The 72,089-nt window shown below is 39.0% G+C and overlaps 1 pseudogene; it reads left to right on the forward strand.

Annotated features, from left to right (window-relative positions):
* Positions 1-18,343: 18,343 nt before the first annotated feature.
* Positions 18,344-42,878, forward strand: LOC128772827 (60S ribosomal protein L32-like; annotated as a pseudogene).
* Positions 42,879-72,089: the final 29,211 nt, after the last annotated feature.

Consider the following 72,089-nt stretch of genomic DNA (forward strand, 5'->3'; position numbering starts at 1 on the left):
AAAGCAAATATTTCCCTTTTTTCTCCCCCTTTCATGTCATAGGGCCTGTTCTCCCACCGAGGGAGCCCTTTCCTGCTCATCTGTCACAAGCACCCTGGGGAGTTCTCCTCCTGGTAATTTCTCACAGCCCAACAGGCTTGTCCCCGGTTCAGTGTGTTTTCTGGGGACGGGTGTTTTCCTCCCTTCCAGGTTGCTCCCCTTCCCACCGGCCCCTCCTGAAAATCCTCTGGAAAATCCAATTTCCTGGCAACATCTGGGGTCCCAGAGACAGCTGACCTGGGGAAAGGAGGCACTTGGCAAGCTCACAGAAACCATCTTCTATCGCCTGAGTCCAGATCACCCTGCGTCTCTGCACTTGCTGTCTCTCAGAAAGAAATTTCTTACCAATTCCGCAGCGGCGGTCCCTATCCAGTAACCAAATATGACAGTATTTCAATACTAAATGAAAGAACCCGTTACTTCCAGACCCTGGTCTCTGGAGAGATTCTGAAATTGATATTTTACTTTCACCAACTATTGAAGACAAAGCACTGAAGTCTGAAAGATACAAACGGCCCCCAAGGGCAGAGAGGCGAAATGCCCCTTCCTTGTGTGTCCCAGCCTCGTGCCACTGCCCCCTCCTCGTGCCGCTGGGGTGGGGAGGAAAGAGCCAGAAATTGCCTATAATCACGCCATGCCTTTCTACTGTACATCCAATATGTGCTGTCATTATTTCAGTTTTTGAAGCTCTCATGGCAGCATTGCCAGTGAAGATAATAGGGCCTATTATTTTCAATGAGCTCCATCAGGAGGTTTCAATGGGCCCGCTATCACTCGAACAAAGACGCATTGGGAAGCAACACTGCTTTCTTGTCATCAAAATGGCTGTGAGTTTGTGTGAAGCTGAAGAACACCCCTTTTCCTTTTCAGCACTGCTGGATTTGAAAGGGCCGAGAAAGGCAGTTTAGAAAGAAACAAGCCTGGCTCCTTGCCGAGTGCCCTCTGCCCCGGCCTGATGTATATATGAGCTGCTTTCGTTTTATAGAATCGATAAGTTCAGCAAAGTGAAACCTGCCTTGCCATTGATTTCCTATTTATAGCCAGAAATATGTTCCCATGGAAAATATCTTCTGTTAGATTTGGAAGCAAAACAAAACAAAACAAAACAGAAGGAAAAAAAAAGAAACAAAAACCTGCCGGCAAGGAAGTCGTGGTTGGTGGCGATTACGTTTAAGGCAAATTAAGAGATTCTGCACCATTGGCTCAGCATTGAAATCTCTTTTCCATCCTGTTCCAGACTCTTCTCTTCTGCCCCAGACTTGAGGCGTTTTCCTTAGTCTTTACATCGCTGGCAACTGGAGCTCAGTCCCCAAACTCCTTTTGTCTGCATATTTTCAGAGCCCTGAGTTGCCTTTTGATAGTTACCATAACAACAAGATTACCCATCTAACCCTTCCTAAATTGTGGTCAATTTTAGGATTGGTAATATGTATTTTTCGGGGTGTATAAATATGAGAGTCTGCAAAATGAGTTTGCTTATAATAACGGTTCTATCAGAGTTTGTTACGTAAAAAATAAAGGTCAGTAAAACATCTCAACTTTTGAATGCTTATTAGTGTGTGCTTCTCGTACGTTTCACATTTACTCACGTAATCCTCATAACAAGCCAGGAGGAAGAATGCTGTTGTTATCCTCATCTCCAGACGAGGACATCGTTGAGGCCTAGAGAGAGAAGATCACTTATTGAAAATGACTCAGCTAGCAAGTTCCAGAACAGGAATGGAATCCCTGCAACTTCACTCCAGGGTCCGTGAAACGTGGGAGGCCCCTACACATAACTGTTGTACGGTTGTCTGAAATGCTAGCCAATTTTTCTTTCTCTTGCTTATATTCCTCATCCCCTCCCAACCTGTCCCTTCCTTCCCCTAAATACCCCCATTCAAATAGTTGTAGGTTCCGGGTCCATGTCCTCAAGTCTGCCAGAGTGGAAAGCAGAAATAGTCTGCCAATCTGTCTCTAGTGTTATCAAATGCTTAAATTCTGTTAGATGCGTTATTTTAGATGCCTTTGTGTCAAAAGCATAAAAACGGAGGCAATGCATTTGAGAGGAAAAGGAGAGAAAAGAAAGATTGCTGGAAATGTGGTGGATCTGCAGGGCTCATACAGGAATGAGAGATGTCTGAGCCAAGTTCCTCCCAGCATGGACACTGTTACCACGTTCAAGAGCTCTGTGGACTCCACATTCTAATTTTCAGAGCACCCAGCCTTCGCCCCAGTGAGGTCTATCCAAAGCCTGAAGCCAGGGCTTCAACCAGGCTGCCTTCCCATTCTCCACAGGGGGACACTGGCCTTCACGGACAGCCCCCACTGCACCCAGTGAGGTCTTAGTGGATGTGGCACCCTTCTGTGCCTGCAGAACTGGCTTGGCTCTGTCCAGCTGATCACCTCAATTTATCCTACAATGTTCCAGAGGGAAGGGTGATGGAGAAAAGGGAGTGGCGCTGGACAGAACAAATTTAAGTTCCTCTGAGCTGGGACACGGGTTGGATGCAGCCTTATTATAGGAGCTCCATCTTGTGATGCATGTGAGCAAAGTATACGTAGACTTGGGTACAGGCAGGAGAGAGCTACACAGCTACTCTCGCCATTTTGGTTGTCATCCGAATAAATACAGAGGGCTACAAGGTGAACTGGCTCATAACAGTCTTGTCAATGAGGCAGGATTGGAAGTGTTTGGGATGACCACAGTAGGGTAGTGAAAGATCAATGTTTGCACAATGTCACTTGACCTCTGGTTCACGTGTGGGGTGCTGGAAGGCACAGAGAAGAGAAGGTATTTTATTGATCTGTGCGTCAAATATGCACAGTTTATATTTATGTTTATTATCTCAGTGCAAAAAACAAAAAGGTTTGGGATGACAATGCCTGTCTGAAGCCGTCTAGGGAAGATAACTTCCACGATGTACAAATATGCCCATCATTACTTTGTACCTTTAATTTGGCGCTAGGTTTAAGCTTTGTTAAAATTACTAGACTCCAAATAAAAACAAAATAGTGTTTATTTTTGAGAGAGACAGAGACAGAGCTTGGACGGGGGAGGGGCAGAGAGAGAGGGAGACACAGAATCTGAAGCAGGCTCCAGGCTCTGAGCTGTCAGCACAGAGACCAATGCGGGCTCAAACTCACGAGTCATGAGATCATCATCTGAGCCGAAGTTGGACGCCTAACCTTCTGAGCCACCCAGGTACACCCCTAGACTCCCAATTTGTTAAGCAAAGTCATGTCTTTTAATATTTTACAAGTACAAGTTAAACATAATGTCTGGAATATAGTAAGTACTTAGTAAATACTTCTTAGTGGATGATGAAATATTCTTATTCAGCTAGGGTAAACTAGAGAACAGAGACTATGGGTGAAATCTTCACTCTTCTCTATGAGGATACTGGTTACTTACGTTTCATAGTGATGGAAGAAAATCATACTTATTTAGTCAACAAACATTCACATTATGCTTACTATATAGTTCCTTCCATAAGACTGGCAGAATTCTAATTATCCTACAAATATGATTAATCCTCATAATGATCCCATGAGGTACTGTTATAATGTTCATTGTTCCCCCCCCCCCCCATTTTACAGAGGGGAAAACTCAGGCACCCTGAGGATGATCTGTCCAAGACAACATTATGAGCTTACCAACAAAAATAGTTTGTTTTTATAACATGAATTATCTTTATGCTATCTTATATTTTTCTAGATGATCTGGGTTTATGAGAAATTATAAGTGAATTTGTTGATCTACGAATCAAATGAAGCTTAGAAGTATTTTTTGGAGATAGAGTCCCCACTCCCTTAAAATTCCTCTGCTATAAAATAGCTTGTCGGGAGGTGGGGTGGATTCCAGAACTAAGTGTCTTAGACTCCAGATTGAAGATAAATGTTTTGAATCACGATTTATTCTATATAAGTCTATACCAACAGCTTAGCAAACAGCTTAATAGATGTGGTTACCCATAAATCACTCTTACTTATTTAGAAAGATAAGCCATTTCATAATATAATCTTCCAGAGATTTTCCCAGATACCTGTCCAACTAATTCAGCCTGTCAAAATATCAGATTATGTAGATAAGTAGGAACCCTGCAAATCGGATGCTAAAAGGAAGCACAGTAACAGTTAAAGTGGAAAAAAAAAAAAGGCCTGGGGGTATCAGTTTGCCACAGTTTCAAAAGATGCCAAGATTATGATGAGACTTATAAAAAGATAATGCCATTTTATAATAAATGTACGGTACACTATCTGGTTAGAGGTGGGGTGATGGGCCTATATTTGAATATGGGTTTCAATTCAGTTACCTCATTTTAAGAGAGCAAAATGACAAACGTAGATTAATCTGGAAACGATGCTAGGGAAGACAAGGCATCTCTAAATCAAAACAAAGAGGTGGGAGATGTTTGGTTTGGTAAATAGAAGATCTAGAAAGCTCACAACAGTTGTCTTAGAATATTTGAAAGCGACTCTGCAGTGAGGGGTAAATATTTTCACTGCAGAGTCCTGCCTTTCTATCTGTGAAATACACCATCTCTCTATTTCCACTGCCTCTGACCTAAAATGCCTCCTTATTGCAATAATTTTCTAATTAGTGTCTCTGCATCTCATCTCCTATTTCTCCCACACAAACCCTTCACAACATACCAGAATGATCTTTCCAAAATGCAAATCTTACTGTGACATCTCCTGGCTTAAAAACCTCGCAGTATCTCCGCGGTACACATAGCATAAGCGGGAACCCCTCAGCCTCCCATGGTTTCTGTCTATAGCTCAGAGTCTCTTCCTGCCACTCGTCTCCTATCCCAACCTCCCAGCTATTTCCCTTTCATTAAAATTATGCTCTGGTTTCTGAGGACTAATCACTCCAAGGAACTTGGTACTTCTAAAAACATTTTCCTTTACTCACACTGTTCTTTCTCACAGTCTGAAATTCTCCACCCCTATCCCACTCCCCAGCTAGTGAACTTCTATTCATCCTTTAGAACCAGCTAAAATATGTCAGCTCTTCTACAAAGCCTACCCCACTCCCCACAGTCAGGATTCAGCATACCCCTAGAACTTTATACATAATCGTTAAGTTATTGTTAGAAATTCGTGTACAAGTCTTTCCATTTTGCCAAACTTTCAGCTTCTCAACTCAGTGTCTTCCTGACCTGTGACAAAGCCTGGGTCAAGATTAAGACTATTTTGTTGAGCGAATGAATGAGGATAAGATCCTGAAGGGCAGATACCCGCATCAGAGAAGATACCAGTTCAATAAAATAATAACATCAGTGATAACAGTAATGACACTAGTTACTACTTCTAGGCAGCAATGAGGCATCAAGCAATGTCTTAGGAACTATGCACATAGCATCTTTGCTCACATAATCCTAGGCAGTAGGTTACTTACAAATAAAGAATCTGACAGTCAGGGAGATAAAGTGATTTGCCCAAGGTCAAACAACAAATAAATGGTGGAAGTGGGCTTTACAAACAATTCTCTTTGGGGCACCTGGGTGCTTCAGTCGGTTGAACACCAGACTCCTCATTTAGGCTCAGGTCATGATCTCACAGTTTTGTGAGTTAGAGCCCCGTGTAGGGCTCTGCACTGACAGCATGGAGCCTGCTTGAGATTCTCCCCCCCCCCCCTCTCTGCCCTTCCCCTACTTGCACTCTCTCTGTCTCTCTCAAAACAAAACAAAACAAAATGCCAAAAGCCAAAAACCAAAAACCAATTCTCTCTGACTCTAAAACCCATGCCCCAAGCCATACACTGACCTGCCTCCTTTAAAACTTAAAACTTAAAATAAAAAAAGAAAAAAAAAATCAAAGGTATTCCATTGATTCCATGGCTTCCTCTGGAGGCATATTTTCAATCACTGAATGTGAATATTTCTCTGAAATATTTTGAAATGATAACTTGACTCTGTGGAAGATTGGACTCTGCCCAGACGTGGCACCAAGGTCAGAGGGGCTTGGAAGGGTGCTAGCCAGCTTCCTCTCCTTGAACAATCTTCATCAGCGCTCTCCAAGATGCGCTGGATAGTTATGTTATCTAAATAAAATTAGGCACTTCTAAATGAGTTTCCAGACTCACTGCATTTGCTCTCTCACCAGATTGATGCCCCAAACCCTTCCTGTAGAGCAGTTTGAGACTAAATGCACAGGAAACCTTCACGTCTAGCATTTATTGAAAAAAGCAAATCCTACGGAAAGAATTTCTACAGAGCTGTAGAATACTACTGTTTAGGTCCTCTGCTTAAAGTTCATTCTGTACCTTCTACATCACTCTCCTCTCACCCTCTACAGAGAGCATTCTTTCCAAAGGTGCCACGGATTTATTTATTAGGGCCATAGGCTAATGCTTGTGTTCTTGGCTGTTTGAAAGCCTAAGAAACATTCTGGAGTTGTTTACTGAAAACTTGCTTACCGTTTGCTTATCTCCCTACCATGGGATATATGCAAGGAGACGTTTAATGCACTTATCTTCCCCCTCTGATTGCATCTTGCCATCTGTGGTGCATCCAAGAGGACCAGAGAGGCCTGCATCTATAATGACTGTACTTTAATATTCTGGATGCTACTGTAGATACCAATAGATTTGGGAGGGAACCGAAGCCCAGGGAAATACATGGGTAAATTCAGCTCAGTTACCTTCCTGTAGATGGCTTGCCTGAAGCGGAACATCCTAAAGTTTGCAGGTTTGTACGTGACATCTTTGAAAATAACTCTAGATGTGCGGCCGGCTCTTCAAAAAATGGAACGTCAAAGGTGACTCAGCCTCGCTGAAGCAAGAAAAGTTTAATTCAGAACATAATTTGCTTTCCTTTATTTGCACACTGCAGTTCTGGGGAATAAAAGCCATTATGGAATCAAAGGACAATTTGCTTTTTTGTTGTTGTTGTTGTTCTGCACTGAATTTTTAAAGGCTTTTTTAAAAGAACATAAACAGATGAATGATACTAGATTCAGTGCAGCTTAAAACTAAGTACCTTGAGCTCTTTCCCATGATAAACAGAAAGCAATTTTGGCTCTCTGCCCCCAAGCACAGTTCTGTGTGTACTCAGCGAGACAGATCCCTCCTTGTCTCCAGGAAGGAAGTCCAGGCAACATGGGCAGTGATTCTCAGAGAGATGGGGATTTTCAAAGATATTCAATTATGAATGTTTCAATCTTCTCCCTCCGCTCTCCCTTGAAAGTAAAGTCTCTCACTGCCTTTTAGGTCTCTCTGTCTCTCCAAACTTCAAAGGGAGGTTTTGAGCCTGCAAGAGAAATCTCTGGGCCTTTCTATGCATCTTGGAGGGTAGAGGGAATATCATTAGGATAGGCAGATCAGGAGAAACGACATTTACACTCAACGGAAAGTAAAAGAGAAGATCTAATAAAGCTAGTGAGACAGTGAAGATTCCAAGGGCCAAATAAAACGTGTTTCTATAAGAGTTTTTGTAGGATAAGGATATAAGATACGGATGCAGAGGTTTGGGGGGGGAGGCAATGACACAGTGCAAGGATATTGATATGAATTATGCATTAAATCCCTTGGACCTTCTTCAAGAAGTATCAGTAAAAAGGTAGGATTGCTTCTAATTACTTTTTGATTGCTAGCTATTTCTCTGAATGTGACAGTACACAGAGAATAGACAATGTCAGGCCCCAGCTTATAATAAGAATCAAAGAAGAAACTAAGTCTAAAACCAGGAGGGAAAAAGTGAGTTCTGTCTTTATAGTCCTTCTTGAACTGGAAATGCTGCATGTGAGCTTACGGTCCACAAAGCCCTAGTCATGAGGTCCCCAAGGACTCCATGGTGAAGCATGGTGAAGACCTTTGGAAAAGTCTCGGTGGCAAACATTTAGCTCTATGATATAGGTCAGGACTTTGCTGCTGGCCACAAAATAGCAGGTTTCATGACTACCACTAAGAAATCATCTGCTACAGTTAAGGACAAAGGGCAGGAACAATTAATGATGTGTCAGGCATCTACCAAGTGTTCAGCTCTGGGATAACACTAAGAACAGTATAAGGCACAGCTGCAACCACCCAAGAAGTTTCCAATCAGGCTATGGAATCCTGATTACCCATAGGGCACAACTGGGGATTGAGAAGAACCAGAAGAGTCTGGAATGGCACATTCCATGACAGTTCAGTAGAGGGTTCTTACCAACTCCTAATCTAAGTGAATTGTGTCCCAGCACAGAGTATGCAGTCCATTGGCAGTGGTAAGGGGGGAGGTGGTCACCTATCCCCATGGGTTGGGGTGGCCATCCATCAGGTCGGGAGACTGACTCTATGACCCTTGGTCAGGTCCTTACATTTTCATTCTGTGCTGGGCACTGCAAATTATGGAGTTGACTCCAAAGATGGGTGATGTTCATACTGGAGACATGGAGGAAGAGAGTGGATCACAGGCAGGGAAAATTGAACTACCATGGTAGAAAGAAATGTTTCTTCCAGCTGTAATTATGAAGGTTCATAAGTATTTTCTCAGTTCCAGACAAGAGATACCATAAAAAATAACAACTCTTTTCCATATAATTATATTCTCCAGAACCCATTTGTGATTCTTTCACTTTTGCATTATTCTATGCAAAGGCTAAGGAGTTAAAATAATCAATTTCCCACACTACCCTGATGTCAGCAGTAGGCTTATGACATGGTTCTGCTCAATGAGATATCACCAGAAGTCCGGGGTTTGCTTCCCCAAATCAAAAGGCCCTAGTGAGGCTTAGTCCTTACCCTTCCTCTGTCCAGGAAGGCTGACATAAGCTTAAAATCCCATTCTTCAGCCTGGAGACGGGAAATAATAAATTTTAGTGAATGCATAATAAGGATGGAGTAGCTGAGGGCAGAAAGAGCTTTAGTTCCTAATGGCATCACTGAACCATCATGGCAGTCTTGAATATCCCGTCCTTTAACTTCCTGTTTCAAGAGAAAAACTCTATTGAAGCCATGGTAATAGGATTGTCTGTTACCTACCACCAAATGAATTCATACCTACATGTAATACATCTTTCAATTCAATACAAATGCCACTTATTCCCTTCCTTGAGTTACTGACATCTTCTCATAGTGGCAAAGAGAGATCTTCAGGTTCTTACGTCTTTTTCCGAAATACAAAATGTCTTCGTGGATTTGGAACAAAACATCCATTTTCCACAGGTGATGTATTAATATTCAAAACCCATATTTAATTGCCAGATACTTCCAAAGATATGTCTATAAAATCATAAAACCATATTTAGCCCCAAATTAGTACTAGACCCTTTTAAAGTCAGGCATATATGCTAAATAGTAAAATAATTACCATGTACTTTGTATTTCTACATTAAGAGGGTGATTTAGCATGGGCTACAGTGTTTTCATTATTAAATTTATATGATTTTAGAACAACTGGTGGACAAAAAACAACTCAGACTACTTCTTTGGGTCAATTCTAAAGGCTCAGTCCCATTTATAGCTGGTCAAACCAGTTTACATTTTAGCATTTTAACCATATCAAATATATTGGCAATATGCCAAAGTTACTCTTTTAACCTGTATTCCTTAGTTGTTTCAGATGTTTTTGAAACATATTTGAAACATACTATACTATGAGATGTTATAATATCTGTTTGTGATTTTTTTGACCCAAGACATCTGTCTCAGTTAGGATGCATTCAGCTGTCGGAACAAAATGTCTAAATTACAGTGTCTTGAACCACTGTGTAAGTATGTATATTGTTTACTTACCAAGAATGCTGTATGGAGCCAGTTGCAGAGTTGTTTTGGCAGCTGAATGATATGATAAAAGACACTGGTTCTTTCCACCGCTCTAATCCTTCATTCCCTATGTTTTTGTTTTCATCCCCATATTTTTTTCACCTCATGGGCACAAAATGGCTGCCATAGCTCTAGGCATGCCATCTTCACCCAACAGCACCCAAACAGGAAAAGATGGAGAAGAGGGCCAAAAAGGATATTTTCCTTATACAACTATCTCTTTCACTGGTGAGTAAACTGACTTCCAGATGCTCTTCCCAAACTTCTTTAGGAAATCATCCCAGAACAATCTCTACAAAGGGTAAGAGAGAAAAATAAGTGCCATTATTGACCTAGACTAATCATGACACACCCTTTTGGGTTAGTCACATTGCTATATGAATTCTGTTAGCAAAGGAAACATGTCTGACGACAAGCAGCCACTTATAAAGTTACAGAAGCAGCAATGGACCCCTTATCATTGGAATGTTATTCATTATCCTTCACCATAGTCTTATATCCTCTGTGGAATTTAGCTATCAACAATAAATTCTTATATAAGTCTATAATCTTTTTTTATTTTAAGTAATAGAGATGACATTACTTTAAAGAACTTTAAATAGTTACAGAAACATAAAACCATATAGTAGTATATTTTTGTTCATTTATCCATTCAGTAAAATTTTAGTTAATAGGTACCATGTGCCAAGCTCTGCCCCATGTACTTAATATTTATCAGGGTGAAAAAAATCCACAAACACAAGAGATAAAGAGCTCTGCCCTTGAGGTGCTGGTGGGAGGAACACAATAAATAATACACATTAACTAGTCTTAAGCCCCTTTCTATGGGGGGATTTTCTTTTTCACTTCAGGCTTGACCATATTACCTGTTTTAGCTAATGAAATGTCAGTGGGAGTAATGGGTGCTATTCCAAGCAGAAGCTTCTGTTTTCGTTCTACCAGGAGAAAGGCAATTCGGCACGGAATATTCAGAATGAAAAACACACTGAAGCACAGCCTCAGTCAATCTATGGAGATAAAGTGTTGTTGTAAGTTATTGAGGTCTTTTGTTCCTATGATATGATAGCAGCATGATAGGCTAAGCTGACCAATACTAGAATTAACATAGTATATAGACACTGGTGAGTACTAGAGCAGAGAGGCTCATAGTAAGTTAGGGGTGTGTTCAGATGGCAGTATTAAATAGAATAATCAGGTAAACCCTACTGAGGAGATGAGATTTACATTTGCATTGTGGAAGAAGGTGAGGGAATTTTGCCAAGAGCCTATCTGGGGAAGGAGAATTCCAGATAAAAGCACCAACTAGACACAAGGCTCTCAGATGAGATGCTTGAAGAGTATTTGGGGACCATGATAGAGTCGCCAGTGGCTGGATGTGGCTCATAGGAAGGGGAGGGTAGTAGGAGATTATTAATTCAGAGGGGTAATGGTAATGGTGATTATTAAATTCAGAAGGAATAGGGTTTTGGAGTTCAAGACAGGGTTTTTGGCTGTTACTCTGAGCTAACTAGACAACCACTATAGGGTTTCTAATAGAGGAAAGAAGGGTGCTAACTTAAATACCTTAAATATCACTTAGCTACTGTAGTGAGAATAGAATATTGAGGGACAAAGGTAGACCATGGAGACTAGATAAGAGGCTACTGCAGGAATCCAGCCTAGGCAGGACGGTTATTTGAACCATAGAGGTAGCTAAGGAAGTCGCAAGATACGGTAAGATTCTAGACAAATTATGCAGGTAGAGAAAACAGGATGTGCTGATGGATTGGGTATGGCCTGGAGAGAAGAAAAGGCTGTGCTCCTTAAACAAATGAGTGTGCTCCTGTAGAAACTCCATGCTCTCTAGTGGACAGAAAGTATTCAACACCATCATTCCTTCTGACCACGTGGTGCACTCACCAGTTGTGCCTGCCAGGCCTGAGAGACACATTATGCCACCCAATCACCAGTCAGCAGTGTTAATGGTCACAGTGGCTTCTGAAATATGAGAGGAAATTAGAAATTGACTATTCCTGGATAGAAAAGAATTTGAGCATGCTTGTTTCATAGTTTCAGTGTATATCGTATTAGTCATATATTGCATGGCATAAATCTCCAACTATCTGTTTTACTACTTTGTAATCATTTGCAGTAAGCATTTTTGGCTTCACTAACCTAAAAAAACACTAAAATCATGTTTGATAATTTTCAAAAAAAAAAAAGAGTACAGACTCTCCTTTCCTTAAGAAAGTTGACAATAAATATGCAACCTGCATGAACTCTTCCATGGGAGTATTAATGATAGCACAGGTACTCCTCCCACTTCAAGAGACAGCCACATCTTCCGGTGCAGTGCCAGCCGTGTCTCTGAGACACATTGGTGAGCACGGTTTAGTATGATTCCACCCATAGCAAATTCAATGGCACAGTCAAGGCTGAAAATGAGAAACTCGTCATCAATGGAAAGCCCATTTCCATCTTCCAGGAGTGAGATCCTGCCAACATCAAATGGGGTGATGCTGGTGCTGAGGAAAAAAAAAAAACCAGAGGATAAAAATCTGATGAAGAAGAATCAGTGTCTACTTCAAGTGAGTTTAAGAGGATTGTCCTTCAAAATGATTTTATATGTGCACTTGCCAAATGTAAGTTCAGAGATTACTAAATGAAGAATGACTTTTCATTTAGATCAATGTTCGTTATTTCAAATTACGTTTGCTCATTTTCCATTTCAAACGTTGTTATGGTCTAACAGCTGAAGAACTGTGTGAATAATTAAGCGATGCTGGTGCTCTCTGAGTGTCATCAGATCTTTCAAATACAAAATCCGTTAATCCAGTAATGGTTTGATTACTTTATTCAGCTAGTTCAAAGTAAAGCTTTTAACATTTCCTTCCTTTGAAGGTGAAATTTCGAACAGTAGTTCAAATTCCCTTTGGTTAAGTGCAACAATAAAGATAGAATTATTTGTTTTGTAATGAAAATTTGAATGTAAATTTGGGGGATACAGTATTATAATCATAATGAAAAGAACACCATTCTTACTAGTTAAGGTCCTAGTGAAGTAGAAATATATTGGAATTGATTGTGGAACACACACAAGTCAAAACGGAGTTCAAAGTTAGGGTGACATTCTAAAAATAAAAATGAAAGTTATCAAAATTTACAAATAATCTACACACATACAGAAAAACTGAACTACAAAGCTAATATTAAAAAACAAAAAGATTTTAATGTATTGCAGCTAATTATTAAAACTAAAGCCCGAAAACAGAAAGACTTTTAAATTTACCTCTATAAAGACAAAGGAGTAACAGGACGAAATAAGTGAAGACAGGCCAAATGAGGAACAGAATTTCAGTTTTAAGATTTACAACTTCCCTCTGCAATATTCCACATATAGAAAGATTCATTGCATAGAACTTTTATTTTGAAATGTATGTATTTATATTCTGTGCCAGTGGGATAAAATCACAAAGTCCTATGGCTTTGCAGTGTCTAAATTTGGTGAAATGGTCAAAAGAATCATGTGTGGAGAAAATTATTTGACATATTTTTATCATAAAAATATTTACCAAAGATAGGTCCACTTGATGGAGGCAAAAAGAAAGAATTTATGGCTTATTTTAAATAAATCATATATACATTTTAATGAAATTAATTATAATTGAGATCTCCAATTACCAGAATTTCCACCCAGTTTTCTGGATTCCTTGACACTTGCAGATATAGTATTTTCTCATTTAAAAATATTACAGCGTACAGAGAAAAATCTACTGACCATATCAGTAATTCAAAATACTAATGTGTATTTTTTACATACAAGGTTACATATAAATTTTATTTTGGAAAAGTGTTTTCAAAAGTGATTTTGAATAAAATCTTTTTCTGGATACACAGTCACATCTAATTTTCCACTGAGAAATACCATTACAAAAATTATATAACTTCAATTATTTTTCACTTCTGTTTTCTCTTCCAAATGTATCCCCATTTGGATGATAAATTATGCAGCCATTCTACACAAAGGCAACAGCAAGGATTTTACCAGAGCAGCTAGAGGGATGGATTTGCCATTAATTGGGATGGAGAAGGTGGTGTTTGGAGCAGTTTGCCTGTACCTTTGTGATATGACTTTGTTTTCCTTTCATCAAAGAGTGAAATGTATCTTCCTGCCTCTTGAATATGCGTTGGTCTTGCAACTTGCTTCAACCAACAGACTGGGGATGATATGGCTTTTGAGGCTAGGTCTGTATAGGCCTTTCAGCTTTCCCTTCTACCCTTTTAAGAACACTTCACTGAAACTAACGCGTAAGGAAGCCCAATGTGGCCAATAAGAGGATGAGAGACTACAAGGAGGAGAACCAAAACACCACGGGTGACAGAACCAACCGCCACACCTATGTAGGAGGCCATCCTGGATCTTCCAAGCTACCTTCCAGCTGAATGTAGCTGTGTGAGTGAGTCAGGTGTAACCATCCACAGAACCATGAAAGATAATAAATTATTGCTTTACACCACCAAATTTTGGGGTGATTGGTTACAGAGCGCTAGATAACTGTCAGAATATTTAAGCAAAGAGATTCATTACAAAATTCCAAAGAATGATGTACAGAAAAGGAATGAAGATCAATAACTAAGCCTTGGGTGCTCTAATATTTAGCCAATACCTAGATTATATTAATATATATTAATATTGCATTAAATTTTGGCTATCCCATTGGAAAACTATATTTGTAGCTAAAAAATAGCTACGGAACTGATTCTCTAGTATTTCAAAAATGTTAAGCCAGTGTGATGATTTACAGTGACAATGTAACCCAATGTTTGCATCTTTTGCTTCACAAATTCTATGTATTTGCAAATGGGAACATGAAAGTTTTATTGTTAGAAATACTATATATATATATATGTGTGTGTGTGTGTGTGTGTATATATATACATATATATATATATATATATGTGTCTCACAAATTTCACAGTGACTCAAGTCATAGTGTGTGTGTGTGTGTGTGTGTGTGTGTGAGTGTGTGTGTGTTTACTGATGGCCTACAAGCTCTGTATTAGGCAACCATGGATGACAATGACAAACAAGGCTTCATGCCATAATGAAATTTAGAATCTAGTGGGGGACACAGACAATTAAATGAACAATTACAAGGCAAAGAGAAGTATGACCTGCTGTGAGACAACAGAATGGACAACCTTGACCTCAGACTTGGGAGAAGAGCAAGAAGGGAAATTTTCCAAATAAAGTAATTTCTTAAATAAGCCTTGGAAAATATACAAATGCTAACCCAAAGGCCAAAGTTACAAGGCATGAAATCCTGAAGGTCAGAGAAGGAGAGACATCATTGTACATTCTAAGACTTATAAAAAGCTGTGGTGCATAGTGAATGGGGGAGGGGGAACACTGAATGGGCACAGGAACACTGAGAAAGACATGCAGGGCATCAAAATGCAGGGTCCAATTATTACCATTATTATTATTATTATTATTATTTTAAAGTACATTCATTTATTTTGAGGGGGGTAGGGTCAGAGAGAGAGGGAGAGAGAATCCCAAACAGGCTCCACATCGTCAGTGCGTAGCCCAACGCGGGGCTTGATCTGGTAAACTGTGAGATCATTACCCTGAGACGAAATCAAGAGTCAGATGCCTAACTGACTGAGCCACCCAGGTGCCCCAGGATTTGAAATATTGTTACTCAAGTTACAAAGTAAGACTTTATTCTAATATTGAGAGTAACCATTATAGTATATTACAGGAGAGAAGCTAGAATACAGTCTTCGACTTACAATAAATTGACATGATTTTTTTGACTCCACGATACTGCTAAAGTGATAAGAATTCAGTCGGAACCACACTTTAATTTTTATTTTGATTTTTTTCCTGGGCTAGTCATATGTGGTCCAATACTCTCTTGGGGTGCTGGGCAGAGGCAGCAAGCCACGCCTCCCAATCAGCCCTGCAGTCACAAGAGTAAACACCCCATGCCATCATACCCTTATGACCATTCTGTGCCCATACGATCATTCTGCTTTTCTCTCTCAGTGTTCAATAAATTACATGAGATATCCAACACTTTCTCATAAAATAGGTTTTGTGCTAGATGATTTTGCCCCCCTGCAGGTTAAGGTAAGTACTCTGAGCGCATTAAAGGCAGGCTAGGCTGAGCTATGAGGTTTAGTGGATTGGGTTTAGCAAATGCACTTTTGACCTAGGATATTTTCAATTTGCAATGGGTTTATTGGGACATAGCCCACTCAGAAGTCAAGGAAGATCTATACAATGGATTGAAGTACGAGTGGGAAGAGAAGAATAACCACCAAAATGGTTAACGTTTCCAAAGTCTGTAACTAGGAAAGGAAGATGGTAAGAAAGTTGGTGGTTAGAGGATAATGTGCTTCCAGAAAGGGTGTTCTGAAGTTAGGCAACACTTGAGCATAGGAAGTACTAATAGGAAGGAAGCTCAAAATAAGGGTAGAGCTAAAGCTACAGGAGAAAGAATCCTCCTCCACTCATCAAAGGAGAATGCTGGAAGGTGAGAAGGAAGGCAAGCCAGAATGCAGGTGGAGAGATTAGCACTAGACAGTTAATTCATGCACGAAAATGAGGAGAGAAAGGAGGAGAGGGGATAAGTGCAGGTACAAATAAACTGCTTTGGTCGCATGAAGTTGAGAACATTGCTAGTAGGTTTCTATTTTCTCCTTGAAGTAGGAGGCTAAGGCATATGCTGAGGGGTGAGAAGCAAACTAGCAGGAACAGAGGTTTAAGGAGAAAGGAGAAGGTTGGAAATAGCTGTTATGAATAAATGAGAATGAGAGCTGATTAGGAAATCAATGGCAGCCCAATTGAAGTTGGATATCATGAATTTAGAACAGCATTAATCTGCTAGGTTGTAAGTCTTTCCCCTCAGTGCTCAGCATTAGGGGCATATATTCAAAGAAGACAGGTAACTCAATTCAGTCAGAATTACCTTTTCCGGGTGGATGTTTTAGAAGGACAATGAGCTATATTGACAACATGCTTCAATATAAGGCAGGTTAGGATAAATGTTACATGAATGATATAAACAATGACGTCTGTAAGTCTAGAGAGAAGAGGCAAGTCAGTATTGGATACATTTGTCAAAGAGAACAGTGAGCATTTTCTAAGATGGGAATTGTCAGGGCATTCAGGGTGAGGAAAACTCATAGGTGATGGCTTAGGCATAAAGAGAGCAGTGTTCTTAGAGACAGGGAAAAATGTTAAAGGAATGGTGGGTCCTTGGTGAGAAGTGATGCGAACTCTATTAGAAAGGTAGCCGTGTCTAAATGTAGAAAGTGTGTGTGTGGGTAGGTTTGGAGCCATTATGAATCTTGAGCAAAGCAGTGATACGTTGTGGGCAGGGGTGATGAATGAAATGTGTGATGAATCAATTCATATGCCCTAGTCGACATCACTATTGAAGTAGACACTGATGCTTGAATTTCATTAATGATAGGTGGATACCTTAGGAGTATGAGTGAAAATATGATCCTCATATACAACAGTTAATATTCTGTATCTAGCAAAGGTATTTTTGAAAACTCAGTATATTGTTCAGTTCCTAAAAATTTTCAACCAGTATTGATTAAGTACCAGGTACTCTTCCAGGTGGTAGGACTACAACGTGAAACAAAACAGAAAAAAGCAAAAGCCCTGCTCTTAGTGAGTTCACCTTCTATTAGGAAAGACAGACAACAACAACAACAAAATAAATAGGTAACATACTTGGTATGCAATGAATGATGTGGTAAGTTCTCTGGAAAAAAGAATAAAGCTTGGAGATAAATTGGTGGTGCCGGGGCTTGGGAGATGGGGAGATGTTTTATTACAATTTGCAACTGACTGGTTAGCAAAGGCCTCATTATGGAGTTGACATGAGAAAAGGACCTGAAAGATATAATAATAAAAAAAGCCATGGGGCAATCTGAGGTGATTGTGAGGACTTTGGCTTTTACTCTGAGTGAAAGGGCAGGTCATTAGTGGGCTTTAAACTGAGGGGGAAATACGATCTGATGTTAAGTTTTAAAAAGATCACTTTAGCAGCTGTACAGAGAGTAGAGTGGGTGGGGGAGAGTAGAAATGGTAAGGTAATAATGAGACCGTTAGTCATTCGAGGAACAGTGGTGCTGCTTTGCACTGTGGGTAGCAATGTTGTTACGATGAACCTCTGGAATGTGGACATCTTTTGAAAGTAAGGTCAATAGGATTTGATGAGAGATGTATATAAGGTATGGATCAAAGAGTGAAGTAAAAAATGACTCCAAAATTTTTGACCTGAGCCAAAAGATAGATTTACCATTTACTAAAATAGAGAAGACTACAGATTGGAGATGAAGACCAGGAATTTAGTTTTGGACCTGTAAAGCCTGAGATGCTTACTAGACATCCTAATGGAGAGCTTTAGTAAGCAGCTAGATATATAAATCTGGAGTTAAGGTGCAAGTCCAGGGTAGAGATACAAAACTTGGGAGTATAGATATCTTATAGATTGTCTTATAGATGAGTATAGATAGAGCATAGGACTGGGCTCTAGAGCTCTGCAGATTCATGGGAAATTGAGGGAAACGATGGTGAGGTAAGAGGAAATTTACTATAAATATAAAGACCCAGAGGGGTTAAAAGTGCAAGGATAGTAAAAAAATATAACTGCCAAATGCTAATTGAAATAAAGCTGGATTAGTTATTTTAATCTCAAAGTAGAATTCAGAGCAATGACTATGACCAGGAAGTGAGGGGGGTCATTTTGTAATGATAAAGAGGTCAATTCATCAAGTTGTAAAAATCCTCAACATGTATGCATCTAATAAGCTTCAGAATAGAAACAAAAACTGAAACATCAGCAAGGAAAAACAGAGAAAACCACAATTATAGTTGGGCATTTCAACATTCCATTACTAGTAATATATAGGAGAATTATGCCACAATTCCATAAGCATATAGAAAACACAAACAGTATTACCAAGAAAGTTGACCTCGTTGGTATTTGTAAAACACACGACCTGGCATTTTTCTCCAGTGCATATAAAGCATTCTCCAAGACAAAGCATACTGTCAGAGTCCTCAAAACAGCTCTCAATAACTTTAAAGTGATCAAACTTTACAGGCTATGTTCTCTGGCCACATTCTAATTAATCTGGAAATAACAGAAAGATATCTGAAAACTCCCAAATACATTGTAACCGAAAAACACACTTATAAATGACTTGTGGTTCAAAGAGGAAATCACAAGAGAAATTAGAATATATTTTGAGTTGAATGAAAATGGTAATACAATATACCAAAATTTGGGGTATGCATTTTATTCAGTGCTTAAAGGAAAATCTCTAGCATTCAACGCTTACGTTAGTAAAGTAGGAAGGTGTCCAATCAATGTCCTGAGTTCTCTCCTGAAGAAAATAAAAAAAGATAACAAAACCCAAAGCAAAACGAAGAAGAAAATAATACAGATAAGAGCAAAAATCCATTGAATAAAAAACTAAAGAGAGAGAAGGGGAGAGAGAGTATCAATAAAACAAAAACTGATTCTTTTTAAACATTAGCAAAAATGATAAACCTCTAGCAAGACTGAACAGGAAAAAAGGAGGAAGATGCATAAGTTCCGAACATCTGAATGAAAAAGAAACTATCACTACCGATATTCAAGATACTAAATACATAGATAATGAAAGAATATTCTGAATAATATTATACTAATTAATACGACATTTTAGATGAAAATGAAAAATTTAAGACAGACTACCAAAGCTCACTCAAGAAGAAACAGATAACCTGAATATTTGTGTACCAGAGAAATTGAATTTCTAGTTAGATCTCTTTCAACAAAGAAAAGTTCAAACCCAGATGCCTTCACAGGTGAATCCTACCAAAAATGTAAAGAATTGGTGATACTACTTTTATACAAACTCTTTTCAAAAATAAAGAGGGAGCACTTTCCAAATCATTTGGTGAAGCTAACATTGCCCTGATACCAAAACAAGACAAAATCATTACAATAAAACAGGTCTACACATTAGTATTCTTCATGAACAGAGATGTACAAGTTATTAATAAAATTTTAGCTACTGAATCCAAAAATACATCAAAATGGGAAGGCATTTTGATCACATTGGGCTATGTGGTCTCAGTCACAGATATTCAATATAACACAAAGGCAGCCACGGATGATACATAAATGAATGTGTGGGACTGTGTTTTAATAAAACTTTATTTATAGACACTAAATTCAAAGTTCTCATAATTCTTACATTTTACAAAATGTTATTGTTCTTCTGATTTTTTTCCAACCACTTGAAAATGTAAAAAACATTCCTAGCTCATGGGCCATAGAGAAAGAGATGGAAGGCTGATGGGACATAGTTTGTTGATCTCAGGTAAAGAGCAACTGGGACAGTGACACTCTGCTTGTAGGAATTTAAAAAAATACAACCATTTTAAAAACAGTTTGGCCGCTTCTTCAAAAGTTAAACATGTACCTACTATATGATCCAGCCACTCACTGCTAGGTATTTATCTGGGCAAAGAGGAAGCATATACCTCATAAAGACTTGGGCATGAGTATTCATAGCAGTGTTATTTGTAGTAGTCCCAAACTGGAAACTTGAATCTCCATCAGTTGGTGAATGTATAAATAAATGGTGATAGATCCATGCAGTGGAATCTCAGCTTTGTCCTAATGTCCTAATGCCCCTGCTTTCATTCATAGGGTGAACCCCAAATGGAAACTCAACCATAGCAAGGAATAAACTATCAAGACATACAACAACATAGGTTATATCTTAAAATACTTACACGGAGTGAGAGAAACCAATTAAAGAAGAGTATATGTAGTGTATGTAGTATGGTTCCATTTCTATTAAACTATATTAAATTCTATGTAATGCAAGCACATCTATAGTGACAGAAAGCAAAACAGTGGTTTTTGGGGGATAGTTGGGCACGTGAGAGAGGCTTGGACTCCAAAGGGCCACAAGAAAACTTTTAGGAGTCATAGAAATGTCCACTATGTTGATTGTGGCGATGGTGTTAGAAGTACATACACATGTCAAACTCCTTACATTGTGTACTTTAAGTTGTATTTTATGTCAACTGTACCTCGATAACATTCTAAGAGATAAATCGAATCCTCAGAAACAATTTTATAAATTTTACATTCTACCCTAAATTTAAATCAATGACTGCCCCTCTGGGGCCATTGCTTTTTAAATCTTGCATCTAATTATAGAAAGGTGGGCTTGAATTCCTTGAATACGTCAGCAGGAGTTAGCAAGTAGATGGGGAATACACCTGGAGAATCAAGCCTATCAAAGGCAATTGTCATGTTTTCTGAGTTGAGGAAAGACTATGTTGTAAAACAAATATGCATATATTGAAGCACTCTCATTTTTGACTGTGTGTAAAACCAGTCATTGAGGGGAATGGGAGAGTAGGGTGGGCCCTCCGCCTTTCCAACTTGAAGATCAATTTTGATTTTCTCAAGCCTTAAGATTTCAAATGCGACAAAGTAAGTTTTCTGTGAAATATACCAACTGGTAGGTTGAGAGTGAGGGGTCCAAGCTGCACCACTCAAAAATCTAAGTGCCAGGTGGGAATTTAGAGATAATCGATCCCACTGCCTTCATTTTGTAGATAAGAAAACTGAGGTGTGGAAAGGTAAAGTGACATTGTAACACATTTACATCAGTTTGTGTTACAAGCCAATCAGATATCGGCCAAGGTACTATGGGCAGGTAGTAACAGACAAGCTTATTTAGTTATATTAACAAGAAAAACGTGAGATCATATCAAAGATGTTAACGATCAGTGAATCGCCGTCTTCAACGTTTGTCCTTCCTGTATCAGTATTAAAGTTGTTAATATATGCACATCTGAAATATGCACAGAGTAAAATTTGGCATAATAGATTGGTGTATATTTCCTGATATAATCCATTAAAAAGAGTTTGGTAGGCACATACATTTTTAAAAATGTTAGACACATAGAAATTAACACATTGGCCCTAAACATCAATTACAATGGTTTTAGGTTTAGGTATGGCCTCATCCTGAGAGGTGAGATTGGCTTGGGAAGATAATGCAGTTTTTTCTATTATACTTATGATATTCTTTAAACTCAGCACTGATTAAAGACTGAAATAAGTTTAATGTCCCTGCTTTCATTTATATGGGTGAACCCCAAGTGAAAACTCTGAAGCCCAAATTGATTTACAAAGCCCTATTGTTCTCATGTATTTTTTCCTTGTAAAACTTCTAACCCAGCACGGTATTATTTCACAAACAAAAGCTCTGCAAGGTTATCTTTTTTGTCTGATTTGTCTGGTAGCTCCCTTGTCTCCTAGGCCTGCATTACACATTCTGAATAGGACCCTGAGAACATAATTAAGGGTCACACATATGATATAAAGAGTAGGGGATGAGGAATTAATTTCTCAGTTTTTCTTCCCTGGGCTACAGATTGGTTTGTAAGTTACTATTCAATTCAGCAACACAGAGCTCAGAGGAAAAGACTGAACTGCTACAGATGCTCTGCATTATAAAGCAAGAGAGAGAGAGAGAGAGAGAAAGATTAGATTTTATTTGCACACAGAATGAACATCCACAGTCTGTACACTCTGTCGGGGAATAGCTCCGTGTTTTAGGTTAGGTAGGTTTTTTTAATGGTCTTTTTCTCTTCCTCCCCAATTCCACTCAGTTCATCACTAAAGCTCAGACACAGTACCCTTCTGGGCCTCATTTATGCAAATTGCGGCCCATTCAAAAGAAGAACATAAAGGGGGATACAAAGTGGCCAGGAAACTGTACCCCAAGGGTGATTATTAACACCATGGAGGAATTTGGGGGACAGGATTAAACCATGTCTACACTGAGCCACTGTCGCAAATATTCTGACACCAAAATGTTTTACTGTGAAGCACCTATGACATTCACAGAGAAGACAAAGATTATAATGCTTTCTTAAAGACAAGAAAACATTAAAACGGGTGGAGCTATCTCCTAGTTGAGAAATTACTGGCATTGATACTGGGGAGATTTGGTAATACATTTAAATAAACATTAATTACTTCATCATAAAGAAGAAGACACTTCAGTGGAGTTTGTCATACTTGCTGTCTTGTTCCTCTCCATGGTCAATTAGTTAGATCTCCAGGAAATCAAATAAAATTAGCCCGGCATCTTCTACATAACTGAATGCACTGGTTGGTTCAGACATATTTGCAAGATCTTAATAACAAATCAATGGTACTACCTTAACTTGCAAAGCTCCAAATTAACATTTGGACCTATTAGCTATAGGACATTGGTTGAAAATTTATAGACTTTATTTAGGAATGGCATTGCCATTTCCGCCCTCTTCCCCCAACTGTCAAGGGGCTGGTGTTTGATTTAGTTACCCCGTTTCTAGGTGTCTTCACTTCCTCCCATTCTGTCCCAAATGAGGCGCCACAGGAATCCTAGCAGCTTCATTTTCTCTTTCCCCTCCTCCCATCAACTTTCCCATTGTTCTCTTCCTTATCTACCTGCCCAAGAAAACAGACTGAGGACTTACCTCTATTTCTTTCCTCTGTAAGAAGAAAATGACAGGAACAATATTTGCAAGTAGAAAGAAACCGCAACAGTTGTGGGAAGCCATAGGTGAGGGGAGGAGCAAAAAGAAGGAATAAAAAGAAAACATAATTGAAGCACAACGTTGAGAACTTACTGAAAGAAAGACAGTATAGAGAAATGGGGTGAAGAAGAAAAAGCAGAAAGAAACCTTTGGAGGAGACAACTGTCATATGAGTGGATCATCCTGGTGCCCTGAAAAAGCTCCAAAAACTCAAAGTAACAAAATAAGCAACGACAATTCACTGTAGGTGGATAATATTTTTAAGTTCATTTATTTATTTTTGAGAGAGAGAGAAAGAGACAGAGGAAGACAGAATATCCCAAACACGCTCCGTGCTGTCTGCACAGAGCCCAACGCAGGGCTCAAACTCACCAACTGTGAGATCATGACCTGAGCCGAAATCAAGAGTCTGATGCTTAACCAACGGAGCCACCCAGGTGCCCCAATAAAAATTCCTGTAAATTAAAAATATGAGGACAATTTTTTAATCCAATGAAAAGACAAAATGATTAAATGGGAATCACAATAAGAAGTTGCTAAGAAGGTAAAACAGGAAATTTCCCAGGATGAAATGTTAAAGAGAATGAGTCAGAAAGAATAAAGATTCATTAATGATAGATACAGGAAATATAATACCATTCTTTTAGGAATTATAGAAAAAAAGAGAAGAGAAAGCAAGGGAGAAGAAAAAACAATAACATCACATATATACAGAATAATTTCCCAGAGATAAAGAAAGTAACAACCTTCTGGTTGAACAAAATCACTAAGTTTCAAGCAGAAGACACTTTAATGATCCACATTTATAGAGATCCTGGTCCATTTTGAGAATTCAAAGATCCGGAGGAAATTCTAAATCTTTGGAGAGTGAGGGGGTAGGTTCCCTGTGAAGGAAGGAGAGTTAAACTGCTGTTAGACTCCTCATTAGCAATACGGGATGCCAGAAAACAATAGAACGAAGTCTTCAAAGTATTAAGCAAAAAATTAATTGAAACTTATTTAGGTATTTAGATTTCATTTTTTTTTTTTTTTGTAATTAGACTGGGGGGTCGGCCTGCTGCCTCTTTTTCTATGGTCTATGAGTTAAGAATGGTTTTAACATGTTAAAATACTTTTTAAGTTTATTTATTTATTTTGAAAGAGAGAGAGCATGAGCAGGGGAGGAGCAGAGAGAGAGGGAGAGAGAGAATCCCATGCAGGCTCCACGCCGTCAGAGCAGGGCCCCACCCTGTGCTTGAACCCACAAACCGTGAGATCATGACCAGAGCCAAAACCAAGAGTCGGATGCTAACTGACTGAGCCGCCCAGGCCCTACTTAAAATAATTTTTTAAATTATTTTCACAGCATGTAGAGACTATATGAAACTCAAATTTCAGTGTACATGAATAAAGTTTCTGTGGAACGTGGCCTCGCTTCCTTCTTTATGCATCGCCTATGGCTGCTTTTATGCCGCGACAGCAGAGTTGTGACAGACTGTATGGTCTCTCAAACCTAAAATAGGTACTCTCTGGCCCTTTCTAGTGCCAGTGCCTACTTTAGAACCTTTGCTTTTTAACCACATTCAGGTTAATCCTTCATCTCCCCTGCCCCCCAAAATAGAATACAAATAGAAATACAACATTTCTATCACCCCGTGTCCCATTTTCTCAGGGCTGCCTAAATCTTCCTAGGTAACATGTGTAGCAACAAACACATTAGCAGGAATCAAATAAACAACCTAAAAGGTAATAGAATTCTAGCTCAAATGCACTCTACAACCAATGTGAAGGCAAAATAAAGGCATTTTTTGATATGCATGGACTCTTAAATTGCACAGCCTCACAAGGCAGCATTCCAAAATAGCAAAAGAGCAATATAAGAAAAAGGGTGATGTGGTACAAAACAAACAAGGCCAGCAGAATATGGTCTGGATAAAATAAAGAAAACAGAAGGGAAATTTGAAGGGAATCCACTCGACCCTTGCATATGAACCATTCCCATTTGAGTGGAGATTTCATGACAGAATTATATTTTCTTCTCCATCCATTCAGTCATACTATAGAGACCTAGAGTGAATAATATTTATAAAACAACAAACAGAAAATATTACTTTTATTCTGTTTAAGTTTTTACACCTAACCCGTAGACAAAGAAAACATGATAACTATTTATATATGTCGGTCAGAATATAAATTTGATATAAGTTCATAAAGAAATGGTAGCATCATAGTTAACAAAAATCAGAGATAAGAAGTAGGGTTATAATGCCCAAGTCTTGATATTTCTAGGAGGTTATAACTGTCTGAAGTTGGTCAAGAAATAGAACATGAAATAGTAACTACCAGAAATATTAGTTGTGGTTAACTCTGGAAAATGTGAGAAAAACCCATTCTTTAATTTCAATTTTAGATACTTTTTTGTTTTACTATATGCAGGGTACACCCAGAGTGACAAGCACTCAATCTTGTCTCCCATTCTCCCAGGGCTGCTTAATATTTTGATGGATAATAAGCATATCAACAAACACATCTTTTCACATTAGCATGCATCAAATAAGTAAGTTAAAAGGCAGAAGTGCTTGGGTGGCTCAGTTGGTTGAGTGTCCAACTCTTGATTTTGGCTCAGGTCATGATCCCAGGGTCTTGGGATCCAGCCCTGCATCAGCGTCATGGGAACCCCACGTCAGGCTCCATGCTGAGCCTGGAGGCTGCTTAAGATTCTTTCTCTCTGTCTCCCTCTCTCTCTCTCTCTCTCTCTCTCTCTCTCTCTCTCTCTCTCCCTTCTCCCCCACCCCCTGCCTCTCTGCCCTGCTCGCATGTACACTCCTTCTCTCTCTTAAAGAAAAAAAAATGTGTGTGGGGGGTGGCACCTGGGTGGCTCAGACAGTTAAAGCGTTGACTTTGGCTCAGGTCATGATCTCAAGGTTTGTGGGTTCAAGCCTCGCGTGGGGCTCTGTGCTGACAGCTCAGTGCCTGGAGCATGCTTCAAGGTTTGTGTCTCCCTCCCTCTCTGCTCCTCCCCTGTCCACACTCTCTCAAAATAAAATAAACATTAAAAACAAAAAGCAATATAATTCCAGCTAAAATGAACTAGTCTCTGTGTATCTCTTGTAGGCTGGAGCTGGGAATAGAGTTTCACCTCCTGTGATGGCCCAGTGGGAGAAAGAAACCCCCGGTCTATACAGCATTTTGCAGCCCTCCAATGGTATTTGGTAGGTAGGAACAGATTTCTTTGATTCAAGGCTATTCTGGAGTTAAACAATTACAGAAAAACAATCGGAAGCAGAATATGCTTGGGTCAAATGATTATTTCTGGGTTAAGCCTGTAGATTAAATGTGGGTCTGACAACTCAGGTGGGCATGTAGATAAATGGATGACCTTACATTCTGAGGGTGGAAGTGAATTTGGGTCACTTCTAAGAGTCTGATGCAGATTTTGGCCACTAGATAAAGGCCCCTAAACCCCAATTCATTTCAAATATTCTGCGGCCAGCCAAAGATGTCACAAAATAACCCACCTCTTCTAAATGGCCACAGAAGGACTCGAAGCCAACCTCTCTCCTTCAGGTTGTACATCAGGCTGAAGTCAAACCAGTTCCTACTGAGCCCAGGGAAATGGCTCACTCAGCATGAAAAAAGTACAACCCAGCAGGCTTCCTGCCTTCAAGTGTTTTTCTCTGACTAAAGCAACATGAAATGGAAAGAGAATAGCAACCAAAAACAAATAGTTCAACCAAATGTCTTTTGCAGATAAATTACCTGGAGAGCCAGGCCGACTTTCCTGGCCACTCTCCTCTCAACTCTGTTATTTCTCATCTTCACCCAAATCTATGCAATAGGGATCTATCCTGCAGGATTCACGCTTTGTTTATTGTCCATACCTCTGAACAATTTCATGAGAAAGTCTAAATCCTTGAGGGGATTTTCCCCTGCTTGTTTTTATGGACTTTGGCCTTGCAGTGTTTTAAAAGTCATTTTTATTTCCAATTATCACTGTCACTGACTTACTAGATTCTACTTCCTTCTGCTTTTTCCCACTTCCTCTCCTTCCCTTGAGCAGTTTTTTGTGCTTGAGGAATAAAGTTCTGACTATCTCTCTCTCTCTCTCTCTCTCTCTCTCTCTCTCTCTCTCTCTGTGTCTCTCTCTCCCTTTCACCTCTTCACTCCAGTTAGTTTCCCCCTGCTGGTCCCAACTGCTAATCGGACCATTTCTTCTGCACTAAATTACAGAATTATCCTGAGGCAACAAAACTTCAACATGAATGTTTCTTTGCAGTTCAAAAGTATTTTAGGCACTAGGTGAATGCCTAGTGAGAGTTCATCCCAAAATGTACACAGCAGTATTCTTTGGGGTTTAATTTAAGCTATGAGAGCAAAAAAATAAAGAAGTGTTACTTCACCAACGTGTTTCCCCCTCCTTTGCTTAGTGTTTATCAGCGCTTCAAGGTCACCCTCTGACCATGGCAGCTTTAGACTCATTCCAGGGCTTCCTCTATTAACAAATGGCCCAATGACTCCCAGCCCTTAGCTTTGCAGGATCCGTCTTTAACCTTCTGTGAGTGGAAAAACAAGTATGCAGCCTTGCTCCTTCTTTCTGCAGTCTCTAAGATTTGCTCCTGAATCTCTGCTGAATTCTATTTGAATAATTCATCCAACTCAATTTTTACTGAGTGACTAATGTGCTAATTAAAAGAGGAGTCATTTTAAGGTTGGATTGGGTGCTCATTACTAAACATCACCATAAAATATTCATATTATATTTGGGGATTTGGCGGGGGGGTGGGAGGGGAAATGTGGAAAGGACAGACATGTGTAAGCATGTTAATACCTTTTCAAAAACCATGATCAAAATCACCATCTTTCTGATTCTGGGAGTGTTGGTGTTATAAATCCTGGGCTCTGCCATTTCTTGCTGGGTAAAAATGCATTTAGGTAATGGATGACACAATTTAAAACAAAAGGATCCAAAACTGCATCTCTGCCTAAATCGCTCAAGTGTCTAAAGAGCAGTTGGATCCAGTAAACAAGGCTATCTTGATTCCAGGAAGGTCTCTTCATTTTTCAAACCATGCCTTGAATATATCAACACATTTCAGCATTTTATTGTGCCTTCATACGTATCTAGAAATGCCCAATCGCTGAAATAATGTCATTTCTGTCTGACAGAGAAATGAGATTTTAGTGACAATTGTTTAAGATACTATGTGACATTCTGCAGGCAAATGGTCTTTTGACCAGAGATCTTTCCCTAAAAGTCATGGTGTAAAAGCTCTAAAAAATATATTTGAAATCTTGGGTAAGTGACATTCCAATACACTGACTTCTCAGATAGTCTTGATTAGACTTCCTATCTAAAAGTATAGTAAAACCTTGATAAATGGAAATGCTTGAAGAATGGGATGTTCTGACTAATTTAATTCTGTAATGAGACAGACACCTCTTTCTATTTCAATTCTTATTATTGAAAATCTTTCTCAAATACATGGTTCCTCTTTCCTTAATACCATAGAGATCAGAAAGCATTTTTCTTCTATGATTAAAAATTTTGGAATTACCATTGTGAACACCCAGGATCATTACAAATTCCAATAGATACACAAAATTAAGATTATTATATATGTGTTACAAGTTGTGGATTATATATAAAGTCTCCATGAATTCATTAATCTGACTTTTCACTCTTTTTTCCTTAGAGTATATTTCGTTTAAATAATTGAGTTGCATTATCTACTTGATCATGATTTACTGTATGCTATTCTTAGAAATTAGTAATAGACTCATTCTCTCCTGATAAGCCAGTCTTTGGAAGCAGGGCAACACTTAAGGAGGCACAAAAGATGCTTTGAACATTGGAACTGTTTTGCATTACTGGAGACACAATCCAAATGTTTAAAAATTATAGGAATAACGGGGCACCTGGGTGCTCAGTTGGTTGACTGTCCAACTTTGGCTCAGGTCATGATCTTGCGGTTCATCGGTTGGAGTCCCACATCGGGCTCTGTGCTGACAGCTCAGAGCCTGGAACCTGCTTCAGATTCTGTGTCTCCCTCTCTCTATGCTCCTCCCCTGCTCACACCCTGTCTCTCTCTCAAGAATAAATATACATTTTTTTAATTATAGGAATGAAATTATTTAAATGCAGGTAGAGCCTTCACACAGAGGTCATAAAATGGTTAGATAGTCAAATTTCTCATGGCTCTAGGTGAGAGAATCCAATAAAAAGACTTGTATTTCATAACACCGCAGTATATCATGGGAAGTATCAGAACAACTAGGACTTTGTGCAGAGGGCTTCTTTTTGAAGATTAGTATTAACCTAGAAGTTGCTTTCTCCCTGCCAAAAACCCAGAGGACTCTCTATCTCCTCCCACCACAGTGGAAATTAGATACCCACACCCAGCTCTATACTAAATTAGACAAATAATGGTCAAATCAAGATGTACAGATATAACGGAAGGGATTTTTACAGGGAAGGCAAACCTTCTTGGAAATAAAAAAAGAAAATTCTGAATATGGTATAAACTGGAGGGCATTCCAAACTGGGAGACTGAGAATTTTAACATACATATTATTTAAAAGTCCTACCTGTTCATTACGAGAGAGCAAGAACCCTAAAAAGTAGAATAGCAAAAAAGTAGAACATTAGAAACTACAGACCAAGAAAGCCTAGCACTGCAAAACCATGATAGTGAGAATAAAGTTTTGGGTGAGGACAGAGTTACTGCCCTTAGTCACAACATTCTGAGTGAATTCCACCAATTCTGTCCTGAGGATGCTCTAGAAGGTCACATGGTGGAGTGGGAGGGACTAAGGCTTGGGTTCCACTCCAGGTCGAGACCCTTTCTTTTCTTTTCTTTTCTTTTTTTTTTTTAATGTTTATTTATTTTTGAGAGAGAGAAAGAGCACAAGTTGTGATGGGACAGAGAGAAAGAGGGAGACAGAGGATCTGAAGTGGGCTCTGTGCTGACAGTCCAATGTGGGGCTCGAACTCATGAAACATGAGATCATGACCTAATCCAGAGTCAGAGCTTAACTGACTGAGCCATCCAGACCCTTTCTAATTAGAAGGTCTTCAGCAAGTCATTTGCTCCCAGGTTCCCACCAAAATAAAGTTACCTATTTTTTGATATTGTTGCTTCAGAATGAAACGAGAGAAGGCATGTACAATGCAATCACATAAGAAACGTTCAAAGCCTGTTACCTATGGGACTGCTGCTGTGCTATAATGACTCTGACTACAGGTATAAACAAAGCACCAAGACAGCTCAGAGCTTTCTCTGCCTTAAAAAGACAGGAAGATTTCACATAGGAGATGACCTTTGAGCTGGGTCTTGAAGAATGAGTAGGAGCCTACCAGGTGGAAAAAAAAAATTAAAGCCATGATTTCAAGTGGGAGAGATGCGGCCCTACATCTAAAAGGAATAAAAAGCAAGGAAGGAAGTTGAAAAAGAACAAGGTGCAGTGTTGTTATTCTGGAGACTTGCACATCAGATACATAAGACATTTTACAAAGAAGCTTCACAGAAATTATTTCATCAGATTTTCACAGCTGTTTTGATGAAGGATGTTAGCAGTTTTTACAAATGGCAGAGCTATGGTTCAGAGAAAAACTTTCCCAAGGACAAAATATTTAATAAATAATTATCTGATGCACCTTCTCATGTAGCAGGCCATGATTACAGTTAATGTTGTGACCTAGTTCATCTGAGTTTCACACTGAGGCCATATACCACAGAGAGCCCTAATGAGAACCAACTCTGGACAGGTTAAAGGTCAGCTGAAGGTTGGGGCCTCAATTTGAAGAGTTCAAAGCTAAGTTACATTGAAATAACCCTAGGTATTAACTTCAAATAAGGCTGGTATGCAGGACTGGCATTTGTGGGCGGGCACACGTATGGTATATGGAATGGTCATGCTCATTTTGAGTTCCAAGGAGGAGACTAAAAGTACTTAAGAGGAGCCTAATGATTGGAATACAGAAATAAACCCTCTAGTGAATGACTTGATAGATTGGAAGTTAAGAATCCTGTAGACCACTTAAAAATAGAAGGGATGTTAACTATCATCCCATTCAACTCCCACATTTTACAAATGAGAAAGCTCATTTGCCAAGAAGTCAAATAATAAGAAACCTGCAATAAAACCCCAGGCTTCCTGTTTCTTAATCCAATGCTCTGTTGTATCTCAGTAGGAATCACAGATTACAGTATTTTTTGCAGCCTAGATTCTGCCAAGGTGCTCTACATGCAGATACATGCCCCTCCCTTTCCTGCCCCGACCCCCATATTTCTAAGAAGTACAGAAAAGTGAAAATCAAAATGGAGATTAAAGGACTCTGGCAGAGATAAAGATTAAGAGACTTGGTTAAAATTATTTGAGAATGTTCATAGTCTAGAACTAGGTCTTTCACACCGTGGTACATGCTATCTACCTTTACCTTACACATCCTTCCTCAAATGCCCACAAGTTTAGCAAGCGAAATTCTGTACCTTGGCTTTGCTGGGTTCCCTGGCTAAGGACATTGTTAAATCATGCTCTGTATCAGCCTAACATACGAAACTATTCTGAATCTCTTCTCTAATTAAGGATTAAGAAATTTATTGCATACAGTAAGGCATTTATAAGATGTGGAATTGTCTCAATTTTCTTTCTGGCAGTGCTCCTTCTATTGATATTTTAAGTAGACTAGAGCAGATTTAAATGTATTTGAAGAATGAGGTGTGCAAATATGAAGTGTAAACATCAATGTCTTTTAACACCTTATATTAAAGTCAATGGAGGAAAAATTGCTATTTGGAATAAAAAGAGAGAGATATCAATTAAACATAGGAAAGATACCAGTAGCATAAGGAGAACGTAATATAGCTAGTAAAGGGGACTCAGAGAAAACAAGGGCGTTTTACAAATACTGCAGTGAGAAAAGAAGTACCAGAGAGAAAATAGGTCCACTAATAAATGAGGAGCATGAAATTAATGATGAGTCTAAAATGGTAGAGATAATGAACTCATTTGTAAAATCGGTCCTTAACAAGAAAAATGAAGTTAGGAAGTTTGAACAATTAAGAAGTAATGAAAACCTTGCAAAAATAGCTGTTGACAAAGAAACAGAAAAGAAAAGGCCACTTCTATTTTGGGCTGGATCAAAAGAATTACCTCATGGCCATGAGGGAAGAGGAATTTTATTATGTCAGCGAGAACACACCTTGAATCCTATTCTAGGTTTGTGGCCATCTTCTTCAACTTCATCCTCGCATTCAAGGTGGGGGATGAAGAGGCTAGAACTTATGGAGGTGTCACTTCCAGGTGTGTGCACATGCAGAAGAAACTAGATGTACCGTGGCTAAAAAGATGATAAGTGGTAGGGTGTGTGTGTTATTTCCACCAACATGCTGCACTGTGAGTAGTTTCAAACAGGTCTTACATATATAATATGTGCACCATATTTTATTGAATTCAAAATGTGTAAATTGGGGCATCTGGGTGGCCCAGGCTTAGTTAAGTGTCTGACTCCTGATTTCGGCTCAGATCATGATCTCATGGTTCTTAAGTTTGAGCCCCATGTTGGCTTCTGCACTGACCGTGAGGAGCCTGCCTGGGATTCTCTTTCTCTCTCTCCTTCTCTTTGCCCCTCCCCTGCTCGTGCTCTCACTCTCAAAATAAAAAAATAAACATTAAAAATGTGTAGACTGACTAAATGTTGATCTATAACCTTAAACAGCACAACAGAAATTAAGAGGTTGTCTGCCCCCATGAATACCTGCTTTCTACTTTTTGATGGGCAATGAAGACGTCACATGACTACAAAAAATACAGAAATACTTACTGTCTCTGCACTTTCAAAGCTTCCCTTCCTCATGATGTATAGTGTTGTCTAATCACTATGTTATACACCTGAAACTAATATAACATTGTGTGTCAACCATACTTCAATTAAAAACAAAATTAAGCTTCACTCCCTCTTCCTGATCTAGCCATGACTGACCAGGTTATAGCAATGCTCCAAAAATAGTTATGTATCTCTTTACCAAACTGTAATACTGAATGGGTTCAGAACAAGTCTCCCCAGAATGTGCCACTCTGGTATGTGGACTGTTTTTGATAGCTGAAGACAATCAAGGCCCAAAAGACTTAGGAAGAGCTTTTCCTCCCCCTTAAGTCCCTAAAAGAATTTAGATAGAGGACCTGGTCCAGGAAGAGAACTATCACCAGAGAATAATACAGAGAGTATGGGCTAGGTGTGGTAAACTGGGGTGGGGGGTGGTGATGGGGAGGCTCAGCCAGGCCTGTTTGTCCCGTTGTCCCTGCATAGCACGACAAACATTCCTTTACCAAATACTTGCTCTGCTCATCTTCCTGTGAATTGCCTTCCTTCTCTTTGAGGCCCCAGAACCCTACCATTTTTTCATTAGCTCAGCATGGCACATAAGCCTCAATTGCCTGTCTTTGAACCTCTCCTGTCTAATGTGAGGCTCCTGTAAGTAGGAAGTTAAATTTTTCTCCTGTTAGTCCATCTTATGTCAATTTAAATGAATAGATCAACTAAAGAACCTAGAAGGGCAAAGGGAAACTATTTCCTCCCCCTCTAATCCCATACATGAGGCTAGAGATTCCCAAAAGCAGAGCAGCAGGGGAAGTGCAGGATCTGATGGAGCCCGGGGACAATACATAGAATGCTGCAGGCCATTTCAGTGGCCTTTACCTACCTCCCATCAGAAACTTTGGATATGTTTTTTTAATATAAACATACATGGGATGGCATCACCAGTGTCAGCAGAAACAGAACGTATGCTATATAGAAATTAAATTCATTGACAAACTTTAATTGAGCAATTCAACAAGTATGTACTGACTGTATATCAATCACATGCTAGGGAAGACCTGAAAATGGGATTTGAGCTAAGATAAGAAGAGAAGAGAAGATTGGTAAGAAGTCAGCCTTTCTGAGCTCTCGGAAAAGAAGCTTCCAGGGAGAGGAAACCACTAGCAGGAACAGCAAAGGCCTTAAGGCAAAAGTGAACTTGGTGGGTCTGGGAACTTTAAAGGACAACGTGCTTGGCCCGTATTAAGTGAGAGAGGATTCTCCTAAATGACAGGAGAGGTAGATAGGGCCCCTATCAAGCAGAAACATATAAACCATGACCAAGAATGTGGATGATAAGCTGAGTGCAATGAAAGCTATTGGAGTATTTTAAGGTAAATCACAATGATGTTATTTACAAAACAGGAAAATTAACCCCATTTTAATAAATAATTTGAGGGTAAAAGAGAGTGTCTTAGATGAGAATTGGAAAACATGCCAAACAGGTAACAACTTGAAATACAAAATTAGGAATCACGGCATGTTAGGGAAACCCTATTTCGAGCAGGTGATGGTGTCCAAGAGGCTGAGAGAAGCCATTGAAAGGGGTTCCAGGTTTAGAACTAAAACCACGTGCTCAGCTCAAAGTCCAGGCACTTTACTGGAGTGGTAAATGAGCAGTCACAAGTAGATAAAGGACTAGATGGGTTTCAAGAGAGAAGAGCAGGGTTCACGGTACTAAATACAATATTAATCCTCCCTCCAGAAAGACGTGATTAAATTCTTCCTGCATTTGCCATTTCCAACCACCAGAATTCTTCATCTGTAAAGAATCCTAACAACAAACAAACAGACAGACAGACAAACAAACGTTTGGCTATTCCAGAATAATTCTCAGGGTCATCCTCACCTGTCACCCGTGAAGAGCCCATGTTTTGAGAAAGTAAAAGAAGTTTTGGAGCACCAAGGTGACAGAAGAACTTCGATTTCCACGAGGGTAGATTTGAGACCAGATGCGCCAGGTGCAAGGCCACCTTTCCAAGACTATATGATAGGACAGCCTCCAGAACCGTGAGGAACAGGACACTGTAAGACAGAAAAGGTACTCACACACGAAGATCAAACTGGCTGAGATACCAGAACAGTGCATGGAGACAAAAATACACATGAGGTGGATAAAAAGAGAATCAGAAGCAGGAGAGGGTCAGGCTATTAAAAACAGGACAACCACGGAGACACTGAAGGTGAGAGGAGAGAACAAAATGGGAGGAAGAAAAGAGGGAGAGACTAGAAGAAGAAAGAAAGCTGTACATCCTTTCAATGACAGAAGAGCCAACACACCTCTCTCGGTTCTGTTGCTCTCAAATTCTGCTTTAGAAGAAACACCTTCCAAGGACAATGCCCGTTTCTGCAGACTGAGTTAAAAGGCTGCGGCCACACATATTCAAAAGGGTCTGGCCGTGAAACCACAACACGCTGAAAGGAAAGGAGTAGTTAGTGTTCACGTAGATTTTGCTCTTTTAAGAAACAGTAATCAGTCTGTGTATGTAATTTGGAGAGTAATGTAAATTTGGATAGGGTTTGTTTATAATTGGGTACTAATGTGGGAGTATTATGCTAATGAAAGAGTCAAGAGGGAGGCAGAGGCTGCTCTTTAATGGATAGTTTGTAATAGTAGTAATTGTAAGACGCAGCAATTTTGCCTAACAATTAGGCCATTGGTTGGTTTGTGAAGGCCTATTACACTTTTCTATGGCATCTTTTTAATCATGGTGCACCGTGGTGAACTGGCTCAGGTTTTAGTTGGGGGATGGATTCACAGAGTAGCTATTTCTTTCCATGGGTAGGATGTCTCAGGAAACAGGTGCCCTAGGTGATGCCAATGTCACCACACAGCACAGTAACAGTAAAGGGTAATTGCCTCTGTAAATGAGAGGCAGTGGGGAGACGGTAACCCTGGGGGCTGCATTACTAAGGCAGCTTCTGTGTGCATGGGGGTCACTGTTTCTTGCTCTGTGCTTTGCCCTTGGCCAGGAGTTTGGAGGCTTGATCTTGAGGAAAATTGAATGAGACGAAAGTTGGAATTCAGTAAAGGTAGGCAGTGCGGTGTAATGAAAAAGGCTCAGAATCAGAGTTACAAATGCTGTTCTGGAATACCAGCTCTGCTTCCAACTAGCTGGTACCTGATGTGAATAATTGAAACTCTCTGAGTTTCACAATTAACAATAACATCTATCACTGAATATTATGAAATTAAATAAATTAATGCGTAAAGTGTTCCATTTCAGTGCCTAGCTCAGAGGACCAAGCTGTTATTTTTTACTAGCACATTGTGGAAGAACATTTGAGATGTTTTCATTTTCAAATCTAGACACATACATATAAATCTAAAGAACATGAAGTTGAACAACAAGTTGCCAGTGGCCGTATAAAGCATGATAGAATGTATATGGCTATCTAAAAATACAAGCATGCTTCTACACATTAGTAAAGCATTAGAAAAAAATTACAGAGAATGGTAAATCCCAAATTAGAACAGTGGTTGCTTCTGCAGGAGGATGAAAGGAAGAGTGGGAGGAAATGTCTGGAACATAAGTATACAGGATGGGGTAGGGCTCACTCCAACCATCATTGACACATTTTACTTCTTCAGTTGAGTCGTGGGTATATGGATATACATTATTCTAGCTCTTCATAGGTCCGGTAAGTTTTACGTTAATTTATTTAATTGTTCACTGCTATAGCTTCTATGTTAGAGGAAACAAAGTCACAAAAAACACATAGGAAAACTATCACTGAGCATTAATAGTTGGCCAAGATAGTAATTTACAGATATTTTTGTGTACATGATCTCAAAGGACCCACACACATCAACACATTTAAGTAAATGAGTGTGGTAGAAAAATGCAGCTTTAACTTAGACATGGGCTCAAAACTTTGCTCTGGTGAGTCACTCCATGTGATCTTAGTCAATATCCTTGGCCCCAGTGATTTAGTTTCTGAACCTATAAAACCAGAATAACAATGCTTACTTCATTGGGATATTGTGATGATTAAGTATAACAGCACATAAACCTAGCATATAAAAGGCTCTCAACTAATGTAAGTTCACCTAATACCTACCCTACAGAAACCCACAGGGATACTGTGAAAGTCTGCAGTGTGAATTGTGAATTTGAATTTCTAGTTATTCGAATATGATTCAGTGAAGCAGTTATAGTATTTTTGAAAATCACCAGAGCAGAGGTCCCATGCTGCCTACACAAAAACCTGAAGGGGGAGCTGGATGTGGGGATTGGGAATGAATTGGAAGACTATTACTAACATTTAGGAAGAATTAAGTTGACTATTTGTTTATGTGACATCTATGCCCTATCACCAACAGAGGCAGGAATAGAGATGTACTGCATCTAATTAAATACGATGGATCAAATGAAGTCACATAAAAAGCCACATCAACTCTAATTCTGGAACACAAAATTCATTTCCTTTTCTCCGAGAAACCTTCCTACCTCAACAGGATGCTAGCACCAGAGACTTTAACAAGCTAGAGAACTAAGCGTCCTTCTCCTAAAGCCCAGTCATATTTGTAATGCCTTTTTCTCAGTCTCTTCCCTTCTTACCTTTCTCTTTCCCACCCCCCTCCCAGCTTGCAAGAGTCCACCTGGTTTTAGTTCTGCACGAGAAGTACATCAGATAAGGAATCATATGAACTTGAAATACTACAATTATTAGACGATCTCTATGCTAATCAAAGTATAACCTATGAAAAAAAAGCAAAAGAAATGTAAAGATAAAACCATGAGTCATAAACCAGTTCATTAAAATAGGTGACCTTTAACTATGCCTCATTGGCATTTTCTCCTCACAAAATATGACCACTTATATAAGACACCATGAAATTACATACCTGTTAGTTTTGCTCTTTGCAAATAGAGTTGCTCACACTGGAAATTAGAATAATGGTTTGTATCCAAGCACATACTTTTAAAGGAACCTAAAAGTATGTTTGAAATTGGAGTTATGGTATGACACTAGACAAAGAGAATTTGCACACACACACACACACACACACACACACACACACACGCACACAGACGCTTGCGTGCGCTTTTGTCTAAACTTCCTTCGTGAAGAGTTAAAGGAAACTGATACGTTGAAATGTCCCTTTGATTTATATATCAAACAATAATTTAAGAAGCTACATCCTGATACTATTTGTAACAACACTGGTAAAGTCCCTTTAATAATGTACTACTATTTGATTTATTTTTTCCTGGTCATCTTTTTACCTTAGCCTCTTCTGCAAACTTTATTACTAAAGTATAGTTGACACACAATATTAGCATTAGTTTCAGGTGTACAACATGGTTATTCAACGAGTCTAGACATTATGCTGTGCTCATCACAAGTGTAGGTACCATCTGTCATTACAGAACACTATCACAATACCATTGATTTACATCCTACGATGTACCGTTTATTCTTGTGACTTACTCCTTCCACAACTGGAAGTCTGTACCTCCCACTCCCCTTTCTTCATTTTTGTCCATTCCCCTAACCCGTTCCCCTCTGGCAACCACCAGTTTGTTCTCTGTACAAATCTACTACTATTTTTAAAAAAGCAAAAATTTTAAGATCCAAAACGTTAAATATTATAGCAGTACTGATAAGGGTATAGAGAAACAGGCATTCTCAAATGTTACTAGGAGGTGCACTCTCTTCGGAAAGCAATTTGACAATAATTATATGTATCACATTTTAATCGCACGTATCCATTGATACAGCACATCCGCTTTTAGGAATGTCGTCTACAAATGTACTCACTCATCCAAAGGGGATTAGTGAAGCAATATTTCAGTAACAAAAGAATAGACACAACCTATTGATCAATTAATAGGGGACTGGTCAAATACATTAACACAGCTGTAACATGAAATACATTTCTGCCATTAAAAAGAATGAAATAGACCTCAAATGTACTGTATCGAAAGATCACCAAGATAAATGTTTAAGTGAGAGAAGCAAGATTAAGAAACAATTTATATAGATATGCACCCCCCCACACACAATTATATATAGAATATTTCTCAAAAAGAAAAAAAATAACTACAAACAGATTTTGACTCTGGGAAGGCTGATTAGAACCAGAAGAGGGAAGTATACTAACTCTTCATTGTATACCTTTTTATATTATTTCATTTTTTATCATATCATGTATTATTTTTTCCCAATTAAAAATACTACTGTTGGTGTTGGGAAAGGAAATGTATATATAATATTATTTGCCTGCCTGAGTTTGAAACAAAATAATAACAAGACAAATAGAAAACTTAGCTTTAGGATTGTGGACAAACTGTCTTGAGGTCACTCTACTTCTGCAATAGACATACTAAACTATTCAATCACAGACTACCATGGACAATCATAGGTCTACCTTGCAGAAGCCTGACAGCAGAGAAGCCTATACTCTACAAATAGGTTGTTTGAAATAGACAAAGATCCCAATAGGGACTGAGCCAGATGGGGTTAGTTCCTTATCCTACATGCTTATTAGAGAAGTCACTCTTCCCACCTACCTGCAGTAAGTTTTCTCCCAATGGAGTTCCCATTAATTACTGATGGAAATGCAACACGGTATAGCCACTTTGGACGATAGTACGGCAGCTTCTTACAAAATAAAAACAACAACAACAAAAACACATTTATTATATAATCCAGCAATCACACTCCTATATATTTACCCAAACAAATGGAAATAAATGAAAACTTGGGTTCAAAAATCAGGGCATGGTGTTTACAGCAACTTTACTTATAATTGCTCAAACTCAGATGCAACCAAGATGCCCTTCAGTAGAGGAGTGGATAAATAAACTGTGGGGTATTCAGACAATGGACTATTATTCAGCACTAAAAATAAATAGGCTACCAAAAGACATGGAGGAAAATGTTAACACATATTACGAAGTGAAAGAAGCCAATGTGAAAAGGTAACATACTGTAAGATTCCAACTGTATGACATGCTCAAACAGGCAAAAATAAGGAGACAGTAAAAAGATTAATGGTTGCCTGGTGTCAGGAGGGAGTAAGGGGTGAATAGGCAGAGCACAGAGGATTTTTATGGAAAGGAGATTATTCTGCCTGACATTACAATAGTAGATACATATCATTAAACATTTGTGCAAACCTACAGACTATACAACACCAAGAATGAGCCCTACTGTAACCTATGGATGTTCGGTGATATGTCGGTGAAAGTTCATCACTTGTTATAAATGTACCATTTTGTTGGAGGATGTTGGTGGTGGGGAGACTGTGCATGTGTGGGAACAGGGGTATATGAAAATTCTCTGTACTTTCAATTGGGCTGTGAACCTAAAACTACTCTGAAAATAAAGCTTGTTAACAATAATAGGGGGAAAAAAACAATGTTTTCTCCATTAATTATCTGTCTAGCTATAGATACTATTTCACAGATAAAATGAGAACAGTAAATTTTTGCCTATTGATATTTATGACTATTTTATTTTTTTAACTCTAGCACAAAGACAAGTTTCTCAATAACCATTGAATCACTAGCCTAAAAAGAACCATTTATGGTAATTCAGTAAAGAAGGTACAGGGGCATCAGGGTGGCTCAGTTGGTTAAGTATCCTACTCTTCATTTTGGATCAGGCCATGATCCCAGGGTTGTGATATCGAGCCCCACATCAGGCTCTATGCGTGGAGTCTAAGAGTCTCTCTCCCCTTCTCCCTCTGCCCCTCCCCCACTCATTTGTGTGTGTGCGCACTCTCTCTCTTTCAAAAAAAAAAGTACGAAGTTAAGAGAACATGGCAAGAGAATACTATAGTTATGTACCATCATTATACTTTCATGTCACTGCTTCAACCTCAGTATTGTCTGATAATTGAAAACCATCAGCATCGTAATCATTCTAGATTATTCGTTTTTTCTTTCTGGTCGTTCAATATGAAGCCTTCTTAAATGCCATCAACTTTCAAGTAATAGGAAAAAATTGCAGTTTTGAAAGCAAAAACCATTCCTCTCAACTTGGGTTAATTTTTTAACAAAATGAACATTTAAAACAATGTCACATCACAATAGAAGTGATATAGAGTATAGAAACTCAATGCTGTTGGGCTTTGTTTTGGTGACAGATTGTGTAGGAGAGCATTACCATTTAGATCTTTGCAAGATATTGGTGTAACCTAACACTAACAAATAAACATTGGTGCTTATTACGATTATTGTTTATTTCAAGGTTTCCTGACCTTGAAACAGCAGAGAATACTACTGACTTGGAAACATGACCGCTTATGACTCACCACACTGGGAACCAGAAGGATTTACAAGGTTAGGATGACAGGCATGTCATGTATTTGCATCATGCTTGAAATGTTAGTAGCATATCACACACATGGCCGGCATATTCATTTCGCAATATTCATCTCAGTTCTTCCTGTCAAGCATGGGAAGTATAGGCAATATGACTCTTAGATATAGCTGGTAAAAGGGCTTTCCTTTCCACCTCCTCTGCTCAGGGACCATGAATCCATGCTTCTAGAATCCATGCCTCTAAAACTGTCAGTGATTCACTGTTATAGCTCAACATACTTTTCTTTCTCCATTTATTGAAACCAGTGGCCATGTTGAAGGGTGAATATAAGCAGGGGTCCAATTGGTCCCCTGCCCTATGTGGTCACATTTCAAGGGTTCATATCTTAAGATTATTTATTATCTCCTAAATCTCTTACTCTTACACATCAGTTAAGAGGAATATATTATATTTCTTATAAGATAGCTCTTAAATTCTTCAGCTTAGCTAGTTTGGGTAATATGACTTCAGAGGGATCCAAGAAAACAGGGTACAGGTCAGGTAAATTTTCTATTTGGGGAAAGGGAGCATTCTGGAATATAAAATATAGTCCTATAGTATATCTTCAGTCTCATTGATAGCAATAAAAAGAAGGTGTTGTCTTTTCCTTATCTTAGATTAAGGAAAACAAAGAAATGGTGCCACTCTTCCTCAGTGCTACCTGTAGAAGTGACAGCCATCTCCTACTTGGCATCACGGCCACCCTCAGACCTCTGGTGAAGCCCAAGATTATGAAAAAGGGAACCAAGAAGGGGCACCTGTGTGGCTCAGACAGTTGAGCATCCAACTTCGACTCAGGTCATGATTTCAAGGTTCATGAGTTTGAGCCCCACATCAGGCTCTGTGCTGTCAGCACAGAGCCCACTTCAGATCCTCTGTCCCCCCGCCTCTACCGCTCTCCTGCTGGCACTATCTCTCTCAAAAATAAATAAACATTAAAAAAAAGGAACCAGGAAGTTTATCTAGAACCAATCAGACCGATATGCCAAAATTAAGTGCAACTGGAAAAACCCAAGGGTATTGACAATAGGGTGTGCAGAAGATTCGGGGGCCAGATCTTGATGCCCCACATCGGTTATGGGAGCAACAAGAAAGCAAAGCACATGCTGCCCAGTGGCTTCCAGAAGTTCCTAGTCCACAACATCAAGGGGCTGGAAGTGCTGCTGATGTGCAACAAATCTTACTGTGCAGAAATTGCTTATGTCTCCCCCAAGAACTGCAAAGCCTCTGTGGAAAGAGCAGCGCAGCTGGCCATCAGAGTCACCGATCCCAATGCCAGGCTGTGTAGTACAGAAAATGAATAGACAGCTTATGTGCATGTCATATTTGTGTTAATAAAACCATAAAACTACCATCTGGCATTTCAAAAAAAGAAAGAAATAGTGCTAAAAATGGGTGAAGAAAGTGAAAAAAAATTTTCCTTCTTTTATAATTTTGCTATTTTTTCCAAGGGCCACTCAATACAATGTCAGTGCAAGAATTCTTCAGTTATTTATTTTCCTTTTTTTTTAAATGTTTATTTATTTATTTTGAGAGGGCGAGAGAGCAAGAAAGCACATGAGCTTGGGACGGGCAGAGAGAGAGAGAATCCCAAGCAGGCTCTGCACTGTCAGCACCGAGCCCGACAGAGGGCTCAAACTCACGTGCTGTGAGATCACAACCTGAGGTAAAACCAAGAGTTAGACACTCAACCAACTGAGCCACCCAGGCACCCCAAAGAATCTTTCTTATGCTTTAAATATGTCACATCACCCAGTGAAAGACTGGGCATGTAACAGTTATCTGATAAATATTATTTGCCTCGCAACCTGATCAAACTCATTTCTCTTGTCATAGAGAGGAGTCCTAGAAAGCATGCAATAGTCACACGGAAGAAACACAGGGATAGGTGAGGGAGAGAAAACCTGCTTATATTCTTAATTAGTACCACGAGTAACTTGCTTATATGTTATGCTCTTACATATTTATTACAGCAAATTGAACAAGTGTAAAACAAATAAAATTGGGAAGAAAGTAATGGGGAAAGAAAATCAGAACAACACCCAGCCTGGGGGAAGGATGATGCCAGCAACATCCCTGTAGTGGGAACAGCAAGTAGTTTTATTCCCTGTGCCAACGAGGATGCGAGGCAGGTGCCTGGCATTTAGGGCAGAAAGAGACTTGGGACTCCTTAAGAAATAAAACTAATACTAATGCTCATGAGTATTAACTAAGATAATGTTATCTATTACGGATACACTTCAAATTTTCAGTGGCCTGACACAACTGAAGTTTCTGTACTGCCACTGTCAAGTCTTAAAAATAGGTGTTTCTGCTTGATGGGATCAGGAGAATAGGGCATTCCCTGCTCCATGAAGTCACTGAAGGACCTAGATGGATGGCGATTTATCCATTTTCACTAGGTTTCTTCCAAGGCCGTTCCTGGGTATCACCTGCATTCCAGTTCGTGAGAAGGAGAAAAAAACATGGAGGATCATGCAGAGACGATTTTCCTGTGGTAGGAATGGGAGTAGACTACATCACCTCCATGTACATTCCATGTGTTCTAGACTTAGCCACGTGGCCTAACAAAGAAATGTAGGAAATGTGATCTAGCTGACGCCAAGAAAGAAAGGGAAATAATTTTGTGATCAGCTAGTCATACTTGCTACAATATGGCTAATCCGTGATGTCACCATGGAGCAAAGATAACGTAAGGTATGTATTTGCTGATCCGCAGTGACACAAAAGTAGTCCTTATATGGAGACATCACAGATTTAATGTTGGGTCTTTTGTGCTTGTAGAGTGAGGATTATAAACTAGGGAATCTGGAGAATCTGAGGGTACCTGACCTTCAGGTTTTGACTAAAGTAGATAGAATTTGAGAAGATTAGAGAGAGAAGAGTTTCTTTTGCTTAGAGACTATCTAGCTCTTTTAAAGTAGAGTTCCAGGATGGAATAGGAATAGAAATAGCAAAGAAATTTAAAAAAAATACTTTTTAGGATTGGCTTCAGACCCAGGAGATATAGCAAAGTAGAAAGTTGAGGTTTCCTTCTAGGTTATGACCTCAATGGAAAATAAAAAGAGTAAAATTGTGTATTGGTCTAGAATGTCAGTTTTTGCTTGTTTCTTTCTCTTAGATGCCTTCACTGTGGAGGTTAGTATGGAAGATTCTTTACCTTTGGTTGCAGGCTCATAAATTAGCCTTAAATAAAGTCTTAAAATATTATTGACTCTGGAATACTTCTAGTCCCTCCACAAAATTTATTTAGCTTACTATTAAAGGAATCATTTTCATTCCTTTTTGGCATTGGTCCAAGCAGGCCAATGAAACAGACATTTCCTGCCTTGGAAATATTACGAAAGTAATTCCCTTGCATCTGTCCATCCAGTTCACTTACTCCTCCCAAAGGAAAAGACATTGCTTATCTGACTGGTAAGATTAGGAAAAGAGTCTGCTAACACATGGCCTTGGCTTCAGACTCTTATATAGGGTAATCTATTATTATAGTTTCCAACATTGGGGAATAAAACTGGGGTAGGGATGATAAGGCCTGTGGTCCTGACTGTGACTTGGAGAGTTAATTAGTTCCGAGAGAAATGTATCAATAAATCCTATTATCATATTTTCAATCCACCTTTTCTCATTCAACTCTTTCATCAACAAAGCTTGTATTTTGGTATTTATTTGTCTAACTCTTGTGCATTTTTCTCAAATAAATCTTCAACACACAGGAAGAAGATGCCATTTATTGGCAGCCAACTCCAATAATGACCAGTATCGCTATTTCTTTTTCAAATTATTTCCGGCTTATTGTATTGCTTCCATGGCTCCTAATAATAATAATAGTAATCCAAACACTGTCAGCAATTTTCAAACTCATCTCACATGTTCTCAGAGAAATGTATAGGGAATATGGGGAAGAGGAGAGTATTGAATATTTCATTTCTGTGAGGTCTTCTATCTTCTAGCTAGATTTCCCCGTAGACCTCATTTCTTTCAAACACAGCATATTAGTGCCAGCAGAGTTGAGGTGACAAGAAGATATATTCACATACAGAAAGCCATGATCTACTCAGTGAACATTTCTGGGCAGCTCACCTTCTGCCTCCTCCTGCATAAATAAACAAAAGAGGGTTTTGATGAAGTATATATTTCCAACTTAAATTTTTGGTCCCTAGAATGCAACTTGACTCTTCGGCCTACTTCATCAGGGCTATGTCATCATGGCCAGAATGTAAGAAACAGTAATAAAGCTGTAAGAATGAATGAGATGTCTGCTCCAAATAGTCCAATTTGTTTTACGGTTAAAGACAAGTAGCTATTTCATTGATAAAATTACTTGGATGGACAATATTGCAGCTCAGATTGATTCCACCTATTCTATCTTTTTCATATGTGATAAACATAGATCCAAATTTGCAATATGAGGGTTAACCGGCCTTTCTTAAAAGTAATCTTTGGAGGAAAAACATTCTGCCCACACTTATTGTGTAAACTACAATCCCATCAACTGAGAACTTCATTTATATCCTTGCTTTGCTTCTCTTCATTAAGCTGTAAATGATCTCACGTGATCTCACAGGCAGAACAAATGGCATAATCTAAGAGTTTCAGGTTATGCTGAAAACAAACCAAGTAAGCATAAATAATTCAATCAGATATTTACATTCTAATGGATTGCAAAATCCAGAGCCAGTCTGTTTCAGCTACAATTTCCCTCAAGGTGGTTGTTGTATTGCAGTTTGACTTAAAAGAGACAAGAGGTACCTGCCTGGGTGTGCGGGAGGAGGGGTGGATTTCTTCCATTGCGGAAGCTAGTCTCCCACTCTACAAGAAGGAAGGAGGGAGGAGAAAATGGCCCTTTTCTATGTGAGTAGCTGCACCCGTTACGTAGATTCTGGTCTAAAGAAAGCTTGTGCCTCTTCAGCTACTGCTTTCCCTAATCCTCTAAAATTTATTTTAAGAATAATTAAACCTAATTAAAACTATCTGCTTTACTGCCAGAGTGGTCCTTCGATGCCCTAGAAAGACACACAGACGGCTCAGAAAGGAACTGGGAAGCAGAAGGAAACGTGGAGCTCCACAGCCCTTCATATGCAAGCAAATAAGCAGGAAGAAAGGTTAATGTTATTGGGAAAAAAAAAAAAAAAACAACCCAGAGACTGGAGACAGGTGTTAGGACCTGAGGCAAGATTCGAGACTGTGGGAGATGATGTGCCTGGAATGAGGGTATACGCCGGTCTCCGAAGATCCAGCCAGCAGTCCTGACCTATTTGCTCCACAGGAGTGACCGTGTTATTACTTGCGGTTTAGTGTGTCAGCCTCCATGCTTACTGGACCCTGGATGCTGAAGGGTATGGGCTACGTGGCAAACCTGGCTTACTTAGATTGGTGGTTTAATTTTCCTGCTGCTCTCCAGAGAGACTATTTCTATACTGTAGCGTATTTATTATGAATATTAAGCAATAAAACTAGCCGTATTTGAGAAAAGAGTCATGCCCACTGCAAACTCCATGTTAATTAGCTGCAAACAAAACCCAAACATCTCCAGAAAACATAATGTTTTATATTCTAATTCTCTCAGCTGTTAGGTTTCTGTGTCTCCCTCGCTACAGAACACAGGGTGAAGAGATTTCTCTTTTAATATATGTAGTCCTATTTTCAAACAGACTCTTGGTGCCACTACATTCCTCACCTTAAAAACATTTAGGGATGTTCTAGCCATGACGAGGGAATAGGAGCCACGGGAGCACTTTCATAATGAAATTTTGTGGAGGCCCCAAATTTCATTTTAAACCAGAATTTTGATATTTCCCCTCCCAACCAAAACCTTGACATCAGCTTATTAATAAAAAGAAAAACCTTTCCTGTGATTTCGGCTCAATCACAAAAGCCCAGATGATCAAAAGGAAAATAGCAAAGGATGTGATGTGTGCACGTGTGTGTTTCTGGTGGGGATGCACGGAGTTTATAAGACGCAAGAGAAAGGGAGGAATATTGGAAAGAGAGAGAAAGAAATGTACTGGGAAACCCACCACCCAGAAATATTGCCTTTGAGTAATAGTAGGCATAAAAATACTGACAAAAGGATTTCACTAACAAGATTTTCCCCTTGAGATCACTTTTCTCTAGAACGTAACATCCTTAAATTAGAGAAGGTAAGAGTATTATAAAAGAGAATACCCAATTGAAAGAGTGAAAACAGGGTAAAAAACAGGCAAAATCAAAACTCTAAAAGAATTCTAATTTGTGTGTCAGCCCTTTTAGAAATCCAGAGACATGGTTAAAACTTCTTCACTCACAAAACTTTCAGCATAAAATGTTTAATAAGACTTACTTGAGAGCCTCAGAAGTCTGGATCTCCCTGGCTATTATGTGCAAAGTTATAAAGGAGTCCATTTTTCAGTTAGTCAAGTGCAAGTTTGAAAACTCATTTACTGCACACACTCTCCTGAAAGAAATTGCTAAAAATAACTAGTCCGTGTTGCTCAGGTAGTGACAACCTGACAGGTAAAGGCATAACCACGTGGTTCTCTTCATCTTCTGGACAATGTCTTTGGTCGTTTGGCCAGTGGGTTGGGTTTTTTTGGTTAAGTTGCTCTCACATCTTGCTATGCCATATGAAAATAAACATAATCTAAATGGCTGCTGGGCTTCAACTGTTTGTAGGTCCAAATGAAATTCCACTGCTAGAAACACGGAAGTTCTCTTAGTACCTACCACCCTCGGGCAAGCCAGAAGAGCCCAGATTCTCTTTAACATTCCTTTCCAATCTCAGAACTCCCTGTGTGCCCCAGCCTGGGCCTCTCTTCTCTGTCCTGGGGGTGTTAGGAAGTTTCTTGCTTCCGATCACATCTCTGGCAGCAGACCAGACCTCCCACCCCCACCCTGGCAAGAGCGTCCTACGGATCGGGACCATAAGAGCTCCCCTGGGCCCGAGCTGTGATGCCATGCCTTCCTCAGGAGCCACTGCTCTTTATTATGTCCCTACCACTCCCGGCCAAGCTTCTCCTCCTTTCTCCCATATGCACGAGGGACACTATGACTTTTCACAAGACCTGAGCAAAGACCCAGGTATGGGAAGGGAAATACACACTGAAGTTAATCCGCAGCAGCTACCAGAGATGGCTGTTCTGAGAGGCCCTCGGTTGTGATGTTCCTCAAAGGCTGCCTCCTTGCCTCTCCTTGGGAGGGAGGGAAGTTTTCTCTCCTAGCGTCTCTTCAAGATGCCAGAGGAGAAAAAGACAAGGCGTCAGAGAGAAGACCCAAGCAAATAAATCCTAAGAAGATGAAAATAGTCCCTCCTCTCCTTCAGACTAAGCATTCTAGTCTCAAAATCGACTTTGTCTTAGAGTGACTGACACTAGAAAACTTCATTCCCTGGAGGACTGGTCCTCACCTTCCAGTCTCAATGAAACTACCACATCATAATACAGCCACCCTGCCTACAACGAGGTGCACACAGAAGGTAGAGAGGGTAGGGGACTGGGAAGCAGGAGATACTGCTTCTTTAAATCCCTGCTTCCAAATTACTAAGCAAGGATAGCTCCTTTGAGTTTTAAAGGTTCACAGATTCTGGGCTCTCAGTTTTGAATCTACCATGTATAGGACTGTTTTCTGGTTCTTTCTCTAGGGTGAAGTGAAAGTGATTCCTACCTATCCTTTTCCAAAGTCTCTGGGTCTCAGAGCCTGACCAAGTCCGAGAAGTTCCTCGATGCAAGACTCCGGATATATTTCCACAACAGCAAACAGCAGTTTGTAGGTATCCATACCCATACTTGGAAAAGAAACTTTTTTTTTTTTCAGAACAAGCAGCCTACAGATTCACTATTCTGCTTGCCACATAGATGACCTTCCCCGTGATCACCCAGAACAGTTTAGCTCCTCCTAGCTACAGCTTCTCAAACACCTCCTTTGCATATTATGACCTGTGATTTAGATTTGCATAACTGAAAGGCCCATGCAATGAGTTGCTTCAACATAGAGAAATCGTCTGCATCAACACTGTATGCAAGTCCCAGCTTTTAGCAAAAAAGAAAAACTGCTTGCAGACTTAAAATGATCTTGTCTCCACCCCAAATTCTGTCACTTCCACCAATGTTTCCAATAGCTCAGGGGCAGCTGCCCACAGACCTCAAGCTCAAAGCACCATGTGCTTTTCAACATTCCCTTGAGCAGTCTCTGCGAGGAGCCAGACCAAGAAAGGGAAGTCAGCCCTGAGGTGATGGCAGTGGAATCACTTTCATATCTTTTTTTCAGAAATTGCTTCTTTTTCTCTATGTAGTCAGCAACTGACCCTCCTAGAAAGAAAGTGCCTAATCTAATGTCAGTTGAATGATAATAAAAGCAAACACCTAGTAACAGTTACATTGCAGCATGCACTGTTCCAAATGCCCTACATAGTTTGGGTCTCCAGAACATCTCTACTGCATATGCACTATATGTACACACACACACACACACACACACACACACACACACACTCACCAGCTCTCTGCCTATCTTATGGGCCAGAGAGGGATTAAATGGTTTGCCCAGATCATACAGAATAAAAGTGGTTTAACAGACATTTGACAACATGGCTCCAGACTCATTGTCTTAACCACTCCACTCCACTGCCTCGTGAGACTGGATATCCTACTACTTTTCATAAATTCCCGATTCAAAAAGTGGCCACACTAACTTGGAGTATTTCAGCCACTATCCCACTGCATCTATTTACTACAGACAGCTTTAGAGACATCCTAACATGCCAATGTAAGAGGAACACGGACACTGCCTGTGTCCTCTTTGCTGGTATCATCATCACCAGTCGGGTCCATAGCAACTACTATTCATGGAGCTTTTACTGTGTCCTAGGCACCCAGCTAACTGCATATGATGAATGGCATCATTTGATTTTTACAAACCCACAGGTGCTATTATTGCTCCCCATTTTGCAGAATATGAAACTGAGTCTCTGGGAGGTTAAGTAACTTGCCAAGGGTCACACGGCTATTGAGTTTGAGAATCAAAATTTAAACCAGGTCCTTAGATCTCAGACTCCATGCTTTTTGACCACTATGCTGTAGTACCGCCTGGGTATAACTGTTATTCCAGAAATATGGGATTTGTCGTGAATCACTGTGATATAGTGAGGCCACTGAAATTATTTTTACATATGAAAATTTGCTTTCTCTCATTCATGAGAGATGGCCTCAGATTTGTCTTCTTTGATTTATTTTCATACCATTTAGTACATCATGTCTAAAATTAAGAAGCTAGGTTTATAGAGAAGAAGAAGTGAGATACTTTGACTTACGTTATCTGAAGTATAAGAACGCTGTTATTAGTTTTTCCATTTTTCGATTCATCTCATGAAACCTGAGATTGTATTCATTACCTCCTTGGCGCGAGCCCCAATTTACATGCATGCAGCCAGTCTGGTATGAAAACTGTTGTTCTTTGTTGTATAATTACTTTGACCTGGGATTCAATAAATAGAAACATGTTTATAAGATTGTGATGCTAATTTACATGAAACTGGAAAACTACCAGTGTTAAAAAATTAACAAAGGAAGTATGATATCAAGAATAGTTGGAGGAGTCAAAATAATATCAATACTGCTATTATGTTTATATTCCTTTCTTTTCTCCAGGTTTTCTTATCTAAAGAATTCAAAAGCCTTTTTTACATTCCAGTACATTACAGTGTGAAGGACTGTAACAGAAGGTAATAGAGTTGTGTAGGAGAAAGTGCTGTGTACAGTGAAATAGCCCAGTAGAGTGAGAAGGGCATCGGCTTCAGAGGCAAGACATTTGGGTGACATTTACAGAAAGTGAGCGTATCAAAATCTTACAGTTATTTTTGTCACAACAGGATTGCAGTACTTGGTTTTGCTTGCCTAAATTGGCTGCAAGAAGGCAGTGAGAACAAACCAACAGTTTCAAAGAGCCACTTCTTCCAAATGGTCTATTGACACACGCATTTTCCACATCTGATGCTGTTTCCCTGGATCCATAAGGGCAGCGCCATTACTCATCAGGACATATTTTAGCCACCTAATGACTGGGATGAGTGTGAAACTAGGCCTCTGTTCTTCCTCCTTCCTAACTAGGTTCGTACTCAACATAGGAGTTTTGAGCTTGGGAAATGCATACATAATACACATACATGTACATACTTGCACGTATGCATAAAATGGCTGGACTGGATCTTTAAAAATAAATCATGGAAGGCTCATGCGTGACTAGTGGGAATGTAAATTGATACAACCACCTTGGGAAACTGTTTAACAATGTTGGCTAAGGCTGGATGTTTGTATAACGTGTATCCAGCAATCCCACTTCCAGGAGTATGCCCCCCAAAATGCGTATATGTCCACAACATTACACATACAATAGCTTTGGAGCACTATTTTTAATAGAGAACAACTAAAAACCATTTGGGTAACCTTCAATAGTTGAATGAATAAATAAAGGGAATACTACACAACAGTCAGAATGAACACGTTGCTGCTACACAGCAACATACATGAACCATAAAAATGCACAGGTGAAGAGAAGAAAGCAGATGCAAAAAGCACGTGCTCTATGATTCACTTTCCACAAAATTATAAAAGAAAACTGGGAAAGCTAATCTGTGATATTAGACTCTATAAGAGTGATTACCTATAATGAGAAGGGGTGACTGGACCAGGTCATGAGAGGGCTTCTTAGATAATAGAGATGCTTTATTTCCGGAGTTGCTGCTTTGTCACACAGATATGCTAACTTTGTGAAGATATTAATTGTAGCCTTAAGACTTTTGTACTTCTCTGCTCATGTACTATACTTTAATAAGTTTATATTAAAATAATTCTACATATGTGTATTTAGACTTCTAAAATTCTGTATATTCTTAATCATATTACCTTAGAGTAGGGTTTCTTCAATTTGAACACTGTTGAAATTCGGAGGCATGATAATTCTTTGTCGTGGGAGGCCATCCTGTACACTGTGGGGTGTTTAGTAGCTTCCCTGACCATTATGTACTAGGTGCCAGTAGCACACCCTCTCCCCCAAAATCATAATCATCAAAAATGTCTCCAGACGTTGCCAAATGTCCCCTGGGAGGTGAAGTTGCCTCCAGTTGAGAACCACTGCCTTAAAGTAACTTAAACAAAAGGTCACATTTTACCAAGTTTACTGATCAATTACGCCACCTACGTTCATTTCATGACCATTAATTAAATGCCAAGAAGTATTTTAGTCACTGTCACGTGGGATCAGCCTGGAAACTCAGAGAGAGAGTCATTCACACCCAGTAACAGAATTATTCATGTTACATGTTGTGCAGATGCAATCGGAACAAAAGAAGATACAAAAAATAACTCAAAATTCCTGAGACAGCTACTCTGTGATAATCAGAAAACAACAGATCACATCTTGACCTAACTCATACTCTGGACCTTTCCATAATTTGGAAAGATGAATATTGGAGGGCAATGGGGACAGTAGAGCAGATGATGAACACTCCTCTTGGGATCTCTTTAGTTACTACAGAGTAAGAGGAGGCAAAGAGGTCCAAGGGACCTCATTAAACAAAAAGTTATGGCATGGAGTCTCCCTAACACCGTGGTTCACCCCTTACATGAAAAAGGCCAGAAATCAAAACTGCTCCCAGTCACTCCAGCCTTAAGAAGCAGTAACACAAGGACGAGGTTTCCTTGCCAGAACTGGTCTTGGCCCCCATGTCTCACCTCCACAGTAAACTGCTCTATCACTAATGAGCTTTTTAACTTAAGATGCCAGAGAACAGTGGAGAAAGGCATTATCCAGGAGAGAGAGAATACAAATCATGTGTGCTTTTGTATATTCTAGTTACCACATTTAAAATGTAAAAATAATAGGTAAATTTAATTTTGAGAACATGTTTTATTTGACCCACAAATCCAAATGATCATTTCAATATATAATAGAAAAATCATTATGAGGTATTTTTCTTTTTTTTCATGCTAAGTCTTTAAAATCTAATGTATGATTTATAGTAGTATCACAGTTCAAACTAGTCACAATTTCAAATGCTCAGTAGTCACATTTGGCTATTGGCTGCCATATTGAATAGTGCAGGTTTAGAAGTAACAGTGGCAAGGTGGACAGTGAGGCTGTCTGGAGTGAATCTGTCCATTTTTTTAGGAGGCACATGGTGGCCATAAATACTTTGTCATAAAGAGAGATGCAGTAAATAGAAAACAAGGTTGATATGCATTTATCTCATTATAGTTTTCAGTTGAAACTTTTGTGATTTCCATTATAACTTTTTCTTTGATCCATGAATTATGTGGATGAGCATTTTAAAATTTCCACATTTATTTGGAAAGGGAAGGGGAGAGGATGTTCCTGATTTCTATTCGACTTTTAATTTTACTTAATGATGGTTTATATAAATTTTTGCTCTTTTATGAGCCCTCCTCCTTGGACGTGACCAATCTAGCACATGTGTTGTTACTACAACTATTCCATTCTATTCCATCTATGCTTTCAGTGTGTGAAAGATCAAGACTATGAACAATATTGTTCAGCTCTATAGTGTATACTTAGTAAATTTTGCTTGATATAAAGACTTTTTTTTATTTTTTTAACATTTATTTGTTGTTAAGAGAGAGACAGAATGCGAGCAGGGGAGGGGCAGAGAGAGGGGGAGACACAGAATCTGAAGCAGGCTCTAGGCTCTGAGCTGTCAGCACAGAGCCCAACGTGGGGCCCCAAATCACTAACCACAAGATCATGACCTGAGTCAAATCAGACGCTTAACCAACTGAGCCACCCAGGTGCCCCAATATAAAGAGGTTTGTTACAAATCTTCTACCATAATTATTGATTTATCCAAGTTTAGTAATTTTGTTAGTATTTTCTTCACATATAGGCTGAATTATATGAAACTGCCAGTAGTTGATCATTTTTAATGCATTTTTTGTGACGGAGAGGGAGAGGGAGAGAGAGAGAGAGAGAGAGAGAGAGAGAGAGAGAGAGAGCAAGCTGGGGAGGGGCAGAGGCAGAGGGAGAAGGAATCTTAAGCAGGCTCCTTGCCCAGCACGAAGCCTGATGAGGAGCTTGATCTCACCACTGTGAGATCATCACCTGGGCTGAAACCAAGAGTAGGATGCTTAACTGAATTAGCCACCCAGGTGCCCCCAAAATTGTAATTTTATACAATTCAGTCTAATTATTTGAATTATTGCATACACCAAAATTTAGAATCCTTTAAATTTCTCTGGTGATTTGTTCCTTTTATAATAATATATCAACCCACTTTATTTTTAATTATTTATTTATTTCGAGAGACTGAGTGAGTGGGGGAGGGACAGAGAAAGAGAGGGAGAGTGAGAATCCCAAGCAGGCTCTGCACTGCCAGAGCAGAGTCTGATGTGGGGCTCGAACTCACGAACCATGAGATCATGACCTGAGCTGGAACCAAGAGTCAGACACTTAACTGACTGAGCCACCCAGGTGCCCCTCAACCCAATTTATAATAACATTTTTTTTGCATGAAAATCCTTTTGCTTGATAATATTGCAGTTATTAACCTTTTTGAGTAGTATTTAGATATTATTTAGATTTCCAATAGGCAATATATAGCTAAATGATTTTAATCTGAAAGTTTGTATTTTAACTATAAGACCTCTTAAAATTATTGTTGGTGTGATTAATATCTTTGGATTTATTTTTGCATAATTCAGTTATGCTTTTCTAATTGTCATGAGATTTTTTCTTCTTTTTTAAGATTGCTTTCTTCATTTCTTGCCTTCTGTAGGACTGTCTTGTCTTTATTCACTTCTTTCTACTGATTACAAAATTACATTTATTTCTGTATGTGTGGTGATTATACTTAAACTGCTGTCATTTGATTTCAAATGTAAAGTTAATTAATAATTGTGGCTTCCTTTGTAAAATAAACATCCCCCATACAGTTTGCCTCTAATTATAACCCTCCTATCTTAATTCTATTACTTTATTTTATACCTAGTTTTTTCTTATAACTCCCAAATTCGTCATTATTATACTGGTGGTAGTTGTTTTAAACATTAAATACTCTGCTGGTTTACTGATTTAAATGACTTACTGATTTTTTGCTCACCAGAGCTTATTGTACTGCACTTCTTCCCCCAACATCAATTTTCTTGTTTCTTAACATCAGTATTCTATAAAATAGAAGTTCCTTCTGTGAAATATCACAGTCTTCAATACCTTTATTTCTCCTTTTTTTTAAAGTATGTACTTTATCCTTGTATGTAATTCTACATTGACTGTTTTTTGTTGGTTTTGTTTTGTTTTGTTAGCACTTTGAAGACAAAATTTCTGTCATTTTTCTGTCCTCTATTGTAGGCTCTGTCAGTTTCATTCTGGTCCTTTTGTAAGAGATCTGCCTCTTCTCTCTAGTTGCTTTAAATGTTCTCCTCTCTGGCTTTAGTGTTCTTCAATTTCACCAACTTGGGCCTGGGTATTGATTTGTCTCTATTAATTCTGCTTATTTTTTAAACACCAATTCTGGGAAATTTATAGCCACATTGCAATGCTTCTGTATATTCTCTTGAGTTTCTCCCACTTTCTTATTCTCTTGCTGGGTAATTTAATCAATCATCGAGTTTATATATTATTTAGTTGTATTATTTGTCTAATATATTAATTTTGTTTTTAATCTCAATTATTAACATTTTCCTTTTCTAAATCTGTTCCTTGTTTCATTATTCTCATTGGATTTTAATTCTTAATTTAATGTCTTAATCATCATTAATATAATTTTATTTTTATTATCACTTCAAGTTCTTTGGGCTATAATAATTATATTATCCATTAGCTAACAGAAAACTGATCATTTAAAATAATGTTTTGTAGTTTGTATCATGACATTACCTCTGCACAATTTTAATTTCTCATTGGAAGTCCATGTGGTGTGCATGGCAGGGGTGCCCATTGATCTTAGTTATATTTGCTTCTACCAAGTACCTCAGTAGCATTGCCAGCCAAGGATCAAGTTTTATATTAATATTTTGGTTTCTTATTCATGGTCTATGTGGGTAAAATAAATTTAAACCTCAAACCCATGTTTCATTTCTGAACTCTGAGTGGAATTTGCAACCCTTCTCCTGATCCCTGTCTTTTCCTTGTCCCATTGGTTAGATGTTAACTAAACTGAGGATGAAGCGGTTCTTGGGTCTCAACTTTATGAAGACAAAAGGATTGGATCTCTGACTATCCAATACCTAGCTCAAAACAAACAAACAAACAAACAAACAAACAAACAAACAAAAAACAAAACACAATGCTTTACCTCAATCCCTCAAGTGAGGTCAAACTGAGGTTACTTTTTCTCTGATGACAATCCATTCAAAGGCCCCCAATTCCAGGTGGGGATTTTGCTACCAAATGCCTACCTTGAAAGGGGCTAAGGCTTTAGCTCTGTCCTTCTAGTGAAATGAAAGCTTAGCTGACTAGCCTGCAGCTGACAGCTCCCACTTGACCTCTTGCTTCGGCACAGCCACAGATTCAACATGTGCCTACAATTCTGCTTTTCAGTTTCACCTATGTCCCTAAGCACCTGGAGATTTCTCTTTCTTTTTGAAAGTTCAGCTATGCATTAAAGAAACGTTGTTTTTACATTTTAGCCAAGAATTCCAGTTGCCAGGTTATCTTGGTGTGCCATCTTACTAGAATCTCAAAGGCTCTTTGAACCCTTTCCCTACCACAGCATTCAAGAGGCTAAGACACACTCCTATACATAATAGTTACTGACTATACAATGAATTGTGTTAATGTAGGGAATATATATTTGCAAAGACTCCTAGGGTAGTAGCTCTCAATCTTTAATTGGCTGGTAATTCATCTGGGGAATCTCCTTAAAATGCAAACTCTGATTCAGTAGGTGAATCATGTGATGCACAGGCTGCTGGAGGCTCCGCTTGGAGGAGCAAAGGCCCAAGGAAATTCTAATATGCACTTTCTAAGGAGGTATCTCCCCACCAACTGCCTGTCTTTTCCCGGTCATTATTTATAGCAAACTATTTGCAGGTATATTTAGTGTTGATGACCTGATCAGACCACCAAAATATTATATATCTCTTTAGTAACATAGTTTGACTCTTCAAGCTTTTGATGTTGTTTTCTAATTATTTTATATTTTAAAATTCCCCCTTCTAACTTAGCAACATTGGCTATTTCACTGATATACTGTGTGCCTCGGTTTCCCAAAATTTGGGGGTTTAAATAAATTCTTTAATTTTGGAGACAATATCTACTCTTACAGCATCCTCAATATTGCCTAGAGAGGGCTACATAGAAGACACTCAATACATGATTGCCAATTACCAAAAATAAGATAATGTACATTACCCAGAGATGGACTCACCGTCCTTGGCTTTGTTCTTAAGTTTTTTGAAAAGAAAACTGCTTACCTCCACAACACTGTTGCCTGTCCATTACCTATGCTGGGCACTTTAAAAATGAGGCACAGTCTGGAAAGGAGAGACGGTGGGGAGTGAGTCTACTGTCCTCAAGGATTCTCTGTCTTAAATTCCTCAAGGTAAACATCATGGCCCAGAGGGGAGCACAATAAATTGCTTCCCCAGCTGTGATGTTGCTTAAGGACACGGTTTCTGAGTCTACTGGCTTCATTACTCTCTAACCTGGGGTGAAAAGAAACCTCAAAAGGGATTTCAGTGGAACTCTCTTTGCCATCTTCTAACCCTAATGTACATTACTGACCATCCCTAACAGAAGATAAAAAGAAAGAAATAGGTTTGGTACACACAGCTGAATGTGAGTACCCAAGAACCATGTTGGTGTTTATCCACACAGTAGTATTTGAATAATCTCTCTTATCCTTTCATCATTTCATCACTGAGCTCATCTTAGCGTTATAGAATATTTGTTTAAAGTGTATGTGTGTATACTCTTTATTTATACACACACACACACACACACACACACACACACACACACAGGTGTTTAAAGAGATTAAGATTCTTGGCCCTCATTCCCTTCCCTTATTCATTTAAATTCTGGCTTATTTGTATGTATGAGAAAATGCCTTAGATCTCACACACACATACCCATAAAACTCACTAGAAAAGCTCAACCAATTTAGTGCCACATGCTACAGAAAGAATTTGGGATAGAATATAACTGATCAAGTAAGCAACTGTCAGAAAAGCTGAAGCTGGGTTCTTGGATTCTCAGTGGGCCATAGTTGGATCTCAGCCATCCAGGGGTAGTTCTCTAAGCAGCATACTTTACACTCAATGTTTCCCCATACTGTGTTTCTCTAGGCCGTATCTAACTCAATGATATCTTAGAGAAACTACAAGAATAGGCCAGCTTATTCCTATAGGTCTAGGGGGAATCAGTCTAAGAGGATTTCACTCACCACAGGGGTGCTCTGAGCTATACTGGACATGCAAGTCAGTGGTACAGAATGTGCTCAAAGATGTCCACTTTTTAACTCATCTAGAAGTGTGCTATAATGCGTAGTTATTGTCTCTTCAGGCGGCATTGTAACTCTTTTTCTGTTTCCCTATCACTGATGATATACATATAACTGACTTCTCAAAAAAGAAGCAGAAAAGCAAGAGGAATTTTAATCGGTGCATCATTTTTCAAATAAAACTGCCCTGGCTAAAATTAACAAAAATATTAGTTCTTTTAACTGAAGCATTAATTCATTGACCTTTATGACTTTATCTTCGCACACAGCCAATTCCATATACCTGGAGACAAGAAGAAAATGGAGCATTAGCATAGAGACAGTTCTCAAATCTGACCTTAGTCAAAAATTCCTACCAAAGCTTTAACAGAAGAAAGTCAAGGTGACTGGGGGAATGTAATCTCTTCTCCATGTGGTGGAAAATCTGGGGGAGCAGAAGTTCCAAGAGTTAGGCAGCCCCAAGAATAAGATATCTGAATCTACAGAAAGAATAAAGGCTGCCATGTTAACAAGAACAGAACGAACTCTGTGTGTTGTAAAGTTTGAAGTCCTGGGAGCAGTCAGCCTACAAGAAAACACACTTGGCAGAAAGCTCCATAGGGAAAATCCCATGGGACCATGCATTCCAGAGGGCAGGAATGTGTCTCTTTTTATTTTGCCCCAGCTACCTAACACATTGTCAGACACCTGATAGGTAATCAAGATATACTCAACGTAGTTTTACAGAAGGAAGGAGAGGAAAGGAGGGAAAGGAAATGAGACATATTTATCCAGTTTTACAGTAGATTTTGTTGCTTCTTATTGATGGAGCAGCATGGTGACCTCTATTTTTAATTTCACAGAGCTGCTGGCATTTATTGAGCATTACAGTGTACTCTTGACTGATCCTTTATCACCATATGCCCCAGTCACCCATTGAGGTCTGAATTGGCAGTTACTCAGTGTGCCCCAAGTATAACTTTGTGACCACAGGAGCCAGTGTTTTCTGTAATTATGCTCCTGGGCGGTGAAATCTGTTCCCTGTTGAGATTAAGAGAGAAACGTCTGTCATAGAAATTAGGTTAAAGTAAAGGAGGTACATGTATTTGCTGATCTCTTTAATCTTTACTATTGTTTTAATTTGATTTTCATTTGATTTTCTTATTCACTGCATCACCATTTGATAAAGTGGTAGTAATCATAACGACAACCAACACTTATATTTTACCAAGTACCAGATGTTATTTAATCCTCAAATAAGCTTTATTGGAGGTACCATAACTGGCTTTATTTTACAGATAAAAACAAAACAAAACAAAACAAAACTGAAGGACAGAGAGGTTAAGCAATGTACGTAGCAGAACCAGGATTCAATCCAGTTTGTCTCTAACACTATGATAAATATATTTTAACTACGTATAAATATGTGTTGTGGTTATGTGTATGTATGCGGGAATGTATAATGCACGTATTTTAAAGTAGATAACACTGTAAGTTTGAACGATGGATATTCTTGGGAACTGTGTATTTTAGCAATATGTGAGCAATTATGGAGCAACCACCGCCTACGTGTTCCAACCACTATGCTATCTGCTTTATACATTGTGTCTTAATACATACAAGTAAGATCCTATTTGGCAGAGTAGATAGTCGGTTTGTATGATACCCTCCTCCCAAGGTATTTTCTACTAAATGGCGTTATAAATCAAACCCAGACTGCATCCAAAGCCACACTCTTAAAAACACAATGATGTATAAAAGACTTTGGTCATATAATATTTAAAACGTAAGACCAATTCATTAGGAATATGAGTTAAATATTTACAACTGGGATATATTTTGGCAAACATACTGTAAATTTGGAGTCTGGTTTAAGATCCCTTTGCCTCTTTCTTCATCTCTACAACCAGAGTCTGCAATCATCTCCACATATGTGGTTAAAATACTGCACATGCTATACACACACACACACACACACACACACACACACACAGAGAGAGAGAGAGAGAGAGAGAGAGAGAGAATCAAGTAAAACAAACCTCAGAGACTTAAAGGATTTAACCTCCTAAAAGGAACAGACGAGGAGAGGCTTTGGCAAAGAGCATTGGCAGGGTCATCTCAACCAATGAGACCTATTGGATATCACAATTTATCTTTTCTTTCTTTCAAAAATGTGCCTTGTCTAAAGAAGGACTCCTCAATGGTGTGAAGAAAAGGGCTCCAGAGTACCATCCACCCTGGCCAGATGTTGTTCAGGAGCCCCAAGACCTTGCTGATGTGAGTTTGGTTCAATAACAAAGAAAGCCCACCATTTATAAATATTTGTTTCAATATAGATACAGGGGCTGTTATTCTAAGTTCTTCTAAAATGGAGATATAGAACTAGGTTAGAAGGGTAGTGGTCAGAAATAACTGAACTTTCTATGTCAGTCCTGAAAGAAAGTATACCAGTTTCACTAGCATCTGGGTGTCCTCAGTAAGAACTCTAGAAGGCAAAAGAAGGTATGCTGAATATAGAGCAACTGTGTCTACTCTAGGCCCTCTCACTGCCAACTTCATATCCTTAAATTAAATTCTGGAACTACTAATAAGTCAGCATTCCAGAGGAAGTGTGTGTGTGTGTGTGTGTGTGTGTGTGTGTGTGTGTGTGTGCACGCGCACACGCGTGCCTATTTCCATCAGCCAGAAGAAACAAAAGTTTAAGGGCTCTGAGGAGTGGGAATATTTGGCTACTTTGAGAAATGGGAGGTTTTGTGACTAGGCTAGGATGAGCAACTAGGAGAATGTGGTTGATGAGATTAGACAGGTTAAGACGAAACAAGAAGGCCCCAAAGACATGCCAACACTGCTTGGCTTGTAGAGACTAATTTAACTTTTCTACTTTTCTGGAAAGTGGAAATTGGCTCTGTGATGCTCCATTCTCATAAAGAGGAATCTCAGGTACCCAGCCCTCACCATGAACTAGGAGCTGTATAAAGGAGTGCTGGGCTTATTAATGTGTCTCCTCCATGCTTCTGGTCATAAAACCATCAAAAGAGAACACTGGCTGGCTTTTTCACCTGTGCTATCAGAAAGGCCAGTCATCATACCAGTGGAGGTGGGGAAAGAGCAGTTGAAAGGAGTCCTAAAGGCCTAATACTATGAGGAGACCAGGAGGAGGAGTCCAGGAGATACCAAGGTGAGTTTAAGGTGGTTCTTGCTTTCCAGGAGTTCCCTGATTTGGAAGAGAGACTAGCAGAGTCTCAGAGGCCCAATTCCCAGGGAAGACAAAGACTAGAGAGGAGTCAGAGGAGGGAGCCAGAGAGCCTCTCCTGGGTGGGGCAGGTCTTCCTGGTACAGGTGTTATCTCAGCTGTACCCCTGTTTTTGTTTTTTAATCTGTATAGCATCCGCTATGACCAAAGCATGGTGACTGGATCAGAGAAATAGCCTAAATAAATAAATAAATAAATAAATAAATAAATAAACAAACAAAATCAATAAACAAATCAATAAATTTGACATGTGTGTGTACATCATAAAACATCACAATCAAGATAACAGACATATTTATCACCCACAAACATCTCATGTGCTCTTTGGCAATCCCCTTCTCTCTCACCCTTCCCATCCTCCCAACCCCCATTGCTAGTATACCACCAATCAGCTTTCTGTCACTACAGAGTACTTTGCATTTTCTAGCAATATTGCCAGTAAGATTGCCTATAAGTGACTCAACATGACATGGACATCTTTATTAGCTTCCTGTCTCCTTTTACAACATCATTTCCATAGACTCTCCCAACTGCCCCTAGGTTCCAGCCACATGTTAAACCACTTAAGAGTTCCCTGTTCTTTCACAATTCTTGAGATTGTTCATATGCTGAATCCTCTACCAGAAAAAGTCCTTCCTCCCTTCATCAATTTCATGAGGTCTTAATGACTCAAGAACAAGATCAAATGTAGGAAACCCTCAAGCAGCTTGGATGACTTTATGCATTGTGTGAGGGATTTATCTGGCATATTGTTATATTAATGACTTATAGTCTTCTTATTAATTTGTCTACTTCCCATGCTCAACCACGAGTTCCTTGAAGGCAGATACTAGAGCTTATTAATCAGTGGTTCCCCAGTACATGGCATTTATTTGGTACTCATGAATGTTTGTTGAATAAATGAATGAATCAGCGAGAGAACCAGTGAATCAATGTGACTTTCTTCCTCTTCCCTTCCCTAAATGTACTCTGTGCCCCCATGAGATCTTTATGTAAATAGAAACAGTTTCACAGGCAGCCAAATACATTGTCTTTCAAAATATCTTTCTCCAGGTTTGCTCCTATACAATGATAACTTAACCTTTTTTTGCTTCTTCATTTTTCTTTTCCTTCCAGCTCCTACTGGCCTTTACAATACATATATAAATTAATAGACCAAGGAAATAGTTAACAGGCAAATTAGTAAGAATGAGGTCAAGAAGAGAAAAAACTCTCATTGCTAATGCCGGCTACATCACTGCAAATCTTAAATACCACCACACTTGTAAAAATCAGTAAAGCAGACAAAAATGCATTTTCCAAATGCATTTCATCATCCAAGGATAACCACAATTTTCCCCTTCATACAGTTCTTCTTGTCTTTACATGTACCCACATTTATTTATTTTTACGAACTGTGGATCATCTTATGCGTAAAGTTCTATGTCTTGCAATTTTATTTACCATTTTATCATGACCGTTTCCTCATATCTTTCCTAACATGAATTTTAATGAATACATAATTTTCCTTTGTGGAGTTGATATAATCAACTCTTGATTTCCTAAACTAATGGAGGCAAATTATACTGAAAATTAGATGGCTATCTAATACCTACTAGGATAACTAGAGTTTGTCAAATATTGCCTGCAATACAGAGCAGTTAAAGGGAAAGAGAAATGTTGAATCTAAACAGATAGTTGTTGAGTTTTTTTCTTTACACACACACACACACACACACACACACAAAATGTATTGCTTAGCATTTCTTTGATATTAAAAAGTGAAGAAGATTTTAGCAAGTTACCTAAAGGTCTTAAATTAAGAATTGATTGATTAATATTCTATATCACTTTCCCCATTTCATTTCATCAATATGGCACTTTAGGCCTTTTCTCTCTTGCATCATTATGCACTGACCTTTCCATTGTTAATGCTTCTATTCTATGCCTGAGTAGAGAGAATTTTTTCCCTCTTTTCAGAGATTAGCTGCAAAGAAAATTTATGTGACATTCAAAAGAATTATTTCCAACCTACCCTTTCAAATGCCTTTCTGACATCTAATGATGTAATTGAGCTACATTAATTTTAGGGAGCATCTATATTTGCATAATAAAAAATTTGATTTTAATGTACTTCAAAATATGCATTGCTTCAAAATTAATGCAGTATTTTTTGCAAAAGATACAAGCCACATTTAGTTTTGTTACTCTATTATGGCATACTTTGCATTTCATGGTTGTTATAAAATGAGTCAATTTCAGTATTGTAAGGTTTATTCACTCTATCATGTTACCAATAGGCAGATTTTTTCACTAAGGGCCATTTGTTGATGTCCAGGGCACCAGAAATATTTTTGATACAGATTATAGGCACAATAACACTGTTTAAGCCCAAGCTTCTCCGTATCTGTTCTATGTAACTCTACTTCTTTAGGATACTAAAGTGAATTACATAAAATTGTGATTTTTGATTATATAACTTAGGATAAAGCTAGATTTAACAAATTACGTGTTTCTTCACTAATAGTACTTCTTGGAGCCACTAAAGGAATATGAAAATAAGAATAAATAAGAGTAAAATAAGATTCATCAAAATCTCAAAAAGGACACAATATTCCCTCTTCTTCAGCCAATCACCAGGGAACTCTTAACCTCATATCAAAGGACTGATTATTCTGGAAATACACTGGTCTAAGTACATTTTTACTATTTTAAATTTTTTTTTAATGTTTCATTTATTCTTAGACAGAGCATGAGCGGGGGAGGGGCAGAGTGAGAGAGGGACACAGAATCAGAAGCAGGCTCCAGGCTCTGAGCTGTCAGCACAGAGCCCGATGTGGGGCTCGAACTCACAAGCCGTGAGATCATGACGTGAGCCGAAGTCGGTTGCTTTACCAACTGAGCCACCCAGGCACCCCTTTCTTTACTATTTTAAGGAACGTTTCTATTTTCCAGTTTTCTGTCTGATTTGGGGGGTTCCAACTGATGTAGCAAGAATATCGTGAGTTGTAGGAGAGAGCAATGGACTGAGGAACACTCAGAGTGATGGTTCAGATGTGTCACAGGGAGGAGCTCTTGGCCAAGAGTGCACACAATGACCATGTCTCTATGCCTTTGTCCCATGACTCATTCAGCAGGTTTCTGCCCAGGTCTAGTTTGAGACATTTCCCAGTTTAAAGCCGTTTAAGATTAAGATTTGTTTTTCTCTTCTTTGAAGGACTGACCTTCACAATATATCCTGAATCAGATCATTTCTTGCTATCTTCATCACTGTAGTTCTAGGTCAAGCCACCACCATTCCTGTAAGGACCATGATAGTGGTCATGTCATAGATTTCTAGATTCCCATCCTTGCTCCCTGGCATCTATTCTTGACTCCGAGTTGAAACCAAAATAGCTTTGTACTATAGCCAAAACATCTACCATGGCAGACAAATGCATATAGGACCCAGCCCTTGCCCTTCCCCGAAACTTATATCCACAAACATGCCTTCTCAGGCTGGTCTCCCTACTTTTCTGCAAATACACCAAGCATGTTCCCATTTCTGTCTCCACACTTGCAAATCTCTGCCTGTGATGTTCTCTCCACCAGATATCTGCATCATTTGTTAAGTTACTGTTTTCAGAGTAAATGAATGAATAACTTTAAAAGATTGTATAGTTTTGGGGGTGCCTGTGTGGTTCAGTCTCTTAAGTGTCTGGCTCTTGACTTTGGCTCAGGTCATGATCTCGTGATTCACGGGTTCCAGCCCTGTATGGGGCTCTGCACTGGCAGTGTGGAGCCTGCTTAGGATTCTCTCTCCCTCTCTCTGCCCCTCCCCTGCTCATGTGCTCTGTCTCTCTTTCAAAATAAATAAATAAACTTAAAAAAAAAGTATACAGTTGTAGTTTTCCATAATGGAAGCTGACCTATGTGATAGAGTAGACTACACCAGCCTGCTTGGCATTAATTCTGTATGATGGTATAAATTTAAGGGTTTTTTTAAGATGCTAATGTGAATATGAAAAATATTTAGGGAAACAAAATTAGAGAGAAAAAATTATAAATTTCCTATGCAGCCTAAGAATAGCCTAAAAATCATTGTTTCATTTGTGGGAGAATATTGCTGGGTTTCCTTTCAATGGTGTCATTCGCTTTCCATTTTCTCTATATATTCTATATAACCCATTTAGGATTGTAGAGATCGCAATAGACTGAGAGACAAATATACATGATGTCCTTCTATTTATCTATTTCTTTTTTTCTTTTGATTCATAGAATCAACCGTGGCAGAGCTAGAAATGATTCTGGGGATCTTCTACCGTAACTCCCCATTTTCTTCTGTGCTGACAGTGCAGAGCCTGCTTGCAATTCTCTCTCTCAAAATAAGTAAACTTGAAAAAATTAACTTCCCCATTTTCAAAGTAAAATGAGACAAAGACAATGAAGTGATTTCCCCCAAATCCATAGCTGCTTTTAGAAGAATCATGAGAAGGATGTTTCTTTTCTACTGCCCAATTCACTTTGTTTCCACTACCCCAGGCATTTTCCACTTTGTGCTATATAGTGAGTTATCCAGAAGCAAAGGCACTGGCCATGGGGCCATAATTATATCTTCAGGGTAGAAATGAAAAAAATAATTTGGCTGCATTTCTTTGTTTAGGGCTGAAAAGGAAAATCTGCTAAGCTGGGTATTTTCCCTTCTTACAACTTAAGGAACATCTTCCAAAATGGCTTCCAGCTTTGCCTCACTTTCTGGAAAAAAAAAAAAAAAAAAAAAAAATTAAGCTCCAGTAGAAATGCATATGAAACTTCTGAAGAGGCTTACAGTTAGTTGTATCCTTTCCCATATCAATATTCTTTATGGAAGTTAAACAGTTTTAGTAAAAAGTCTATACATCCCTTTGGCAGAGAATACCCAAACCTTGAAGCCACCTTTTATGAATTACTTCTGAACATAAAGCAGAATATTTTCATGTGTGATATACTCCTTAAAGCAACAGACAGTTTTAAAGATCAGAAAGAAAAACATTTTGTTTCTGAGCAAATACGGGAGCAAATACTCCTCTTTCCTACTTCCATCAACTTTTGGTGATTTGATACTGTAGCTTTTAAGAAAACATTCTGACACATATTTATAAATGTCCTTGATTTTTTAAAGAAGACAGACTGTACCCAATCATACGGTATATAAACCAACTGTGAGTTCCCTTTCTTCTCTCAGAATGCTTTTAAGTGCCATTGTCAAGTACATGGGCCACCTCATGCCCTCCCGCTAATGCGGGACAGAACAGTATCAGAAATGTGGACTTGAATAACTCTTGTCAGAGGCATTTATAAATAAAAACAAACTTGAAGACATAATATATTCTTATGAAAGAAATTATGGTGAATTCCAAGACTAGCCTAAGAATAATCCTGTTTCATTTGTGGGAGAATATTACTGGGTTTCCTTTCAATGGTGTCATTCGCTTTCCATTTTCTTTCAATCTACTCTGCAGGATTACAACGAGGAGGAATAAATTTTAAAGTAATTTCAGAAGAGGGGACATGCTATATACACACCTCTCTGTACTGATCAACTTGCACATAAGCAGGCTAATTTCTATTTTCAGAGATCTTTATTAATATCGGTTTTTCTATAAAACTTTTATGAGAGTGGGAAGTCATTCAGCATTATCAGCATTTCCATCCACACACCAAGTAAGCTGAAGTAGCCGCTTATACGGAACATCAGTTACAGTTTGAATGAGGTATATGCCCATATCCCTCCCTGCCAGGTTGAGCTATTCCCTTCCTTACTATTTCTGTACTTCTTAAACCTACTGGCCATCGTGCAATTTATTTTGCTCTCAGATCTGCTATACTGTTATTCTTTTCTGTCATGTTTGTAAAATCCACTTAGTTCCATTATAACACCATTGCTTTTTAAATATTTATTTGTAATAAATGTAGTTAGAATAACTGCTTTGTGCCCAATAAACACCCAAAATTATCACCAGGGGAACTAGATAAATCAAGATGATTGTTTGCCTAGTTCTACCTCATTCTACCACACACACACACACACACACACACACACACACACACACACACATCCCACCCTCTAACAAATGTGTGTATATACCATGATCTCGTCATACCCCTTGGAGGTTTCAAAGATAGTAGGGGTGATGACATCCTTCCTAGAAGCGAGAAACCTGGGAGAAGGCATAAACCGCCCGCTGAGAGTGATTCTGTTTGTGATTAACGACAAACTCTATAGATTTCAGTATTCACAATCTCGGCTGGGAAGCTAGCACTAAAATGGGACATTGAGGTAGGGGCCAAATCCTTTAATTTTCTTTCTCAATAATAATTTTGGCAAAAGATACTGCTTAGTATTAAAATTTAAAGAATAAAAGAAAAGAGGATCAGCATCTGGGAAAGGGTTCTATGAGGCAGAATGAAACCATTTATATGTCAGTATAAACGTGGTCTTTGTGGTATATGTTTCCATTTTCTTGTGTCTCTGTTCTTTCCTTCTTCCCCATTTTCTTGGTCTGTTAATGAGAGTTTTCCACTTTTCTTGAATGAGAAAAAATGTGCTTGTCTCTTATTTTCATTTCCAATTTAGCCAGAAAGGTCACAGAGACCTTTGAAAATAGTACTTCTTGGCAATATTTTAAGGCTGTTAAAACCTCTTCATTCCCAGAGGCCCCACCAGAATCACCACACTTTTTACTTGATGACTGTCCCCGAGAAGAAATACCAAATACCATTTGCTTCTTTCCCCTGCCTTGCATGCAAAAGGGGAAAATGTGTCAGAGAGAACAAACAGGTTCTAAGCAGTCTAGGTCAGGACTTGGCCGAGGTGACACGCAACTGACACGTGATAACACTCGATCTTCTGTTTCGGTTAACAGATCAAATTCAGAAAAGGGTCACACAGTTCAAAAAAGCTCTCACAATTAAATCAGAACGTTGTTCCCATTTCAATACTTTCGGAGAAGAATTATATTGTATCCCAGATGCGTGTTGATCTATCCAGTCTTTTTTTTTTTTTTTTTTTTTTTTTAATTTTTTTTTCAACATTTTTTATTTATTTTTGGGACAGAGAGAGACAGAGCATGAACGGGGGAGGGGCAGAGAGAGAGGGAGACACAGAATCGGAAACAGGCTCCAGGCTCCGAGCCATCAGCCCAGAGCCTGACGCGGGGCTCGAACTCACGGACCGCGAGATCGTGACCTGGCTGAAGTCGGACGCTTAACCGACTGCGCCACCCAGGCGCCCCTATCCAGTCTTTTAAAGCTGCTTCGTTCTCCCTTCAGAGGCTCCATGGCTGCAGAGGCTAGGCATTTCTCACTCACCCCTGAAATCCATTCTTGGGCTTCGGATCTGTGGATGGGCATACTTAATAGGGTAAGGTTAATTGGAGTGAGGCTTTTCAACATCTTCCCCAAAGATCTTTAAATCCTCAAACTGTACTACAAATAGGTGATTAATTTCTGTTTTTGCGAGCTCACCATCTGGATGGCTTACAACTTTGGGCTCCACTGTGAGTTTAAAGAGGGAAGTATCCAGGTGTCATCGTTGCTTCTGTTTGGTTTTGTTTTTGCTTGTTTTCCTCAATAAAAAATATATCATCACCTTTCCTTCATGCTACCGTCCTCCACCCTATCCCTTTCTGGTGACACAAATGCTGTAGAGTCTTGACAGCATGATGTAAGAAGGATCATGATGGCACCACTTCCTGCATCACTAGACTGACACTGGAGACAGTCATCATACACCAGTCAGCTGCACACAGCCTCTCTCTGGGGGCAGAGAGAGTAGAAGCAAAGGGAAAAGTGAGGACTGTCTGTTGAGGTCCCACTGTGGGTTAGGCATCATGATCCTTATTTTATACCCACTATGGTATGTAATCATTTTACAACAGTGCTATAAGTTGGATTCTCCTCATATTATAGGTGACGAAACTGAAGATCAGACAGGTCTGTGTGATACCTGTAGTATGTACCAATTATTTCCAGCTCAGAAACAGGATCTTATGGGCTAAATATTTGTATGTCCAACCCCTCAAATTTATATGTGGAAGACCTCACCTTCAATGTAATGGTATTCGGAGATGGGGCCTTTGGGAGGCAATGAGGATTAGGTGAAACTATGAGGCTGGGGTCCTCATGATGAGATAAGTGCCCTTATAGAAGAAACACCAAAAGTTTATACTCTCTTATCTCTCCCTCTCCCTCTCCCTCCTTCCCACTCCTTGCCTCTCATGTTCCCACAAAGAGATCATGTGAGCACACAGTGAGAAGGCACCATATGCAACTCAAAGGGAGAGGCCTCATCAGAAGCCAATCATGTTGGTATCTTGATCTCAGATTTCTAGCCTCCAGAACTGTGAAAAAATAATTTTCAGTTATTTAGCCACCCAGTCTATGGTATTTTGTTATGGCAGCCTGCACAGACTGAAACAGAAGATTTTCTTGGCATTATATTTAGAAAGAGTTGGAAATAATCTGTGAGACTGGAATTCTATTCCCCAAAATATGGAAGATGGTACAGAATAGCAAAAAAAAAAAAATGTGGAAGAAAAAAAAGTATATATAAAAAATGTTTTAAAATGCTTTCATTTGATGCCAGAATGTTAAGAGAAATGCTTAGATACCAGAAATCTGAGAGAGAGAATCCACAGAGGTGTGAAAACACTGAAGCAGGCTTTTGCCCTCAGGCATCTGCTGATTCTTGATGGCCCAGAGAATTTTAACTGACTGAAAAAAGTGAGGTGTAGACCAGGGTCCATCCAGAAGGAAGGTCAGATCAGAGACTTGAAAATAAACTCAAGACTCTAGAAAGGAAATAGCTACAGAAGCTAAACTTAACGTGTACACACACACACACACACACACACACACACACACACAAATGGAGACTATGGGGGTAAATACATACCTTTCCCTTGGCTCTAGGCAAAATGGAAAAAAAATTTGTCTCCTCTAAGATTTCCTAACTACTGTTGTGCACTTGAAGGCCAGAAATCATATTACCTGTATATTTTTCACCTCCCCACATCCAATAAAACACAAAGTAGAAACTGACCTTAATGTGAGTCTGAGTCAAGCTTTAGTTAACTTGTATGGCTACCAGGGTTCAGCCTAACAGCCTAGGCAAGCTGAGATAAGGGCAAAGAAACATTCCGGGCACCTGAGAGAATGAGAGGCAAGAAAATGTGGAATGGAAGTAAAACTTAATGCTCTCAATCATGTGCTAGAGGCTCTATTCTCACTCCTCTATTTGACTCTCACAGCCTGGGAGATAGGCATTGTTTTCTCCATTTATTGTATTTAAAACATTTTTTTAAGTATTTATTTATTTTGAGAGAGACAGAGTGGGGAGGGGGCAGAGAGAGAGAGGGAGAGAGAGAATCCCAAGCAAGCTCTTCACTGCCAGCACGGAGCCTGATGTGGGGCTCAAACTCACAGAGATCATGACCTGACCCAAAACCAAGAGTCGGATGCTTAACCCACTGAGCCACTCAGGTGTCCATTTCTCCATTTAAAGATTAGGTCACAGACATTCAGAGAGGGAAGGTAACTTGTTAAGGTACACACAGCAAGGCCATGGTGGAGCCACAGTAGTCCAGTTCTGTGATCTCCAAAGTCCTTTGTTATTTACAGTAAAAGCCATGTCCCATGATAACAGCTATAATGTGCAAACTAAAGCTTGATGAATGAAGAGTGTACACTTCACATGGATATCATTAAAATCTAAGTGGGCTTATGTTTGTTTATTTTACTGCCATATTGTTCTCAGGCGACACTGGAAAAATCCTTTAGAATTCCAGGTCCTCAGGAGGTCATTTTAGTGGTCCTGGAAATTGTAAAACAAATTGGTGTTGAACAGGCTTTTTAAATTGTTTCTTGGCAGGACTGGAATAATCAAGTGCAATGATTTTAATT

Source organism: Panthera pardus, unplaced genomic scaffold (assembly GCF_024362965.1).
Source record: "Panthera pardus isolate Hobbes unplaced genomic scaffold, ASM2436296v1 HiC_scaffold_24, whole genome shotgun sequence".
In the NCBI taxonomy this organism is placed as follows: Eukaryota; Metazoa; Chordata; class Mammalia; order Carnivora; family Felidae; genus Panthera; species Panthera pardus.